The following is a 72,089-nucleotide window of genomic DNA, read 5'->3' on the forward strand; positions in this document are numbered from 1 at the left end:
ACGCGTCGCCATGGCAACGCGGCGTCATGGCGTTACGTCACATGACCCCTGCACACCAGGAAGGTAGGGTAGGGGGGGGGCGCGAGCATTGGGGGGAGTAGTGGGGGGGTGTCGCAGGACGAATAGTTTGCGCACCCCTGCTATAGGCGTAAAAATTACGACTTGAAACATTATTTTTTTTCCCATGTGAACTATATCTTTCTATTTAAAGGCCCAGAAGCCTAATTGGGAAAAACGCAACCGTACTATACACAAAAGATCAGTCCACTGAAACACACACATTGTCCTTAATAATGGGTGCTGAATAGTTTAACCCTTATGCTGCTGAAGGAATCAAAGGGGTTAAAATAAGTTTATTAGCGTTGCAAATGTAGGCCCAAAAACTTAACTATGAAAACCTTTGTGCAACGATATAAACTTTGACAGAAATCACCAACTGGGAATATCTTACTTGGAGAGAGCCCGTGCTTGTCAGCGTTCGCGAGTATGCCGCAAATCTCGTTGACCAATATTGGCAAAAATACTGGATACTGCGATCTTTAGGAATATTCTCAAAGAAAAAGTGCTCGTTTTTAATCATGCAGGTCACCATATCGTGTTCGTTCTAATTGATTGTGAATTATGATAACATTTTCAGGAACTTTCTCAAAGTGTGCGGGGAATGGTCCATACATCGCAAATAACCTGGGGTAATACAGAGAGGCAGACCGCACAAACCATATTAACACATAAAAACACATTCAAGTCAATGTTATTCAAATCTGGAAAAAATAACAAAGCAGAAAATGTGAAATGTTATGTATGTTTGTTAAATAAATCTGTTCTGTAGTATTCGATAAGTGACTTTAAAAAAAAAATTAAATTAAACTCTTAATGCCATTTTAAATAAGTTTTAAAGCATCCTCTGATTTCAATAGCAGTGTTTAGCCCACCTCCCAAGCAGTGCAAGATCTCTGCAACACTTTCCTGTTTTGTGATCATTTGTTGCCAATGTTCCCAGCAGCTTGAGCTGAAAACTGTAACAATAGTCAATGTTACCTTACTAATATCAGGATACATGGTAGCTGCTGAGTAAGGCCTGGGACATAGACATTTTGTCCGTGCGAAGGAGTGCTGAGGCTTACACAGCGCGCCGTCCGTGGGCGTGTCGGGGGCGTGTCTGGGGGCGGGCCAGTGACGTCACGGAGCTGGTTCGCCCTCATTGGGCGAACCGCTGACGTGACCGGCCCTGCGCTCCAGCGAGCGCCAAATCTGAAAACTTGGTGAGACACACGCTTTCGCAAGCGTGCGCGAGCCCCTGCTAAAGCCGCTCTCATTGCGGCTGCAGGGGCTCAGTGCTGAGCGTGAGCGCGCCTCAGCACGGATCAGCACGGATCAGCAAGGCTGATCCCACTATGTCCCAGGCCTAACACTGTCTGAATGATGGATTGAAACTGAAAGGTGGCCATTTTGTTAGGCACACAGTCAGGATTTTGCTAGGTTTCTAACGGAGCACCAAACGATTGCCAGCTTAGGTAATAATGCAGAATTATAAAATGTGACATGCATTATATATAGAAAAAAAGCGAGGAGAGCTGTACTTACTGCTGCATGAATACATGAGAAATAACCCACATACTTTACAGGTAGTACAATGTAGCTTTATTGGTCATAGAGACGTGTACGAGTGCCACACACATTGACATTTATAGTATGAAGAATTTATTGATTACTTGTAATTGACTAACAAGATGTTTAAGCATCAAAGGTCCCTTCTCCAGACCTGCATTCTCTACATTCATGTGTATTGCATACAAGGTGCATCCAGCTTGATACATCACTTCAACCCCCTTCCCAATGATTATTTCCATGTGTCAACCATATAAAAATAGGTTTATCGGAACAAAGCCACCCTATTAAAGACTTGGAATGTAGTCCAACACTTAAAATTACAGTTCGAAGAACTAGGCCAAGAGTGGCCAACTCCAGTCCTCAAGGGCCAGCAACAGGACAGGTTTTAAGGATATCGCTGCTTCAGCACAGGTGGCTCAATCAGTGGCTCGGTCATTCTGACTGACCCACCTGTGCTGAAGCAGGGATATCCCTAAAACCTGGCCTGTTGGTGGCCCTTGAGGACTGGGGCTGGCCACTCCTGAACTATGCTGTTTTATTATTTTAAAAAAACAGACTATTACGTCAAATAAACGTTTAAGTTGCGTTTTTGGAACCCCGAGAGAGAAGGCCGCACGCCTCACTACTTCTAAATTAGATCGCATATTTCCTGGCTGATGGCAGCATCTTGGTGCTCACCCTGAAGGCAAAAATCCGAACAAATTGCCTTTTAATATCCCAGGTTCATTTACCCACGCTGAGATCACACGCGAAGCAAAGACATTCACATACATGCATTTGGTGCAGCCGGGAATAGTTTAACTGCAAGTGTTACAGTGATGGCAGTAACAGCTGTATCATATCGCTGCTGTACTTGTGTGCGGAACAGGGACATTAATCCACTTTAAATTACATTAACCTAAATGAACATCACGATAATCGTCACGCTGAATACTTAAAGAGGCAATCCAAATGTGCAATTTCTGGGGTGATTGATTTTTTTTTTTGACCATAGCATTGAAGCAGGGGGTCTCCGGAGCAGACCCCCGTTAATTTCAGCCCTACTTCCAGAGATACTGACCTCCGTAGGGGGTGCCAGTAGTCGCTCCGCTTGGCCAGCAGGATTCACGTAATGGCCGCTTTTCAAAGCTCCCCCGCCGTGCGGGCCAATAGGAAGCTGTGACATCAGGTTTGGATTCCTATTGGCTCCGCTACTCCCCCACCCACCCCCCCCTCTCGAGAAAATGACATGAAACTCAGTCAAAAAATAAGTGTGTAAAGAAAAGGCACCGAGAAAACGAAAGTGTTTAAGTGGCACCAAAATGTTACCTCGTAACTACCCAACTCTTTAACGCCTTTCCTAGCACAAATCTACTTTCTAAAGTCATTTTATAGCCATGGCTAGCAGCCCAAATGGGGTGGTTTACCTCTTGACTAAAATAATGAGCCACTTCGTTCGCCCCGTGCTCTTAGTGCGTGCTCATAGGAAAACTTTTATTTGTTATTGCGGCGCGCGTCGTCGTGCGCTCTGCCGTTTTAGGCATAACCACGGCCTAATTCCTTAGTTGTCCTTAAACATACCGTCCAAAGAACTTGGAATGTTCCCTTTCGTTTGTATTTCGCTCTAAAAGACGTGCTGATGCTCCCTTGATAAAAACCAACAATATAACTCCAGATAATCTGTTTTGTGCTGGAGCAGCTGTTGCATTCGGTGCTTTTTTCCCCCCTTGCTCACATTAGCGTAATTACTAAATGTCAGTAAGACTCGTTATAAAGCTGAAAGAGAACGCTGGTGTCACCCGTTTGCATTCCTCGCCACTGCTGGAATTCCTACTTGCAGTTGGATGAGACTTTGTCCTGTGACTGAGATGAGGTCATTACAGGAGTATACACAAAAGGCTTCTCGGGGCCAGTATCTTGGGACGCCCCTAGCAGGGGATCTAAAGAATTCATGACAGCAGTACCCTAAACCCAGCGGTGCGCAAACTGGGGGGGCGTGAGATTTTCCAGGGGGGAGGGGGGCGGCGGTTACAGGGAACCCACACTCTGCCACAAGGCATTTAAAATAAATGCCGGGGGAACGCGAGGGGCCTCTGTAAATTCCCTTGCCGTGGCTTTGGGTGACGCGGCGCCATGGCAACATGACGTCACATGACCCTGCGGCATCATTTGATGCCAGAGCCAAGGTAAGGGGGGAAGGCGCAGGCAGGAGGACGAAGGGGGAAAAGTTTGCACACCCCTGCATTAAACAATGCACAGTATGTGTTAGTACTGTACCTGTTTAAAAGTGTTTATTGATATGTTACAGCCGCAATTCCCCCAGAACAATATATGAGTTTAACTCAGTGTTTTTCAACTAGAGTTCCTAGGAGCCCTTGGGTTCCCCGGGCATCTCTAAAGGGTTCCCTGCAATTTTCAGGTCATTTGAAAATAGTACCAAATACTGAAGAATTTACAATTCCTCTGATCTCAGACACGCTATTAGAGAGGGTTGGGGTTCCTTACAATGCATCTGATCTCAGACACGCTATTAGAGAGGGTTGGGGTTCCTTACAATGCATCTGATCTCAGACGCGCTATTAGAGAGGGTTGGGGTTCCTTACAATGCATCTGATCTCAGACGCACTATTAGAGAGGGTTTGGGTTCCTTGCAATGCATCTGATCTCAGACGCGCTATTAGAGAGGGTTCGGGTTCCGTGCAATGCATCTGATCTCAGACACACTATTAAAGAGGTTTGGGGTTCCTCAGTATTTCACAATATAATTATAGGGTTCCTTAACCAAAAAAAGGTTACCCCCCCCCTTGTTTAATGCATATAATGTTAGTATCCCTGAGTCCTATTTTCTTTCTTTTTTGTAAATAATGTTTTTCTAGTGTTACAAAACATGCTTTTCTTAATCTCTTGCATCTGGCGCTCTCACTAGCCAGCAATGGCGCTTGAGGGAATACTCAATTTTAACCTCCCGGACAATTAATTCTTCAAATGCTTACATCTCCTGAATGATGCAACAGATTTTCAAATGGTAAAAGGGGTTGCAAAGGGCAGGATGGGGTCTTAAAGTAACAGCAATAATAAAAAAAAGGATTTAGCATGGACTGCTGCTTTAATGTAAAACATATGCCTAGAACAGGGGGGGGGGGGGGCAACTCCAGTCCTCAAGGGCAACCAACAGGTCTTTGACTGAGCGACTGATTGAGCCACTTGTGCTGAAGCTGGGATATCCCGAAAACATGACCTTGTGGTGGCTAGGGTTGCCAGGCAACTTCTTAAAAAATACTGGACACAATGGTGAAAGGTGCAACGCACTTGACATGCACGCACACCTCTCTCTGCTCCATGCTGTTTTTTCCTCTCTTTGGCAAAACTCCCAAGCTCCTGACTCCTTCTCCTGATTGGCTGCTGCTGGGTAATCCAGCCAATACGGATGAAGGAAGCTGCCCAGCCCCCAAGCAACAGCCCTGCTCGCTTTTTGCTCTAGGAATTCCCATGGCCCCCCAAGCCGGTCAGGTCACTATGTCCAGAGAGGTAATACCGGTATACACATACACGCCCAGAGAGGTAATACCGGTATACACATACACGCCCAGAGAGATAATACCGGTATACACATACACGCCCAGAGAGGTAATACCGGTATACATGTAAACGCCCAGAGAGGTAATACCGATATACACATACACGCCCAGAGAGGTAATACCGGTATACACATACACGCCCAGAGAGGTAATACCGGTATACACATACACGCCCAGAGAGGTAATACCGGTATACACATACACGCCCAGAGAGGTAATACCGGTATACACATACACGTCCAGAGAGGTAATACCGGTATACATGTAAACGCCCAGAGAGGTAATACCGGTATACACATACATGTCCAGGGAGGTAATACCGGTATACACATACATGCCCAGAGAGGTAATACCGGTATACACATACACGTCCAGAGAGGTAATACCGGTATATACATACACGCCCAGAGAGGTAATACCGGTATACATGTAAACGCCCAGAGAGGTAATACCGGTATACACATACACGCCCAGAGAGGTAATACCGGTATACACATACACATACACGCCCAGAGAGGTAATACCGGTATACACATACATGTCCAGAGAGGTAATACCGGTATACACATACACGCCCAGAGAGGTAGTACCGGTATACACATACACGCCCAGAGAGGTAATACCGGTATACACATACACGCCCAGAGAGGTAATACCGGTATACACATACACGCCCAGAGAGGTAATACCGATATACACATACACACCCAGAGAGGTAATACCGGTATACACATACACGCCCAGAGAGGTAATACCGGTATACACAGACACGCCCAGAGAGGTAATACCGGTATACACATGTATATGTATACCAGTATTACCTCCCATTTTATACCGGACATTGTCTAAATACAGCACAGTCCAGTTCAATACTGGACACCTTTGCATCCCTAGTGGTGGCCCTTGAAGACTGGAGTTGCTCACCCCTGGCCTAGGATCTCAGTGGATGTTTCACTAACAGGCGAAGATATATTAAAACCCACATAGCTTTAGTGTTTCAAATTGTACCTTATTTGCATGTGCATTAGATTTGCAATCTTTGTTTACACTGAAAGGAATTGTTTTGTGAATCAGGATTATAAAAGGTGTATACTGTCATTTTTAACACGCATGTGCACATGTTATGAACCATTCATTTAAATGCAATGGCGCTATCACACGGAAACAACCCCACACGTGTGTGTTAGTACTGTATTGTGTTGTGTACACAAGGTAAACACCAGAGCCGTACACCTGGAAGTCCCAGAAGAAATGTATGAATTATGAAAGGGTATTGGCAGGTAAAGCGTCGAACAAATATAAACAATAGCTGAATCATTTTATCTTTTCAGTGTCAGCAGAAAACAAAATAAAAATGACTCCACGTTTAGATTGGAACCAGCATACTATATCTTTCCTCTGTGGAAAGTGGATGCATTTATTGAATTAACAAGTGAAAAGGCTTGGACTGCTGGCTTTATTACTATCGTTATTATATTCCCGTTGGCTAAGGTGCGTGCATTTCAGTAACGAAAGATAGTTGTATGCATTTTGTCAATTAATTGATAACACATTTTCTTGCAAATATTTGTCATTTTTGGATCATTATTGGCATACTTTACATTTGTGAGCTAATCAAACATTTTTAAACATTATATAAAGTTGCAAAATAATGGACATTTTGCCCTTTTGCTCATACAAGCTTCAGCCTGAACCACAGAGCTACCTATATTTCCATATTATTGTATTTGTCCGAATATAGGGCGACCCTGAATATAACGTGTCCGAGTGTCTGTCTCTCTCACTTTGAGTTCCCTGCCACAAGCAACATGGCCGCTTCAGGCCCCCAAGATGGAGCTTAATCCGTTCTACCCTCCTACGTCATACACACGACTGCTAATTGGCTCGCAAAGTGGGGGGTAGGGGCGGGGCGTGTGGTTATAAGGCGAGTATGTGCTTTTCAACTCAACTTTATTAAAAAAAAACTTTGCCTTGTAAATGGGAAAAAACGATATTACCGTTTCTAACCCATTTTGCTGTTTTCTGACACTATTTCCACCTTCTTTACAGAACATTGCAATCCTTCAGCTATGCCTAAATCTCCCATAAAATGATGGACCATAACCCCCTCCCTTTTCAGTACCGCCTAGCAGCAAAAAGATCTGTGTAAGTAAAGCTTTCTCTGAAGGAAGGATGCACCTTTCAATAGAAACCAAAAAAGAATAAAAATGCAGAAAAAATGGATGTGCCCTGTCTTTGGATTGTGACTGTGCTATGATGTTAGGCCACCCACCCACGGACCTTTCAGATCCATCGGTACTCTCTGCATATAGACAATGGCGAGAAAACATTTGTGACCCACAACGATCATTACAGAAATTCCATAGGTTTTTTCCATGATAATCTTCTTGAATGAAACCCAGTGATTTCTTAAATATCCAGTAAGGTTTATATTAACCAATGTCTTAAACAACATGATGTATGAATTACACAAACAATGAGTAATTAACAGTCAAGGTACTATGTGAAAATGTAAGTGAAACCCTGGTTTTATCAGTTAAATTAAAGGGGATAATTAGAATTAGGTGTTGAAATAATTGGATAGATCTTGAGGTCTGAGTTTGGGAGGCCCCACCCTATATAAAGATCAGAAACTTTGTGAATTTGGTCTTCAGCATACAGGTGTGTGGAAACATGTAATGCAACAATCAACATAAAATCCCTGTGGACCCCAGAAAAGCAGTTATTGATGCTCATCAGTCTAGAAAGGGTTACAAAACCATTTCTAAGAATTTGGGGCTTAACCAATCCACTGTCAGACAAATGGATAAAGTTCAAGACCACAGCCACTCTACCCAGGAGCGGTCGTCGTACCAAAATCTCTCCAAGAAAAAAACGGCAAATAATCCAGGAATTCACAAAGAACGCCAGCGTAACATCCAAGGATCTGCAGGCCACTCTCACCTTCACTAACATGAGTGTTTATAACTCAACTATCAGAATACGACTGAACAAGAATAGTGTTCATGGAAGGATAGCCAGGAGGAAACCACTGCTCTCTAAAGAGAACATTGTTGTCATCTGAAATTCACTAAAGAGCACATAGATGATCCACAAGACTTCTGGAACAGTGTTCTCTGGACAGATGAGTCAAAGGTAGAACTTTTTGGCCTCCATAAGAAACGTTATGTTTGGCGAAAACCAAAACTGCGTTCGAACAGAAGAACCTCATCCCAACCGTCAGGCATGGTGGTGGGAATGTGATGGTTTGGAGCGGCTTTGCTGCCTCAGGAACTGGACGGCTTGTCATCACTGACACAACCATGAATTCTGCATTGTATCAGAAGATTCTAGAGGAGAATGTCAGGCTATTTGTCTGTGAGCTGAAGCTGAAGCAAAAGTGGGTCATGCAGCAAGGCAATGATCCTAAACATACATTATTACCAATACACTCCGCGGATTCCACAACCCGCCAACGGATTTGTAGAATCCAAATCCGTCCACGGGTTGTATCCAATGGCTGATTTTGATTAATCCGCGCGTATTGAAACCGCCCACATCCATTGGCGGATTTTAGGGGGGAAATGCGAGAAGATTTGGGCATATTAACCCCTCTCTAGTCTTCGCCTTATGCCTGAAAAGAAAACTATCTGACAGTTCCACAGTATCCACCAAATGGTCCCTTTAAATAAGAAAAAGGGCATGCCCCCCTTGATCCCACCTCCTGCTGTGCTAGTGCTATCATTACACACCTGTGCCTGCTTTATATCTAATGAAAATCAAATCCATGGGAAATAATGTAGTGTGAGTCATTACCAGGCAGCCTCATAGATTCATGTCCCATGTGAAACACTGCAAATGTAAATTCTCACAATAGCCGGTTGCCTTGGTAACGGAAGGAACCTATAAATGTTATACAAATAGAAAAATACAATTCACCCATCGCTGCAAGTTTTCACATAGCGCAGGCAGAGAACACGCTTCCAAATAAAACCTCTTTCCATCTGGTACATGAAAAATGTCCATAGGAAAGTCATGTCCCTTGCTATGCGATGGTAAATTCTAGTGCAAGTTGGATAGAATGATGTATTATAGCATTACCAGTGCAAAACATTGATACATCTCTTGGTTGTATACATGCTCTCCAGGCTCTGCCTTTTATTTACAGTGGGAAGATAAATGATCACCCTTTGTCGAAATGAACATGAATGTTCTTTGCAGATGTTATTTTTGACCTTTCCGAAACCTTGCTTGGTACACTTTAGCACGGAAGGGGTTAATGCTATTTAAACGTATCGCGTAGTAAATGTAGAGGAGCGAAGCAGATTTAATTACTCTACTTATAAGTCAGGTTCACCTGGAAACATGTGCTATAATTGATCTACTCATTCTTGTGCAAGGTTTTCAGGAATATAGCTCAACCTTGAGGGCAGAGACAGGAGGAATTTCATATCCTTTTAGAATCACCAGCTGCTAACATTTCTTTCTGCTAGGAGAGTGTTAGCACGATTAACCCCTTACTGCAATGCTTCTGCTTACATTTGCCATCATTATGTTTTTTCAAATACCTCAAATACTGGAATAATTAACAAAAAATAAAAGGGATAGTGTCCATCTATAGACAGAGGATGAGACACGCACTCAATATCAAAGGTAATAGAGGTGGGGTACTTAGCTGCCGGTGCGCTGGTCCTGGGGAGCGCCTGTAGTCCCAAATGTTCCAGTACAAAGAAGAAGAAGCAGGCACACGGTCTTACTCAAAAGGAGGGTAAAAGGGGACGATAGACAGCACTCTGATGGTGTTAAATATATGCAATTGCAGGGTGCACGGAACAAAAGGGGACCCTTATTCCCCTGTATAGTACTAACAAATCCATGTAAGTACCAGCACTCACTGTCTAATAGCTAAATGATGAAAACAGTTGTAATGCAGAATAAACATTTAATAATAAAATGAACCAGAAATAAATCAAATGTGTTTGCAGAAACCAGTATCACAAATGGGCATGTCACAAAGTGAGGGGTGGGGGGGGGGGAAAGAAGGAAAAGGGGAAAAAACATGAAACACAAGGAATATACACAAAAAAAACGGAGAACGGAAAGTATGCTAGGGGGGCGACATTTCGAGGGACAACCTCTTCATCTGGCCCATTCCCCCTGGTCCAAAAGGACCGAGAGGTACTTCCCTAAGCCTCCCTTCCCCTATACCTGCACTCCACACGAGCAGCTGAAGGAGCAGAGCCACTGAGGGTTTGACCACTTCATTTATTTTTCTCATTAACCTTTCACTGACTGTGTGGACTCTTGGTGCTCATTTGCAAGCTGCTTTCTTGCAAGCTGTGTTCAGCTTTAACTGTACCGTTAGTGGATTATTGCTGCCCTGCTATTAGCTGTTTAGCTGTATTTAGCTTACACTATATGTTTACTAGCTATTTTCAGGGGTGTCTGATTTGACCAGGTATAGGGGAAGGGAGGCTTAGGGAAGTACCTCTCGGTCCTTTTGGACCAGGGGGAATAGGCCAGATGAAGAGGTAGTCCCTCGAAATGTCGCCCCCCTAGCATACTTTCCGTTCTCCGTTTTTTTTTTTTTTTTTGTGTATATTCCTTGTGTTTCATGTTTTTTCCCCTTTTCCTTCCCCCCCCCCCCACCCCTCACTTTGTGACATGCCCATTTGTGATACTGGTTTCTGCAAACACATTTGATTTATTTCTGGTTCATTTTATTATTAAATGTTTATTCTGCATTACAACTGTTTTCATCATTTAGCTATTAGACAGTGAGTGCTGGTACTTACGTAGATTTGTTATTACTCAAAAGGAGGTTTTAATATGCCATATAGTCCAACGTTTCGGCAGTCTAATACTGCCTTTCTCAAGGTGAAGGCCTTCACCTTGAGAAAGGCAGTATTAGACTGCCGAAATGTTGGACTTTATGGCATATTAAAACCTCCTTTTGAGTAAGACCGTGTGCCAGCTTCTTCTTTATAGTGTCCATCTAGCCATTCATCCCTCCTTTCCTCCATCCATCCCTCCCTTTATCCCTCCATTCTTCCATCCATCCATTCCACTATCCATCCCTCCATCCATCCCTCTATTCTTCCATCCATTCCTCCATCCATTCCTCCATCCATCCATCCAGCCATCCATCCATTCCTCCATCCATCCATTCATCCATCCATCCATCCATTTCTCCATCCATCCATCCATTCCTCCATCCATCCATTCATCCATCCATCCATCCATCCATCCATCCATCCATCCATTTCTCCATCCATCCATTTCTCCATCCCTCCATCCCTCCATTCATCCATCCATCCATTCCTCCATCCATCCATTCCTCCATCCATCCATTCATCCATCCATCCATCCATCCATCCATTTCTCCATCCATCCATCCATTCCTCCATCCATCCATTCATCCATCCATCCATCCATCCATTTCTCCATCCCTCCATCCCTCCATCCCTCCATTCATCCATCCATCCATTCCTCCATCCATCCATCCATCCATCCATCCATCCATTCCTCCATCCCTCCATTCCTCCCTCCATCCTTTCCTCACTCTATCCTGATTATGATGCTCAGTGTGATAAGTATATGTTGTCGTACTATCAGGTTCACTTAATTTAAATTCAGGGGACCCTTTTATTAGCTGCATGTGTCATTATATGTAAGCTGCTGGAATGAACAAATTAATGTTCTTTTTGCACAACGAAGAAACCATTGAGTCTTTAAGTCATATTTGTAACCAGATGAGCGCCGGTCCGAATGAGTTTTGTTTCTGGTATAATTGCCCAGACAGTGGATGTACCGGACGAATGCACCAGAAAAAAGTGGATCCATATGTCATCATTAGAAAAAGTGGGTGAGTGGCAGTTTCTATTTTTGTTTATTTTTTTAATGTAAGCTTTGAGAAAAATGTGGCATCACTTATAATCAAAAACAGTCCAGTCATTTCATTTAGAACAGGGGTGCTCAACTCCAGTCCTCAAGACCGCCCAACAGGTCAGGTTTTCAGGATATCCCTGCTTCAGCACAGGTGGCTCAATCAGTCTTTGACTGAGCCACTGATTGAGCCACCTGTGCTGAAGCTGGATATCCTTAAAAGCTGACCTGTTGGGGGGGGGGGGGGGGTCTTGTAGGACTCGAGTTACCCCCCCCCCTGATTTAAGGAAAGGCAAACATATATCAGTGACATGTATTAACCACTCTACTTTGTATAGCTAAGGGCATGATGTTACTGTATCTGTTAAGTCAAAGTCTTCACCTCCCCCAATTATTGAAAACAAATATTCATCTCCGTTTCAAAATACAAGAGAACTTCTCAAGAATGACAGTATGAATAATTGCACGAACCCGAGACTGACAGGAGCAGATGTTAAAAACATTGTGTTCTAGCAAAAGGTTTATTATAACAAGCTATGCAAATACGCATCTGCGCTACTTAGGAAATATGGTCGCAGGGAAAAACAGACTAGAAATGTCTATAGAAATACACATTTGTCACACACTAAACTTAAAGAGGCAGTCCAAGCTTAACATTTTTTTTTCATTTTCGTTTTCCTTTTAATATAGGGCACATTTTGATTACCTTTATTGAAAATGACAGTAATTACCTAAGCTGCCGATCGATTAGTTCTCCTGGAATCGATCAGCAAAATACTTCTTCCCAGGGTTCACTTAATGGCCGCCTTCCAGTTTCAATCAATCCTTCAGTCAGTGTAATTGAGCAGCTACAATGTATTCTTAAATGACTAAAGTAACATTATCTATTGTTACAGTTTGCAGCTCAAACTGCTGGGAACATTGGCAACAAATGATCACAAACAGGAAAGTGTTACAAAGATCTTGTGCTGCCAGGAAGGTGGCTAAACCCTGCTATAGAAATCAAAAGGATGCTCAGTATAATTAAAAATTGAATTTTTGGGTCTAAAAACGCTTTAGTGACCAAGCTTCTAGGGGTTAATTCGATATAGTCCCAAGCAGTTGGTTTTAGCCAGAGTCCCTTATAGATTTTCTGAACGACCACTTCACACTATATAGAATTTACGCCGTAGACAGGTAGATGTAACCCCTTCCGTGGCCACAGATCTGCCCTCGGGCACTTCCTGATCACGTGACCACTCTCCAGAGAAATCATGTGATGGGTTCCAGCTGTCGCGCCGGATGTGACCGGCAAGGGGTGGCCCCTAAAAACGAGCAAAGGGCAATGATGTACGATGCAAGGGCCTCGGGGGGGGGGGGGGGGTGGGTTGCAGGTTTTTTGATCCACACCGTATATCAGTGGTGGCCAACTCCAGTCTTCAACTCCCGACTTCCGCACAGCTGGCTCAATCAGAATGTCTGAGCCACTGATTGAGCCACCTGTGCTGAAGCAGGGCTATCCTGAACCTGACCGGATGGTGGTCCTTCAGTGCACCATAAGAGGCCCCTTGGCACAAAATGAAGTGGACCCTCCCGACTCAGATGCTGCGGTGGTGTGGCATCTCACGTGACACCGGGGGAGAACAGGTCACGGAGTTGGCGCGCTCTCTCTTCCAGCCGACTGGGTTCCCAGGGAAGAAGTGGAAGAGAGAGCACACTAGCTCTGTCTCCTTTCTTGTCCTGAACTGCATCCGGGTTTGTTTGAACCATTTCTGTGTCCACGTAGTCACGTGGCATGTGGCTCTGCCGCTGCTTGCCAGTCGGAACGGAGGGACCGCACTCCCTTCAGGGACCCTCCCATCTGAGCTGTGGCCCCCCGTCTCGGGGACATGTCTCATGTACAGGCATCCTGGGCTGGAGTTACACCTCTGCCCTTGAGGTTTGGAGTCTTCGACTGAGCCTCTGATTGAGCCACCTGTGCTGAAGCAGGGATATCCAGAAAACCAGACCTGTTAGGGGGGGGAGGGGGGCGAGAAGTGGAGCTGGAGCACTGGAGTTGAGCCCCTCTGTTCTAAGCCATCACAAAACTATATCCATTGCTATTTCCCCTTGAATATAATTAATTTTATACGCTGTGTTTTTAGGCTAGAAACAAGGACAACATTTTCAATTACTTAAAAAATACAATACAATTTGGTAATGTTGCAAGACCGAGCAGCGTTCCCCGCTGAAAACTTCTTGAAGTGTTAAAAATATATATATTTATAATGAGCCATCTGCTTTTCAATTAATCTCATTCTTTCATTAAAATGTCTAATTAGTTCAATTTGTGGTGCACAGTTTCCATCGTAACACGATGAAGGTTATTCACGGTAAATAAACGAAAACGAAAAGACGGACCTGCTTTAGAACGAAGATTTATTGCCGTTTCTAATTTACTGTATAACCAGCAAAACAGTAAAACTTTTTACAAGTCAAATAAAAATCAAAATGTACGTACAGTAATAGCACAATGTTAAAAAAAAAACCACAGACTTCAATTATATATCAATATTATATATCAATTATATTATATAATTATATTATTATATAATCAATTAATTATATATCAATACATATATAAACAATATTAATGCGTCTCAGCACTGGCAGTAGGTTTGAAGATGTAATATTGATCGGCTTATTTGCATAGTGGCAATGGTTTGGTTAGTACTGCAATATAGTTCGGACTATGACAGTGATAAACTGGTCAGCTGATGAACGATTTCCAAGCACTGCATATTTTAACACCGTTCTTGCTCTCTCGTTCATGTTCCTTCCAACTGTCTCATCTTTTAGCTCAACTACTGTACCTCCTCCTGCAGCTTTCCTTACATTAGCAATTTGTTCACTTCTTCAAATTCAAGGTCCTCCCCATTGCAGACGGCACAGTTAATCTCAGATCTTTTACTCTATTCTTCAAGATGTCCAATCCATTCTGCTCTGGACGTCTGACGCCCATAACGTTAGTCAATTCCACCCACTTCCATTGAAAAGAGATTAATGGGAAAATGGCCTCATTTTTCTGGAATTCCATCCCTTATGTGTACATACCATCACATCCTATAGGGAAACAACCATCCCCTATATGTTCTAATCTGGAAAGAACTATCAAATTATAGCACAAGAGAGGAACCCTCCAGCTGCTGATGCAATGCACTATACAATACTTACATTGTAGTGGACCTACAGTACAATAGATTTGTAATGGCGTGTATGATCTGTATGGGTACTGCCATGCATATATAGATCCCAATGTTGTGATGAATCTATACTTCTGCAGAATCAATATGGTTTGTATGTCTTGCTGACGACCAGCCAACACCAACCTTTAGTGTATCACCAGTGTCATTACAATTGGAACGTTTTTGGGGGAAGTTCTAAATATTATCATTATCAGTATTGTTTTCTATGCCTGTTCCACCCACTATTAATGTTAATGACATCTGCCTTGTTATTAATAATTAGGTGACTGCTTCTGCTCATCGCTTATTTCATACAAATAATACCCCCCAAAAATAACTTTTTGATAGAATAACAACCATATTTAGCAGTTCATGGTTTTGTTTTAAATGAAAGATTTATATGCTCGCTGACTTCCTTATTTGAACACCCACCATAACTTATATAATGTGTGGTTGAAACCTATTCCAGTGTCACATTGCAAAGCCTGTGTAATGAGCCTCACACTGATGAGACCTAAAAGGTTGAAACAGCTGTGAGGTTTGATTCCGGGCCTTCTGGCTAAGATCAAGTGTAGGGGCTGTCCTGTGAAGGATGGACCCTGTAACGTTGTTGACTGCAAACAGGATACGGACACGCGGGGCAGAGGTAGGGAGTAATACACCGACCTTGGCAAGAGCACCCAAGCTGCTGAAGCAGCTTGAGTCCAAGGGGGAGGGAATAATATATCATTTGTTTTAATTTAAAAAAAAGCTGTCTGTGAATAGGGTTACTGGCTCTACACTTCTTTAACCCAGGCTGTGCTGAATAGCTGTGTAGTACGGCAGGCATAAGATTATAGGGGCCCATGTTAAAATGGACAAGAAGCAAAGGGTGACACTGTATGCTCATTTGCATGTCATTTCCCAGAATCCCTGTCTGCAGAGGAAACATTATATGCTAGGAGATAATGGAGAAAGGCAGCGTTGCAAACCTGTCTGAGACATGTGAAGGTGCTCAGAAGGGATATTTTTATTTGCAACATTCAACTATAAATTCACTTTTCTTTCTTTCAACATTACACTTAAAGAAATTGAATAGTCCCTTTATATTACAATGGATGGTAGTAGATTACGTGCTGGAATTGTAAAACACAATGGTATAGGATTTAGTGAGCAGCCATAAATAAACATTTTCTTCGAATTATTCCATATTAATGACACTCTCTAGTTAATTTCTTATATATTTTTCAGGTACTGGGACATAGGGACCGAGCCATTGCAAATTGACCAGAGTTGAGTGCACATTGCGGTGGGGTATTTGTATTTGATGCTTTCCCTTACCAGATTACAGCTTCAGTTTATCTCTACCAGTGATATACTGCCTTTGTGAGTTTTTTTCTTTTGAACCCTTTAACTTAAGGCATCTGTATTTTTTTATGCTTTTGCCCAGTGTGAGAATCCATCAGAGCCAGTGCGACCTTCTGCAGACCTGCCAGAACAACAAGGTTAAGTGGAACTGACATTTACTAGAAGCTGTCAGAACTGAAGCAAATAAAACCCCCAGTGCAGAGCGCATAACCATGCAATATGTATCAGCTGTTCATAGTGTATGGAACCATGTATTGTGATGTGTATTCACTAAACTCCTAATACACCAACAGGTCAGGTTTTCCAGATATCCCTGCTGGCTCAATCAGTGGCTCAAGACCGAGCCACTGATCGAGCTACCTGTGCTGAAGCAGAGATAGCCCCAATACTTGGACTGTTGGTGGCCCATGAGGACTGGAGTTGTTCACCCTGTGTCTTCGCATTTTATTGTAAGAATCAGGGTGCAACTGTCGCTCTACAACTGTCATGTTTAAAATACATCTAACTCTAACCTAATCTAAATCTAACTGGGTGACACGCACATACAGCTGGGATATCTGGAAAACCTGACCTGTTGGTGGCCCTGGAGGAGTGGAGTTGGCCACCCATTCCCAAATATGGTACCAGTTATAATGTGTATATAATTTGTGACAGAGTGTTATCTGCATTCCGTCATTAAACTGAAGCACTGTAACACTGTATGTAGTATGCTGTTATACCGTAAGTCAACAAAATGACACAACATACTGTAACACGTGAGGCGCAGTAAGTGTTTGTTCTGAATTTATGTTACTTTAAATAAATGCCTGCAGTGAGCCCAGTGGTTGTAAATAGTGGCCTGCAGAGGTAGTTTAATTAGGAAATGTCGTTAAGCGAACCATTCTTGAATTAAGGGCCTTACGCAAACTGTACATTTATTAGTTTCATTGCCAGCATAGCACAGATCTGCTTTATTATGCAGATTGTATACGCATAGTTGGTGTGTAATTTGACAATTTGAGTTCCTTAGGGGGTGATTAGGAAATTACTATGCAGTAGCATATCTCAGCTGCAAAATGGAGGCAACCTAATCTTTATTTGCATATAAATGGCTCAATTCCATTACTTAAACCAAAGACCAATAGTGTAAATACTAATCTAAAACATAATATTATTTGTAAACAAAATAATGTTTTAAAAAAAAAAAAAAAGTACCCTTTGTGGCTGACACCAAAATATCCCAAACAAATGGAAGATTAGGGAGGATTTATTCAAGTTTTATATCACTTCTACACGGCTGCAAAATACGGTCAGATCTCTGAATAAAAATATACAATGGGTTCTGTATACACCTGCCTTCTGACCGACGGGATATGTCTCCATTCAGCCTTGTCCTATAATGCATGGGTTCTCTCTGATATACTTTTATTAAATGCCGTTTGCCTCAATTAAACAAACACCTGAGTCTGCTTTCCATTTGTAGGTGTGCTTGCTGTAAGCCATCCATTTTGTTTTTAGCACCCGACTTCCTTTTCACTCTGCCAATTTTTCCTCATGTAAGTAATGACACACAAACAGTCTTTTCTTCTTTCTCTTGTAACATTTGCCCATGTTCTGCCTTCTGCCGCTCTCCTGACCATCCTACCCTCCCATGCACCTTAACCTCTATCGTTTGAAGCCCCAGTTCCAAATACAATATGTTGCTATTTAACACATTTTTACCATTTAAAACAGTTATTTAATAATTCAAGATATATTTAGCAGTTTTCCATATTTAAGCCCAGGAGCCTGACTGTATAAAGAAACAGAGGATACATATCGAATGCTTTGATTGTGGCCTAGTCAAGTGGTACTCAACGCCAATCCTCAACCCTTTCTCCTCCCCCCCCCCCAGGTCAGGTTTTCAGCACAGGTGGCTCAATCAGTGGCTCAATCTTCGCCTGGGGTGGGGTTCATGAGGTCGGGTGTTGATCGACCCCAGCCTAGTCAAGCGATTTGATCTCCATCCAATCACAAATGCTGCAAAAGTTCTAGGGCGGTCATGTTCCAATGACAAAGCAGCATTCGGAGAATCACAATTAAAGATAATCTCCTCAAAATATTTTTACCTCAATGCGTCTTCTATATAAAAAACAAACAAACCCTACTCAAGAGTTTCATGAAGAACTTACCAAACAAAATGAAAAAGGGAAATAATGTTACATCCTTGGGTCCATATATATTGTATGGGGATTTTTTAGGAGTTACCTCAGGTGAAATAGATACTTTCATGGAGCGTATTTCCATACAGGCATACCCCGCAATAACGTACGCCATGGGTCCAGAGCATGTATGTAAAGCGAAAATGTACTTAAAGTGAAGCACTACCTTTTTCCCACTTATTGATGCATGTGCTGTACTGCAATCGTCATATACGTGCATAACTGATGTAAATAACACATGTGTAACAGGCTCTATAGTCTCCCCGCTTGCGCACAGCTTCGGTACAAGTAGGGAGCCGGTATTGCTGTTCAGGACGTGCTGACAGGCGCATGCGTGAGCTGCCGTTTGCCTATTGGGCGATATGTCCTTACTCGCGAGTGTACTTAAAGTGAGTGTACTTAAACCGGGGTATGCCTGGATTTCAGTACGTTATAATTCCGGACTGAATTTCCCCTTTGATATATTTTATTTACTTTGTATAAGTTGACACTTGTGGGAATGGCATGCTATTGGGAAAAGTGTGATACCAGGAGGTGATTCCCTCGCCAACGCTTCCCAGCATGTAGGCATCGGACTTATCACAAAGTCAGTCTCTCCACTTTGCATGTTCAAATCTAAATGTAATTTGCCTTAAGATACAGTTCCTATTAGCGTGATATCCATCAGTGTAACGAGACAAAGAGCTTCCAGGGTGAGATCAGGACGCATTGAGAATGTTATCGATGCTTCCTTGCGCTGCATTATGTTACTGTTTAGAAACATAGCAACCTTTTCTTCAACACCACAATTTGTAGCAATATATTTCCTTTATTGTTTTAAGATGCCATTGTGGTTTAGTGGCTTATATAAATTAGTGTAACAAAAGATGGCACAGTAAAAAGCTGGCCTGTGGCATTATTGTTAGATTTTTTTAATTGAGTATATTGTGGAAAGGACTGAGCTTGGGGTTAAGTAATATTAACAGTGTTTTCCATAACTGAAATACACATGAATAATATCATAGAACCGGGTCATGAACGACATCTGACTCATTCTCCTGTTTATGGAATAATAAAGCGCAAATAAACATTTGGCATGATTTATTTTTACCTTTGAATTTTTTTAGCTTTCTTTAATTTGCACCAAATTAGTCACCAAAATCCTAGATTGTAAGCTCACCTCGGCAGGGACCTGTGTCGGTAACATTCCTATGTGCTGTGTGCCGCGCGCTGTACTGTAATTGTAAAGAGTCCCGTTTTGAGAAAAGCGCTATATGAAATACAGTATCAGATTGGTAAAATTCTGCCCTTAGGCATTTACCTGTTGCCGCCGTTCTTCTCCAGCGCCGCCCCGCTGCCATGGCAACGCGATGCGGTGTGATATTGCATTGCCCGCTGCGCATGCATGATTGGAGCTTACCGGCCGCCCATGTATTCTAGCCGCTGGCAAGCGACGATTGAGCATGGCGCCCCCAAATTCTGCAACCCGCAAATGTGGCCGCTCTATGCCCGGGTCTAAGGGGAAATTCGCCATTGATGCAATAAAGATGTATTTTTGCCTTTTATTATGATAGCTTTCATTAATTCATGTGAATAAAAAAATAAAAAAAACGAACGCAGTGCAGCGCTGCATGTTTCAGCCGAGGCCATGCTAGGTGCACGAAGGAGCGAGTGGCGTCGCACGCGCCTGCAACAGAGGCGATTTGTGGCCTAGGGGAGATGCGATGGGGAGGCGCGGCCGTGACATCACAGGGCAGGTTCGCCCTCATTGGCGGAACCGCTCCTGTGACCCAGCCGCCGCGCTAAAAAATTAAATATTTTGACGTGCGAAAAACCGGTCGCACCGTCGCTCTCGCACGCACGCTCTATGGTCGTCCTCATTGAGGCACGGCCTTTTGTTCGTGTCATAGTCATGCTATCGATGGACGCGGTCTTGCATAGAAGTCAAATCTGAACTCAGCCGGGAAATAAGCCACGCTAATATGTATTATACATTAGTTAAGAACATTTTTTGAAACATGGGAGGTTACATGTTAAGTCCCATGCACAGGAATTGCCATCTCCTTTGTGGTCTTAGGCCGAGTCCATAGAAGGACAGGCCGTGCTGAGCCATGCGGACGCTCCGCGCTGAGCCCCTGCATCCTCAATGAGGATGCCTTTAGAGGGGGCTCACGCGAGCGTCCGCAGGCGTGCTGAGGCGCAGATTTCAGCAGGCGAGCCTCAGCGTCAGTGCGGTTCGGAACTCCTCACCCCTCTATGGCCCGGGCCTTAGAGAGGCAGTGAAACAGTTGGACGCAGTGAATTCATGTACATCTGTGTAGATACATTATTATTTTCTATTGTCTTTATTGCAATGTATCATTTAGAATAGACAGAACAATAATCCCAAATAAATCAATACAGCAATATCCCCCTGTTCATATTACACCAGGAAACATTGAACTTTCAAAACTAGCAAACCACGTTTGTTCTTTCCTGGGCTTCCTTGGGGCTCAGCAGAAATACCCGTCCCATTCTTCCATGCAATGATGGAATGCTCTTTGAATTTCTGATTATTTCTTTACAGGAACAAACAGGAATGAAGGGAAAAGTTCCAAAATGCACAAAAATAAGGCAAACCGCCCCTCAATGCTATACATATAGGAGGATAGGTGAGACCTCCACAGACTGCCAGTGCTGAGAATACCAACTATTACACTGACCGTCAAGGATACAAAATCAGGTAGCCCCCCCCCCCCAAAAGCATGAAGATTGATTGATACAAAACAAGACCCCAGGGGAGGGGGAAGAGTAGTTGCTTAGGCAACAGGCTGAATGATGGTTATAGTGCACTTTACATAGTAACAAAGGAGACAGAAACTAAGGTACCATAAAGATAGCTGAGAAACAACAGGAGACAAACACAGAGTTGAAGACAGAACAACCTTGACCTGACCTTTCAGCTGTTTCATTTAACCTTTTATGCCACCAGGTGAACTTGCAGCAAAAGGATGAATTAAGAGGGAGAGCACCAGATACTGTAGGCTTAAACAAGCTTTGCACTGCTGCAGGCATGCACAGTACTTTGGAAGTAAAACAATACCCTAGCGTTGAGTTACTTCAAAGTTTATTCTGGAGAAAGAAGATAGGTGCAGCTCATGTCATACCAGTCTAAATCAGGGGGGACCAACTCCAGTCCTCAAGGGCCACCAACAGGTCAGGTTTTCAGGATCTCTGTTTCAGCACAGGTGGCTCAATCACTATGACTGAGCCACTGATTGAGCCATCTGTGCTGAAGCAGGGATGTTACGAAAACCTGACCTATTGGTGGTCCTTGAGGTCTATATGCTGTCATATAAAAGACTGTTCTTTTGATACTAACATTGCTTATATAATTTATTTATTTATTTTTAATTATTTATAAAATATTTTACCAGGAAGTAATACATTGAGAGTTACCTCTCGTTTTCAAGTATGTTCTGGGCACAGAGTAAAACAAATAGTACATGGTTACAAGTACAGTTACATAAATGAACAGGGTATACATTATATACAAGACATTGCGTGCACAGTTAAAGAAAATATATATTATGAGCGTATGAAACAGTTACAGACCGCCTGAAGAAGTTTACTTTGGTAAACGAAACGCGTCGCGACTATTGTGGCTGGCGGTTTCATTATTCACCACCAGTACACATTCAAGTGTATCGTTTTTGCCCGTTCCCGATCGTTTCTACGTTATCAAAAATGGACAGGCATCCTAAGGACACCTATAGAGGGCTCCGGTTCCTGCGCATGCGCGCTACACTCCTCACCACGCTACTACACGTGCAGGATAGGAGACATAACGGAGACAGCCCCAGCGCGCGGGACTGATCTCCCAGGACTGAGACTGCCCATTTATTCCCTATGTGATGCCCTACTCCTGTGATAAACGTCAGAATCGTGGATCATTAAAGAAATTTTATATGTAAGTTATTACTATTTTTATTTTTGGTAATACAAATTACATCTCTCATCTTGGTGCGCTTTTGTGTTTTTTTCTCTTTTACTAAAATGTGAGACAGCCTTAGATTTGAAAGAACTTAGACTGGTGGTGGATGTGAGAGTCTCTGGTAAGTTGTTCCAGTTTTGGGGTGCACGGAAGGAGAAGGAGGAACGTCTGGATACTTTGTTGAGCCTTAGGACCATGAATAGTCTTTTGGATTCTGATCTCAGGTGATAAGTGCTGCAAGTGGTAGGGGTGAGGAGCTTGTTCAGGTAGCTGGGTAGCTTGCCCATGAAGAATTTAAAGGCAAAACAGGAAAGGTGAACTTTGCGCCTAGACTCTAGTGTTGACCAATCTAGTTCTTTGAGCATTTCGCAGTGATGTGTGTTGTTGTTGCATTAAGAACAAAACGACAAATTGAATTGTAGAGGGTGTCAAGTTTGCTAAGGTGGGTTTGAGGAGCCGAGCCATATACTATGTCTCCATAGTCAATAATTGGCATTAGCATCTGCTGTGAGATACGCTTTCTGACCAGGAGACTTAGGGAGGATTTGTTCCTGTAAAGTACCCCTAGTTTGGCATAGGCCTTGGTTGTCAGGGTATCAATGTGCATCCTGAATGTTAAGTGGGAGTCAAACCATAAGCCCAGGTATTTAAAACTAGTGACAGGTGTTAGGGTGGTGTTAGTGTTGGTTCTAATCAGGAGCTCAGTCACTGGAAGCTTTACAAATTTAGTCTTGGTCCCAAATACCATTGTTACAGTCTTGTCAGTGTTTAAAAACAGTTTGTTTTGGGAAATCCAGTTTTTGAGTCTCCAAAAGTCAGACTGAAGTATGTGTTGAAGGTCAGAGAGGCTATAATATAATGATAGCGAGTGTCATACATCAGAGAGCTTTCTCTGCCTTTCATTTGGATTTTTACTGACTATAGACTGACTATAGACATCTTGGAAATAAACTGTTTTCCCGGACGATATAAACTGCTTTAATTTAATATCAAAAGTTTGCTAGTTTGTTTGTTTGTTACATTGCTAACTTTTTCATAGGACTTATACAAATGTGTATTAAATTAATTGCATTACTCCTATGTTCTGCTCTTTAACTCTAATACAAAGCTGGAAGGAATGTGTAATAAATGGCAATACAAAATAAATGTTTCTAATACTAAATTTAGCTTGAATTGTTATATTAAACGGTTGTAGATCATTTATATTTGAGACTTAAAATCTGAATATCTCATTAGTGTTTTTGTGAGTTATATCAGAATATCATGGACTGGTCTAAAGTTCATATTTTCACCTCTACTGCCTTCCAACAGATGATATCATGAGCCTAATAGAATGGACCAAGTATCCATTCTGAACACCAAATCACTAGCTTTGTTGCCATCAATTCTTCCTGAAGTATAAAACAGATCCATAACTAATAGTTTCAAGAACACCCCAAATGTCCATTCATTGGATGTAGACTGGAACATTTCTTCTGACCTGTGATGTTTTAATCTTATTTATTCTTATGCTGATATTATACTAAGGCTCACATGTGCCGTGCCGGTGATCACATCCCCATTGACTTCAAAAGAAGCTAACGCCAGAACTGGTGTGATAACCCGTACCAGCACTTGATGCATTTGCCCCTAAGTGCTTCATAATATCCTGTATGAAATATAAAGGGATATTCAAAACCAGTAGTTTTCCTAGTGCTACAGACCCAATAGAGCTGTTGTGTAGCGGGAGGTAGTGTTCAAGCATTAAAGACAGCAGCGGATATTTTGATTAATCTACACCACTATGTATAGTAGTATTAATAAATATTATTATTAATAAATTACAGTAAGAAAGAAATGTAGCAAGGAGAGTTGGTTGGAGTAGCACAAATATACGAAAAGACCACACTTTGTACAGGGGATGTTTTGTAGCTGATATTCTAACATAAAAATAGTGGCTTTGTCATGTTTGTATAGTATGCGGGAGGGAATTCTAGAAGTAGCGGTGGTTTGCCATGAAGAATGGAAGACCACTTTTAGAATAAAGCAAGAGGCGTTTACCTCCTCCCCCCCCCCATTATTCAATATGGCGAGGAGCTGAGTAATGCAGTTTCCAAGGCAGACGCCTGACCAGGAACACAACTCAAAGCCCTGCGTCTGTCATAATAAACACAGTAACCATCGAACCCAACAGCCCATGGTCACAATCTGGCAGAAACCCAAAACGCATGCACAAGTTTCTTTATTTATAGATTTATTTCAACTGTAATTAAAACTTTGCAGCAAATGAACCAATGAGACATACAAAAAAAGACAACTAACTTTTTGTTAAGAATAAAAAAAAAGGGAAGATGTGACCATTGAATTTCCAACATGATATTGCACTTTTTAAATCAGTACCAACGAGTTTCATGGGATCTAGCTCAACAGCAGTGTGAGTTCAATTGTTTAAAAAATGGTTTGATTGTCAATAAACTGTTTACAAGAATGATTTACACATCCGCAGACAGGCTGGCTTAGTGGATACCTGCGTAACAACATTACCTGTATGAGGAATGGACAACATACAGCGCTTTGGCTCCAGGTTAAGGAACAATGAGAGATGACCTGTGATGTCCTCCATGTCTAATAGCCAATTAAGAATGCCCTGATGGCCCAGCACATTTAGTAATTTGAGGCAGCAATCTTCTCTGTCAGATTACCAGCTCTTAATTCTGGACAGGGTGTAAAGCTAAGTCAAGTAGAAAAGCTTCAGGGATTTAGTGAGACACATCCACGGAGATAATCTTTGCATCCTTTTTTAAAAAAAAGTCATGCGGCAGATAATCTGTTTTGACGTAGAAATGCTGTGTGAGGAAGAAGCCTTCTGTAAATCTACCTTTCAGCTATTCTGAATCTTCTAGCTATTCTGCTCAACAGAAAAAGATGTATGAGGCTTGTATATTGTCTATCAGGGGATATTCACAACTACAGACATTTGTCTCAACCCTGAGACACTTGTTTCTTAAAAGAATGCTGCGATCATATTGGAACATTTACCATTGCCCCTGGGTATTTCACCTTGTCATTCTTCGTAGGCATACACAAGATACATTTTAAACCGTTTTAACATTTCTGATGCTGGAGGGGGTCAGACATATCTTGCAGAACAACTGCTTGCTCTATATTTGTCACCGTAAAGAGAGAGACACGAGACACGTCACATCTGCTGATCTTGCCAATTAAAGATTTCCAACTTGACTCCCTGTTTTTGGAAGATTTCGCTCGCCTTGAAATGAAAGGCAAGTTCCTCAGTGCAACTTTCCTAGGATCTGCCGGGAGTGTGGTTTACTTATCTGGGACGAGCAGATATAAATGCAGCGTTGCGTGTGCAACAGTCGGAATGTATACTGTCTGCGGACAGAGGAAATCAGAAAGTACGTACAGTACTAGTATGTGCTGCAGCATTTGTTCCAACTCTATAACTTGCAAGATGCCTTACATTATTTATTTGTGAAAAAAACTGACAGACCGAAATGTTGCCCTAGATTAGTGGAGATGAGTTTGTAAAATTGGGTAATTAAACATCATATTTTTAGGACAGTTTAAGTAATCAGAGTTATTTGGACTCCCACTTAACATTCGGAATGCACATTGATACCCTGACAACCAAGACCTATGCCAAACTAGGGGTACTTTACAGGAACAAATCCTCCCTAAGTCTGCAGGTCAGAGAGCGTATCGCACAGCAGATGCTAATGTCAATTATTGACTATGGAGACACAGTATATGGCTCGGTACCTCAAACCCACCTTAGCAAACTTGACACCCTCTACAATTCAATTTGTCGGTTTGTTCTCCAATGCAACTACAACACACATCACTGCGAAATGCTCAAAGAACTAGATTGGTCATCACTAGAGTCTAGGCGCAAAGTTCACCTTTCCTGTCTTGCCTTTAAATACTTTATGGGCAAGCTACCCAGCTACCTGAACAAGCTAGTCACCCCTACCACATGCAGCACTTATCATTTTAGATCAGACTCCAAAAGACTGTTCATGGTCCCAAGGCTCAACAAAGTATCCGGCCGTTCCTCCTTCTCTTACTGTACACCCCAAAACTGGAACAACCTACCAGAGACTCTCACATCCACCACCAGTTTAAGTTCTTTCAAATCTAAGACTGTCTCACATTTTAATCTGGTCTGTAACTGTTTCATACGCCCATAATATATATTTTCTTTAACTGTGCATGCAATGTTTTGTACATAATGTATACCCTGTCCATTTATGTAACTGTATTTGTAACCATGTATTATTTGTCTTAACTCTGTGCCCAGGACATACTTGAAAACAAGATGTAACTCTCACTGTATTACTTCCTGGTAAAATAATTTATAAATAAATAAATAAATAAAATAAATCTGTAGGATTGCTGACTACTTTGTTGTGTGGCTGCATTGCAATTACTTGGCGATCCTGCATGGTCGCTCCTCGGTCTAAATCAGGGGTAGCCAACTCCAGTCCTCGAGGGCCACCCACAGCCACTGATTGAGCCACCTGTGCTGAAGCAGGGATATCCTGGGAACCTGAACTGTTGGTAGCCCTTGAACTGGAGTTGGCGACCGATGGTCTAAATTGCAAAAGTTTGTCAGTTGGAAATAAACAAAGCCGAATAAATGGTGTGTCTTGCGGATATATAGATGCCGGTCCTGTAATATTTAGAGATATATGGGTTTTCAGGTGTACATTTTCGTTTATGCTTATGCATACTTACTCGTGGTATTCTTAGCTATATAACCGTTAGTTATAATTCCAAGTGTACGCTTCCTTTTCCTACAAAAAAAATGTCGACCCCCCATTTTCGTTACATCTGAAAAAATATTTTCAGTTCCGGGGACCCCTCAATTCCTGAGATACTTACTGGTGAAGTTACCTGGTTGAAATCGTTCTCCAGAAGAGTCAAAATGGCTGCCAAATCTTGGGCCAGTAGGAAGCCGCAACATCATGAGTGGTGGCTTCCTATTGGATGGCTGTTTAAATCCCCATTATAAATCAGGAAGTAATACTGGTAACTCCACCTGTAAAAGAAGGGTTGGGGGGGTGGGGGGGAGGGTATGGCATATCACAGCTACGATACAACAATCTCAGAGCTCCTTCGGTGTCTGCTTCTGAGTCAAGTTCAATATTTCCAACCAATATCCAACATCTCTGCAATATCACCCTGGATGGACCTCCGCCGACTTAAACTTAACATGACAAAAACAGAGCTCCTCATACTTCCTCCCAAACCTGGCCCTACTACCTCCTTCCACATTACTGTTAGAAGTACGATCATTCACCCAGTAGCCCAAGCACGCTGCCTAGGGGTCACACTTCTCCTCTCTCACATTCTTCTCTCACATTCAAAACGTCTCTAAAACTTGTCGCTTTTTCCACCGCAATATTACAAAGATACACCTTTTCCTCTTTTGCTCGTCTGCTAAAACTCTGACTCAGGCCCTCATTCTCTCCTGTCTCGATTACTGTAACCTCCTGCTGTCCGGCCTTCTTGCCTCTCACCTGTCTCCCCTACAATCTATCCTAAACGCTGCTGCCAAAATCACTTTTTCCCAAATCTGTCTCAGCGTCTCCCCTGCAGAAATCACTCTCCTGGCTTCCTATCAAATCCTGTATCACACATGCAATTCTCCTCCACACTTTGAACGCTTTACACTCTTCTGCCCCGCCTTACATCTCATCCCTAATTTCTCGCTATGCACCATCCCAATTCTTGCGTTCTGCTCAAGGATGTCTTCTCTCTACCACCTTTGTATCTAAAGCCCTCTCCTGCCTTATACCTTTCTCACTGACTGCCCCACACCTCTGGAATGCCCTTCCCCTCGATACCCGACTAACACCCACTCTATCCACCTTTAAGACCCACCTTAAGACACACTTGCTTAAAGAAGCATATGAGTAGCACTGTAGATATTACTAGACACATGATACATAAAGCTTGGCCCCCTGCAGAAGCACTTACCAGAACGCCCTCCTACTGTCTCTTTACGTTCCTCCTACATACCAATTAGATTGTAAGCTCTTCGGAGCAGGCACTCCTCTTCCTAAATGTTTCATTTGTCTGAAGCACTTATTCCCATGACCTGTTATTTATATTATATTTGTTATTTATATGATTACCACGTGTATTACTACTGTGAAGCGCTATGTACGTTAATGGCGCTATACAAATAAAGAAAAACAATAAATACAATATCCTTCAATCAACTGATCCAAAATAAACTTCCAGTCCATTGTAAAACCAATAGAGTAATATTGGGAACATATACAGGCATACCCCGGTTTAAGGACACTCACTTTAAGTACACTCACGAGTAAGGTTATATCGCCCAATAGTCAGATGGTAGCTCGCGCATGCGCCTGTCAGCACGTCCTGAACAGCAATACCGGCTCCCTACCTGTACTGAAGCTGTGCGCAAGCGGGGAGACTATAGAGCCTGTTACAAATGCGTTATTTACATCAGTTATACACGTATATGACGATTGCAGTATAGTACATACATTGATATGTGGGAAAAAGGGAGTGCTTCACTTTCAGTACATTTTCGCTTTACACACATGCTCTGGGCCCATTGCGTACGTTAATGCGGGGTATGCCTGTGTTACATACATGCTCTGGGCCCATTGCGTACGTTAATGCGGGGTATGCCTGTGTTACATACATGCTCCGGGCCCATTGCGTACGTTAATGCGGGGTATGCCTGTGTTACATACATGCTCCGGGCCCATTGCGTACGTTAATGCGGGGTATGCCTGTGTTACATACATGCTCCGGGCCCATTGCGTACGTTAATGCGGGGTATGCCTGTGTTACATACATGCTCTGGGCCCATTGCGTACGTTAATGCGGGGTATGCCTGTGTTACATACATGCTCCGGGCCCATTGCGTACGTTAATGCGGGGTATGCCTGTGTTACATACATGCTCTGGGCCCATTGCGTACGTTAATGCGGGGTATGCTTTTACACCCCTTACATTTAGAAACAAGGCTGCTGTAAAATATACATTCAACACAAACTCTGCAACATGAGTGAACAAGAACAAGATTTTTAGGCAAACATATGCTGAAAACGCCCCAAAAGTTCAGCACTTCCATATTATTATTGACAAACACAATGAACCACTTACTGCAGCAAAATCATTAGCTGTGACATACTGCGACTATCGCTTTCTCTTTGTAGTATTTGTAGTGTCCTCACATTCTAGTTTAATAGCAAGTGTTTGTAATGCAATATTTCACTGTAATAGACAAGTTGCTGCACAAAGTAGTAAGTGTACTTGGAAAATGTATTAAAAAGAGAGATGCATGCCAAGTCAATTTAAAAAATATATGTAATATTCATGTTTTCAGAAAGCTCATTTCTAAGTAACTAATAAAATAGACTTTGGATCACAAATAGAAATGTCTGCACTGTTATGGATAGTTCAATATAGCACACCGTAATTATGGAATACATTATATTAGCCAATCGGTAATTTCCCGTGTAAATCTCAGATCTGGAGCTCTGTAAATTATTCAAACAATAGTAAAAATATAAGAAATTTCCCCAGTGAATACACAAAAGCTATTTTATTATTTTTAACCTGAGGCATAAATGTCTTCTGAGACTGAAATGGCACGTTAGGAGTTAAATAAATCTATATATAAATATATTTCATTATTATTTATATATAAATAAAGAGCAGACTTTTACCCCTACATTCTGTGACTAATGATGGAGTGTTAGGCATTAAATACACCATCTGAACATAACAATTGAGCTTCCCAGCAAAGATAGGGTAAATAGAAGACACGTTTTTAATTAGTTTGACAGCCATTATTTTTGTGAAAACAATAACAGTTACAAATATTTAGCTGTTTGGCATTATTTATTTTAGCCAAGCTGGTTATCAGAATGGCACATTAATATACGTCCTGTCCCCACCTGAAACTTTAATCCACTTGTGCCCCTATGTGTCACCGCGATTTCACAAGCACTCCTCGGGGATGCATCATTTCCTCAAATTTCAATTATAATGCTCGTCCTCGTCGGTAATTGGCACACTTGCTTTATCTAATAAAGGATTTAGAATCTACAGTAATTGACTGCAGATTTATCATTCAAATGTCAACGCCAAACTTTGCTATAATAACCTATTATCTCCATTGTTCTAGCTCAGTGCACCTACAAGAACACACTGATAACAGCCTTTGCAATAATGAAGCAGAGAAACTTCATATACAAGCGATCCGATAGAGTTGTAAGTACCCACCTCTGCATTTTAAAATGATTCATATTAAGCAATAGTAATATTTGTCTATCACTTTATGCACCAAAAAAATGCTTTAGTTTATTAAAACTTCTTTGCACCTTTTGTCCTTTTCCTTTTTGTTTATGTACACTGTAAACGTTACTTTAATATGAAAGGGCAGATATGCTGCAATTGGGAATATGTAAGTAAAGCAGAAGAGGACTTATACTTCTTGTACAGTCGGGAAGGAATTTATTTTTCCACTTATGAGATATCATTGGATGATATGACTCTGGTTTTTTTTTGTTTGCCTTCCTCTGGATCAATAAGTAAGTATAGATATAGGATAAAGTCTTTTTTCAACCTCATCTACTATGTAACTATGTAACTATACATTACAAAGGGGAATTTTATTCCTTAGTGCTTAAGTACAAACTGTTCCTAAAGTAAAAACCATAAGCCTTTAGGGGATCCAAAATACAAAGGACTGTCATCAAGACTAGAAGAAAAACATAGGGGCCTATGCAGAGAGCAGCACTATAGTAAATCTCGCCATTTTTTGGAGAAATTCGCGCAGAAAACAGCAGAAAATGGCTAGGTACGAAAAACGCGCCATTGTTTTTTTCTATTTATAAATTTCGCCGCGCGGCTGGCGAGAACCTACATCTCGCCAGTGTTAAAAATATCCGAATTCAGAAAGGCGCAATCGCCATCTAGAGGCTGTTCGCACCAAGAAAATGGCGCGATTTTCTACAATTACCTCCGCCAAAAAAAGTTGGCAAGAAGCTGGAGCTCGCCGGCCATAGGGAAAAAAAAAATGCGCGATTTTTTTCTCTCACTTTTCTGCAGCGCGCATCTCTCCCTTTTAAACTCGCCACACGCATTCATGCCATAAATTGCGAATTTCGCCCATTTCTGCATATGGAGAAAAAAACTCTCCATTAAAGCTACTTTTTCTTAAACTCTCCAATTATTTCTAGCGCTGCTCTCTGCATAGCCCCATAGTGAGAGATTACACATAACAAGACAGGCCCCATTTCAACCTCCCAAATTGGACTCTGGCTGGTTCCAATGAATCCAAATGGAGAATTATACATGAATTTAACAAAAACAGCAAATCCCTAACCGGGCTTAGGAGTCCGAAGCTGCGGTGCTTTAAATTGTGGCCACAAACCGTTCTGAACACGAGAACATGTTGATGATCCAAAGTCAGACAGAATCAGGTGGGTAATATTGGACGTGGGAGCTAATGTTTTGCTACCTTAACAACTACTGTATGCATAGTTGCTTGATTTATCCTTTTCATAAATCAATAAAACTATTACTAAGCAACTACAACTGAAGGTCTTTTCCCTTTAGTTGTTGACCACACATTACAGAAGTCACTGACTGAAGAATATCTGAATGTAATGTTGCAAATGTTGAATCCAATGCTGCTAATATTGTAATTGTGCACATTCCCAGTGATTATGCATGTTACTCTACTGCTGACTCTTTCATTTTGTAGGTACAGTATTGCTCACTTATCTGATATTTGCACTGTGTTGGGGCCTACAGATGCAGCAGCCGTTATTCGTGTGCGCTGCTGTACTCCACGTGGCATTAACGCGGCCAATCGCCCCAGGCACCCGTGTTTATCGCGGTTGCTTTGTTTGAATTTCATGGATTCTGTTTCTTTGTGTGCAATGAAATGAATGAATTGCAATGTGTGCAGTACTGTGCTACTGTGTCAATTTCAGGTGTTTAAAAACCAGAACACTAAAATGCCATTTTCAGCACTCGCGTCTTAAGGCGGTACGGTTGGAAGAAATCCTGCACCATGACATGGGTATTCCGAGGTACGGTATGCACCGCGTGAAGTGGTCAAATAACGTCCGCTGCATCTCTACCATTACCATCACCAAACTCTAGTTAGCTACAGGTATTAGAATAAATAAATAGAATAACGTTCACCAATATCATTGTCTCTATTAATGTTTACAAACATTAAACCTTTTATTGCACCAACAAGTACAATAGTTGATATGTTACAAACTTTGGAACCTCGGAGGCTGGAAAGCTTGTAACATATCAACTACTTGTTAGTCCAATAAAAGTTATCATACCCCTACACCCTCTCTTGTCGCTACGTGGAAGAAAGAACCAACACGATTACCCAACTATCAATGTTTAAGAAGTGAACGTTGCTGAGGAGACGGATCTGCTGCTCTAAGAAGATTTAATTTGAGCCTTTTGAGGAAGAACAACGATAAATGCTAAATGTCGGTAAATTACAGTTGGGATTAGAAGAATCTTGTTATTTTACAGTGAACAGTTATTATAAAGTAAGCTGTCATTATGTCTGCCCTAAGCACAGGCAAGAATCCCTTTCATTATGCCATTAAAAATACCTTTCTTCTTTGAGTAGGTGTTTAATTTCGCTAAAAGTATATGCCAGAGAAAAGGCAAAGCAGTAAACAATTATTAGAGGTAAGACAAAAATGCATTTTCATAACCTGTGCAAAAACTTTACACTTAAACATTTAAAGTTCTGCTTACAACTTTTTAAGCTGGAACCTTAAACCAGATAACATACTACTGTACTGTAATTATGGGGATTAGAAATGGGGCAGATTCGATTTGTGAACATCGGCACCATTTTTCTTGGAAAATCGAAATCAAAATTGTTCTTAATAAATGGCCAGCAGAATAAGTGGTTGTTTATGTAGAAAAAGTTGCAAGACCCATCACCTAATTTAGTAAATGTTTATTTAAGCAATTTCTGGTAAATACAATACATTTGTAATTTTGCTCCAATTTTGCTTTGGTATTAAGTGTATTTAGCACGATTGTATCTGCACATATCGCATAATTTTTTTTTCCTGCAGACTACCTGTACTTACCTGTGTTTACTGTAGGCATAGTTATAAGCAATGTGTATATGGTCAGAATCATATGGTAGTAATAAGTTACGAAATCAGCAATGTGTATCGTTTGCCTTTGGCGATATGATGATGTGTTGGAGGATCAGTTGTTTTGCTGTCCATGTGTGAGTTAGGTGATGTCTTGTTTGCTGAGTAATGGGACAAACTGTTGGAAATGGAATGTCCAGAACAATTGGATAATCTGTAAGGGACAGTAAAGACTTGAAACATTGCACACTCTGTTAGGAAAGTGCTGAGAAATTGGACAATCAAATAGAAAAAGAACTGCAATTTAGGAAGTGACCCACACAATTCCAGTGCCTCCAAAAATATTTCTCTTAGTCCACAAACACATGCCTTCCGTGTACATGGGAAACTGTCACCCAACTCTTTCAACACTTGTATACCCACATCATTTAGTTTCTGGTACAAATGTGCAGTTTTAACACGGACCGTCTCGACGAAATGCTTCACACTTTAATAATCTCGTGTATTTATAATTTCCCGAATAAACATAGCATATTCCGAGGAACAATGACTTGCAGGATTTTAAATGTCTGGTGTTTTGTATTGGAATTAGTACCGGTGTAAAGTGCTATAATAGGCGCAAAACAATTTAACAAGTGATCACTATTAATCCAGTGAAGTGAATAAAGCAACCGTATCAATTTATCTAAGGTGCACATATAATTAAATGCACATATAAATATTGTGAATAAGTGATAATGATATAATTCTGATAATGATATAATTAAAAAGTGAAATACAAAATAATAATAAGCCTTAACCCCCTGCTCAGACCCTCTGTGGGGTTCGTCTTCACCTGTCCCAAAACGTTGAGGTAGATTCACAAAGTCCAGGGGGAGCATAAAGGGAGAAGAAGTGGCTAAAGCCGTGGCCGCCTTTCCAGGATAGAGAGATGTAGTGTAGCTCAGCGTCGTCCACAGTACCCAGAGGAAGTGACCCCCATAGAGAGAGATGAGGAAGACCTACGTAGCACAGATCAACTAGGTATGAAAAATGTTTATCTTTAAAATATAAAGTTTGCACTTACAATAAAATAGTTTAAAAATGGGCGCATAACACTGAAATAGTGTAAAGGAGAAGCCGCAGTGCGTGTAAGCTCACTGTCCCGCCTCTCGCAAACGTCTGCTGTCCCCAGACCAGTTCTCAGCCGTCGGCGAATCGCAGTCTATGGTCCCTGCTCCGTCGCGTCCCCGCGAGTCTGGGCGTCTGACGTTAATTCCGGTTCGGCTCCAGCGGTGTTCAAGCAGCCTGCGACGCGTCTCCTAAAGTGCTCCGTGGAACAAAGTGGTCCCACTCAACGCGTTTCGCCAAACGCGTTCGCTCTCTGTGGAGGTCGCTTCCTCTGAGTACTGTGGATGACGCCATGCCGCCAGGCGCGCGTGCAGCAGGGAGGACTGGGGCCGGAGTCAAACTGTTACATACGCACATATTCATATATCTCTAAATGTCCATGAAATGTCTGTAGAGAGAGAGAGGAGCATCAGTACTGGAACACCTGTGGTCTGTGACGTCACATCCGCCCGGAAGTTCCGCATTTCGTGCGACTCACCATCCAGCCCCCACACGAGGGAACGCTTGAAAAGGAGCTCCGGTCACCATCTCCAAGGAGCATCGGTGTTATTTCCATCCCTACTGCCTGTATACATCTATTGTCCTGTAAGTAGGGTTTCACTTTTACCCCTCTGGACTTCGGTGCTAATCACTGTACCCTCCGGAACCCAGCATTAGTTGTTGTCAATAAATAGCTTTGTGTTAAAGTTTATAGCCTTGCTAGTATTGTTGTATTTGTGTGTCATGTTTGTTGTGTATTGTTAGTCCTTCATGTTTTTACGTCAACATTTTTTGGCGTACTGCACCATAATTTGTTTCTTTCTTTTTTCACATATTGCACTGCTGTATTGTGAGAATCGTTTGTTCACCCCTGCACTGCCTGTTCACCTAAAGACACTTGGGACTCTTCACTGAATGGTTTGGATTTTATCTGATTGACATTTAATTAATGGACCTTTTAGGCGCCGGTAATTCTTTTTCTCTATGTTTCATTGTCTGACTGTACTGTCAGTATTTGCCAGGCTGCCAGTTTTTAATTTTTCTACTTAAGAACACATTTATATTAGCATTTTTTAGCGCTGTTTCACACTGTCTTCTTTCGTCGTTGTAAATTGAATGTATTACCCCTGTTCATTTAACGCAACCATGTACAGTATTATTATAACTCTGTGCCCGGGACATACTTGCAAACAAGAGGTATTACTTCCTGGTAAAACATTTTTTAGAAACAAATAATAAACATTTAGAAGTTGTAATACCACTGGGAATTACTCCATACAATTGAATACCAAAAGAGTATATGAAAAATCAAGGGTTATATGAACAAATAAACAGTATATTGTCTATAAATGCCACAGGTGTTGAAATTCTGCAGACGCAGGCAACATGCTCTAAAACAGGGGCTCTCAACTCCAGTTCTCAAGACCCCCCAACAGGTCAGGTTTTCAGGATATCCCAGCTTCAGCACAGGTGGCTCAATCACTGCCTCAGTCACAGACTGAACCACTGATTAAGCCACCTGCGCTGAAGCAGGGACTGATTGAGCCACCTGTGCTGAAGCAGGGATATCCTGAAAACCTGACCTGATGAGAGGGGCTTGAGGACTGGAGTTGATCACCCCAGCTCTAAAACAACCCCATTGTTATTAAAATATTGTTTTTAAGAAGCGAGCGACACAGTGAAATATCTAATTTATGCTATTATTCTAAAAAGTGCGACAGCGCCAATCAAGAAAGCCCAACTGACTTCCTCACTGTACAGAATAAGGGCCTCGGAGTTATCCATCTGAATGATAAAACCTAAGACATTTAAAATTACCAAATTACAAGGGCAGCAAAATTAATTTAATTAGCTTTGCAAAACCTGTTTTGCTAAATAATTCTATATTTAATTACAAAATACAATGTTCTTTTATCTTTGTTTTACATCAGGCTCGGCAATAATCACCGACATGCAGCTTGTGTCTGATTCAAGTATTTGAGCAGTTTTTGACCAGACATTAGTTTTTCCTGAATAACCTTCCTATGCGCCTATTTTAATTTGACATATTTATTTGAATACCAATGGTATATCAATTATGCAAACTGTAATTCCATTTTGTGTTTCCTATTTTTTCTATATATTGCTTTTGTTTTTGTGAGATGTTCTTTAATTGCATTTTTCTGCTCCGAAGACAAATAATGAAAGCTGGGACTCATTCCAGGTATTTAAGCCTTGTGCAGTGAATATTGTAAGATGTTGTGGTTCCATACTTACACCTTTATTTGGCAGTGAGAAACAGGTCCTTTCTTTTCCTACAGCGATTGCTTTAATATAAACTGCACATCCACCGGACTATGGGTTATTCAAACCATGTTGCATACATTTACTAACTTTATTTTGTAAGTATTTGAAGACCCAACATCAATAACCTTTTGCGGCTTTATTTCTGCAGAGCTAGACTAAAATGTATGTATGTATTTATGTATATCTTTATTTATATCGTCCCACACTCTGGGCTCTACAAAGGCAATACAGTACAGGGAAACTGAAAGGGATCAAGGGAGAAGAAATAAAAACACGGCTCTGGTAACAATGACACTGAGTGTGAATAAGGGGAACCTGGTTCAATTCCCGGTGTCAGCTCTTTGTGACCTTGGGCAAGTCACTTTATCTCCCTGTGCCTCAGGCACCAAAATCCTAGATTGTACGCTCATCGGGGCAGGGACTGTGTCTGTAACTGTACTGTAATTGTGAAAAGCTGTTAGTCCCATTGGGAGAAAAGCGCTACATGAAATAAAGTTATTATTATTATTATTATAAAGGTTTAAGAGTTTCTAACACTATAGAAAAACATGCCTCGTTTCTGTTCCTGTGTTTCTTTGTTCCTCTACAAAGGAAAGTTTCTTTATCCTGAGGAACGTATCTGCTTGAGTGAGGTTAGGTTGTCTATTTTTAAACTAATGCGATACTTATGTGTTGTTTCCCTCCCTCATTTTTGTTTGACTTCAGTGTAGGAGACGGCAGCACCGGTTTCTCCGTGTGTTGTCACTTGTAAGTCACAAGCTAGCGTTGTGAGAAGAAGAGCGCAAATGATTTCGTACAGCAAGTCGAGGTCTTTTTTTTGTGGAAACTTTACTTAGACATTAGACCTCAAACACAAAGTACGCTCATTATATGGCAGTTTTGCCGTGATTTGGTCTAAGTAAATCTTTCCAATTGGGCTTCCCTTGGAATCAATGGATCAAAGTACTTTACAACAATTTTGAAACATACAAGACGATGGCAGAGATAAGAGCCACTTTGTCCACCTAGCCTGTCTTTACCTACTCTCTCTGTAATATCAGACACTATTAGATCCTTTTGTTTCTTTCATGTATGGGGTAGCCTCACCCTACAAGCATCTACAGTACCACCTCTGTTGGAAGCTATTGTTTTTTTTTTTTTTTTTTTAAACTGGGTTATCTGACAGGGGTGCTGAATTCCAGTCCTCAATCCACCCCTCCTCCCTGCCCCCCCTCCAACAGGTCAGGGTTTCAGGATAACTTTGCTTCAGCACAGGCGGCTCACAGGCTCATTGGGTTATTCTGAAAACCTGACCGGTTGGGGGGGGGGGGGGGGGGTTTGGTGGGGAGGGGTGGTTGGTGAGGAGGATGGCGCTTGAGGATTGGAGTTGAGCACCCCTGAGTTCCCAGGCCATGGATTTTTTTATGGTTTGGCCCTTTCTTTTTGGATTAGTCATATTACATATTTATTTAATAATAATAATGTTTGTATTTTGCATGTTAATTTGATGAACCTATTGGTTATCTATAAGCCACTTTTGGGAAACTGGGCAATTTCCATGACTATAAGGCGTGTGGTCAAGTTTGTTGGGTAGGGGTGGGTGTTGAGGTGGGTGCTCAAGGAGTCCAAATAATGCAAAAAGCACAAAAGCAGCGCACTGCCCAGGGACACAGGTGCATCAAAAAATGAAAAAAATGTTTATTATATATCAAACATAGCAAACAAAGAGGTAGGTATCCTCCAACGCGTTTCACACAGAGGTGCTCTCCTTGATAAAGCACCTCTGTGTGAAACGCGTTGGAGGATACCTACCTCTTTGTTTGCTATGTTTGATAGATAATAAACAATTTTTCATTTTTTGATACACTTGTGTCCCTGGGCAGTGCGCTGCTTTTGTGCTTTTTGCATTATTCGGATTACTTGGACTACAACCAGCGTCTGGACACGCCCCAAAGAACGCAGTGGTCTCTAGGAGTGGGTAAGATTTTCAAGATTTACTCTACTTCAATGGATCAACTATACTATTACTACTATTTGGGGTGAGTGTGGGACTCATATATTGTTTTCCAATGAGGTACAGCGAAGTTCTTCATTGTCATTTATCTGTTGCCTTCAGGATATCTACATATTCAGAAGTTCTTATTCCACTCACCCAGTAGTTTTACCCACTCACTCATTGAGATCCTACTGTAGTATATATCATTGATGAACTTTCATATTAATTCCAGGACTGTTGGAGCACCCTTTACCTCTCCCTTATATTGGGTGCCAAAAGAGCAAGGTTAGGTCCGCAGAGACTTAACCACTTGTAAACAGTAGCAGTTACCATGCCTTCGTCGCAAAAAAATTTTTTCGGCTTGTCCAAGGTTTTTACCTTCAGTTTTCTATATTGCAAAGACCATAAAGAATCCCGAAGTGGGATACTTCGGCCCCCTAGAGTGGACAAAATAAAAAATCCCATTACTTTCTCCAAAATATCCACTTGGGAATACAGAGTTAATACAGAGTTTCCCGGCACTGGGCACTTTCAATGGAGCTTTGGCTTCCGAAATGCCATTGACAGTTGACATGGGGGATTGCTTCGGGTATCTGTTCACCCTCTCTAGAGGTATATTCTGTAAGATTTGAGATTGCCGATCAGTAAGTTTTGACACAGAAACCCCGTTGACTTGAACAGGGGCTTCCCGTCAGACCGCACGGGTCGGAGATCTCGGAGCTTATACAATACACAGAGTTTAAAAAATATATATATTTGGGGGGGGGGGAGGGGCAAAAAAAAATGTCCTTGTAGTTTATAGAGTTTACAGTATAGAGTATGGGTCTTAGTGCAGGGGTGTCAAACTCCAGTCCACAAGGGCCACCAACAGGCCAGGTTTTATGGATATCCCTGCTTCAGCACAGGTGGCTCATCCATAAAACATGGCTTGCTGGTGGCCCTTGACGACTGAGTTTGACACCCCTGCCTTAGTGCATCGACAAAATGCTTTCAATGTTTTCTTACATCTGTAGAATCTGCTACTTTCTAAAGCAGTCTAGGATCTTTGTTAAACATTAAAAAAAAAACACCACTCAAATCCACACATTTCAATGGATTTATACAGAGAATAAAATGCATTGAATGTAACACCCCGACTAAGAATTGCTAAGCACATCTGCTTGATGCTTAGTGTAGTTACTTTAATGTCAGAGTGTGCAGGTGTGCTGGCCAGAGGAATGATCTTTTACAGAGCCGTGCAGGAAAAAAAAATAGGGTTTAAAGGTATTGAAGTGATTGAAATTGTCTGCTGCCTGTTATTTCATTTCCTGCACTGCCCGCAAATACGTCACATTAAGTTTAATGAGGCAAAGGTCCCATCAAACTTTGTAGTAGAAATGATTATTTCTAAAGCAAGTTGCTACATATTCAGAATTTTAAGTGTGTTGAAATCACTCAGACAGCATCTCCCTTATTTTATCGCTACCACGGCAGTCTTTTTTTTTAATGGAAACTTTTTACTTTGTGTGCTTCATGACATAACCCTTTATGAAACCTCTATAAACCCCTTTTGATGAAATTTTAATGTGGATAGTTTTCGGGAAGCAGGATGATGTGCGAGTGCTTTCGACAAGACGACGGCAGACGAATCAGGCAGGAAATATTTACAAAAGACTAAAAGACCCAGTGCTACTGTACATCTAACGTAACATATTATATACCTATGAGTACCAGGTTTCTAGAGCATAGACGTAATATTATTAATGGAAATCTGGCCCACAGTCTCTCTAGACATTATTCAATCTGTCATAACAAAGATCCGGCATCTCTAACAATTAGGGGTGTTGAACATATACCAGTGTCCCTTATTGGGGGTGATAGATTCAAGAGGCTATGTTTGCGAGAGACCTTTTGGATCTATACGCTGGATATTTTGTCACCGAAAGGGTTCAATGCACACTGGTCTAGTGTTTCATAGCCCCTCTTCTCATCTAATGACTGTATCATCTTTGGGTGTATATATATCAACTTAATGACACCATTCCAATTTATGCCTGTGTTTATTATTATTGGGAAATGAAATATATTTTTATCTATATATTTTTACCTATATATTATATTATATTGGTTATTGTTTTCATTTTTATAATATTATTTCTCTTTTTATTCATATTCAAGTTTTTATTCACATTCTTATTCTTTTTTCATTCATTATTTATATTTATTTCCATTTTTCATATATATATATATATATTTATATTTTCTTTTATCATATTCATTAAATTATTAGTATTATAGCATGTTTATTATTGTATATTGTACATTAATATATTATTTTTATTATGTTTCATTTGTGCTTAGTAGTATTATCACAGACATTGTTTTTATTGCATATATACAGATGATATGTATGGTTATATATGTGTATATATTCATTTTTACATTTTGTCAAACATTTTTATCATGTTCTATGTAATTACCCATTGTTGCCTTATGTTTCCACCCCCCCCCCTTTCCAGCCCTTCAAGAGTTAATGTTTTCAATCATTAATTAACATCCAGGTGTTTCAATGTGCTTCACCCTTACTGGCATATATATATATATATATGGCATCTCTTTTAGTATAGCTCTCTCCCCTGAGGAAGTCGCATATCGCGACGAAACGCGTAGGGAAGGAGCTAGTATTGGACTTATTGATTTATTCATCATTTATGAACTTTTCGAGTTTATTAGTTACATGATCGCCTTTGGAGCCGGTACTTGGATCCACGTTACGGTTGATGCAGGAAGTCTGACTGTTGTGTCAGCATCCTGTTACGTTGGAGGACACACACTCTCGCGAGATCTATTACCAGGGGGAGATTAGGTGCGCGCGCACCCACCTGGCGTCCACGGCAGGAGTGTGCTGGACACCAACTCATCATCTCTCCACGGAGGCTCCACCGGGTGACTACGAAAGACTTTATATTTATGTCTCTATTTTACTTGCACATTGTAAGTGTCCGTGATTCACTTGCACGACATTTTAATTATTAAATTACAATTTTACGCTATGGGAGCCGCGCTGTTTTCTTTTCGTTCTGCAGATTGAGAGGAAGGTGGTTTATCCTGAAGACCGGCAGCGGCACCCAGTAGCTGTTTAAAGACACTTTTATTTTGATATTTTTATTTTTTCACCTGTCTCTTGGGGCATTTTTCCTCATCCCCCTTACTACCCTTTTCCCATTCTACCCTCCCCTTCCCTCCCACTTGTTTGTGTTGTATGTTTTAGTATGTTTCACTTTTAGCAATCATATTTTAGATATTGGTGCACTCCTTCGTGTGTATACACTATCACTGTGCAGTTGTCACTCTCTTCACTTTGTTGTTCCAGCTAGCGCAGCAGTGCCCCCCCTTTTTTCTTAACATATTATATAGATAGCGTTGCCAGGTGTCGAGTATTCAACTGGACTGTCCTGTATTTGGACACTCCGTCCAGTAAAAAATGAGAGGTAATGCTGGACACGTATGTATATAGGTATTACCTCTCTGGGCGTGTATGTATATAGGTATTACCTCTCTGGGCGTGTATGTGTATACCGGTATTACCTCTCTGGGCGTGTATGTGTATACCGGTATTACCTCTCTAGGCGTGTATGGGTATACCGGTATTACCTCTCTGGGCGTGTATGTATATAGGTATTACCTCTCTGGGCGTGTATGTGTATACCGGTATTACCTCTCTGGGCGTGTATGTATATAGGTATTACCTCTCTGGGCGTGCATGTGTATACCGGTATTACCTCTCTGGGCGTGTATGTGTATACCAGTATTACCTCTCTGGACATGTATGTGTATACCGGTATTACCTCTCCGGGCATGTTTGTGTATACCGGTATTACCTCTCCGGGTGTGTATGTGTATACCGGTATTACCTCTCTGGGTGTGTATGTGTATACCGGTATTACCTCTCTGGGCGTGTATGTGTATACCGGTATTACCTCTCTGGCTGTGTATGTGTATACCGGTATTACCTCTCTGGGCGTATATGTGTATACCGGTATTACCTCTCTGGGTGTGTATGTGTATACTGGTATTACCTCTCTGGGTGTGTATGTGTATACTGGTATTACCTCTCTGGGCGTGTATGTGTATACCGGTATTACCTCTCTGGACGTGTATGTGTATACTGGTATTACCTCTCTGGGTGTGTATGTGTATACCGGTATTACCTCTCTGGGCGTGTATGTGTATACCGGTATTACCTCTCTGGCTGTGTATGTGTATACCGGTATTACCTCTCTGGGCGTGTATGTGTATACCAGTATTACCTCTCTGGGCGTGTATGATTATACCGGTATTACCTCTCTGGGCGTGTATGTGTATACCGGTATTACCTCTCTGGGCGTGTATGTGTATACCGGTATTACCTCTCTGGACGTGTATGAGTATACCGGTATTACCTCTCTGCGCGTGTATGTGTATAACCGCGGGATTTCCCAGAGCAGGGAGAGAGCAGGGCTGTTGCTAGGGGGCTGGGAAGCTTCCTCCATTCTGATTGGATGCTGATGGGTAATGCAGCCAATCAGGTGTAGTCAGGAGCATAGGTGTGGGGCCAAGGAGTGGAGGAAACAGCATAGAGCAGAGAGGTGCGTGTGTGTGGGGTTGCCAGGTGTCCAGTATTGAACCGGACTGTCCTGTATTTGGATACTCTGTCCAGTAGAAAATGAGAGGTACTGTAATACTGGACATGTATGTGTCCGGTATTTTCCTCCCTGGACATTGTGACCTGGCGCACCTTTCACCATTGAGTCCAGTATTTTTGGAGAAGCCACCTGGCAAACCCTAGTGTGTGTGTCTCGAGCGTGTCACACCTTTCACCATTGTGTCCAGTATTTTTGGAGAAGCCACCTGGCAAACCCTAGTGTGTGTCTCGAGCGTGTCACACCTTTCACCATTGTGTCCAGTATTTTTTTTGAAAAGCCATCTGGCAAACCCTATATATAGTTAAATACTTAACTGTTTATCTTCACATAAACAAGGGTAATTTAGTTCAAATCTTTGACCCATCTGTAGGGCCTAACGCTGCAACACCTGCAAAAAGATTTACAGGCATACCCCGGTTTAAGGACACTCACTTTAAGTACACTCGCGAGTAAGTACATGTCGCCCAATAGGCAAATGGCAGCTCACGCATGCGCCTGTCAGCACGTCCTGAACAGCAATACCGGCTCCCTACCTGTACCGAAGCTGTGCGCAGGCGGGGAGACTATAGAGCCTGTTACAAATGCGTTATTTACATCAGTTATGCACGTATAGGACGATTGCCGTACAGTACATGCATTGTAAAGTGGAAAAAAGGTAGTGCTTCACTTTAAGTACATTTTCGCTTTACATACATGCTCCGGTCCCATTGCGTATGTTAATGTGGGGTATGTCTGTACACACTTTTCGGGGGGAAAATGTTAAAAACTGATACATTTGATAGCCGACTTGTAATGCTTCTCGTTGAATGATTTTAGCATTTATCTATTACATTTCCGTGTCTGATCAATTATTAACTGCAAACCCGCTGAGTTAGGAACATTCGTTTTGTCGTCTTCATAAGAAATCAGGTTGTTGGATTGTTTTCCTGTTTTTATATGACACGTGCATTGAGATAAGATATCCCACTGGGAACATCAGTGGGATATGATCTACTTCGCAGGGTGTCCCTGCCGTTTGCTTTAATAGAACTTTTATCTTATCTTAATGATAATGAAAAAGACATACGCGGAAGCATGTAATGCGGACCTGTCTGAGACATGTGACATGTGCACGCACGTCGTATTTTTAATTGAAAAGAAAAAATGATAATGGCCTAAAGTGATGTGATGTAATGTTAAAGTCTGACCTTAATATTCAAAAGTTGCGTCATTAATAATAACTCTGCAGGAAAAATCAAAATGAGAAAAACGTATTTACTGCTGATGGAGACCAGTGAAAGGGAGTGCAAGGGTGTGCAAAGGAGTGCAAGGGAGTGCAAGGGAGTGCAAGGGAGTGCAAAGGAGTGCAAAGGAGTGCAAGGGAGTGCAAAGGAGTGCAAGGGAGTGTTCTCACAGTGACATCGAGCATTCTACCACTCACAATGTACAGTATATCAGCTTCTTCTTACCAGCATTACATTTAGTACCCTCTGAAACGGGTGGGCATCTCCAGTCCCCAAAGGCCACCAATAGGTCAAGTTTTAAGGATATCCCTGCTTACTACGCGTTTTTCTTTCATGTATGTATGGATACAATGTAATTGGCCGATTGCTCAATAAGACATCCCAGCTGAAATAAACAAGAAATATTCAACCATTGTAATCAACTATGTATACTAGAGGAGAAAAAGAACCCCAATAAACGAGAGCACTCTTTCACGGTGGGTATTGCAGAGACGACCAAGGGGGTTAATGGTGATGGAGGATGTAAGGAGGGTCAAAAAAATGCCCGAAGGCGTGATGTCAATATTAAAAGAACAATTTATTGTGAGCTCTGCTCAAAAAGATCAAATAAAGGTTGGACGCAAAAAACGTGAGAGTCTCAATTTTGTGAGTGATGGACTCAAATTAGCGTCTAAGCGAAGAAGCGAATTTAAAACATGAAAACTCGAGAGAGAGAGAGAGAGAGAGAGAGAGAGAGAGAGAGCGAGAGAGAGAGAGAGAGTGTAAAGGATCTCACCCTGATGTAGCAAGCACACACCTGTGAGTACAAGTATGGCTGAAGGGTCAATACGGCATTCAAACCAGTTTGTGAGGATGTTATAGCTGACCCTACTGTACGTTATCCAATGTGTTAAGCCCCTAGTGGTAACCTAACCAGTAGGGTGCTAAATTGCAGCCATGTAATGTTGCAATAGGTGCTGCAAAATAATATTGAGCTCATCTCCTGAGTCGTGGAGGTGCAGGTAAGCATATGGATATAATGATCTCTGATTATTTAAGCTTAGCTGTAGCTCGTATGGTGTTCATAAACCGTCTGTGGAATTTAATCCTAGAATAGGAACACAATAGGTTCACACACATGTCCCTATTCCAACTGTAGTCCATATATGTAGGGCTATTTGGTGACATCTGTTCTAGTGTCTGGTCTGGATACATGTGTCGCCTAACTATAGTGAGCCCAATATCTCTTCTAGACCGCTCAGATATATGGACATCTGATCAAGGAGGCCAATTGGCAGTCTTCTTGCCTAGTGGAAATTGCCTGTTTACTCCATATCTGCTGTGAGTAGGATTCCAGTTTTTCTAACCGGACCAGCTGCATCACGCTTCTCTATTTTGTTACGAGACCGTAACCAGAAGGTAAGGTGGAGGAGCGGGAAGCCACGCTCGAGCGCTGCCCAAATATTTCTTCCGTCCTCCCCACCATCAGACCAGGCCACCTTCACCAGCGCTGCTGGGCCCATACCTGCTCCCCCCCGCTCCCACCTCCCGCTCGGGTGGGGAACCACAGGGACCGGGGGTAGGAGGGGAAAGCGCTGGGGTATGCCTTTCACCCAAAATGAAAAAAAATCATAATTAATTAACGAACCTTTGTGTCCTGGTCAAATGGCGGACGGGCAGCAAACCGGCCGTGCTCCCCACCAGCCGGGCTTTAAGTAGCCCATTTTGTAGCCCTTCTCCTGATTAGGGGAGAGAGGTGAGTGGGCGGGCCTGAGATTTGGAGAGTAGCCCCTCCGGTCAGGAGGCTCCCCAGCTGATGGCTAGGGGACCGCTTTCTAAATAAGCTCTCTCCCTCTCGTACTAGAGATCTCATCACGGGAGGATGTAACATATGTGGGAATAGAAGGCAGGATCAATATACAGTAGACAAAATAATACTGTTAATAATATTTTCTTATATAGCATTAGCAATGTGCACAGCCTAGTAGTAAATAGCATGTTTCTGGAACTAGGTCCCATCCCTTAGAATTTACAGTCTAACTTTGGTGCCTTAAAGGCTGGGCTTATAGTGCTGGCGACAGCAATGCTACATTGCGTCAAAACAAATGCATTGCCGCCGTTGCGTGTGCTTATAGTAAGCGCGACGCGATGGCACGACGGAGCGACGGCTTGGTTGGAAGTCATCTCGATTGGATTTTTCCAGCGACCGAAGCCCGACATCACTGTCACCGCTGCGTCGCCGTCGCTATAAGTGTAGCCTTAGGCACAGGGAGGTATACTTTATTAACTATTGTAACACATGTAGCCCCCCCCCACCCCCCCCCCCACCTCTGGGAGATACACTGCTATAACTATCTCTGTGTGGTGCTGAGGCATACCGGCTGGTTCAGGAGAGCTGAGTAGCCGCGATGGTAAGGGGCAACAGGACAGGCGTTTAGGGTTCTCTGGTTCTATATCATCAGTGCTTCAGCGCCTCCAGCTGTTATGGGCTCCTGGGGTGCAGGATATCAGTTCCCACCACAACACTCCTTACCCCTCCTGCTCAGGAGCTGACAACCAGGCAGGGGTATAGTGAATAGAGATATTTATTGGACATACTGCAGAAGTTCTTCTTACTGCATAGATGTTGATATTCAAAGTCCCAGGACTTCTGGATGGTGCGTACCCCGATAGTATGGGGCCTTGAGTCTTGATGGTCCCCAGGCCTTTCGGCCTGGGGTGGGTCAGCTCATCCGCGCCATGGGAGAGTCTGACAGCGCATACTCTCTCCTTTGCAGGCAGAGCAAGACTAAACTAACTTTGCTACTCCCACTTGGAAGTCTCTGGAAGGGACGGGCTCATGGACTGTACCTATCTCTGATAGGCTATACACAGGCCATGAGACACCACCTTACTTCCTTCACTTACAAGTGGAGCCTAAAGGGGGGTCACTGGCCCATAGATTAACTTGTTACTGCCTGGAGCTAACAGGACTTACATAACAGATATACTATGTGGGAAAGAGAGGTATTATGGGACTTACCATGTTACACTATTATAAGTTCCAGGTCCACCCATTTAAAGAAGTTTGTATTGCGCACTAAAAATAGACTATTTACTTGAATGAGATTCTTATACAGCAAATCAGTTAAACATCTTAATTGTTTGTATATATTGTAAGTGACTAAAAGTAATGATTTTAATTAAAAAAACATAACCCCATTGGATATGACAATATAATGGTTATGAAGCATTCATCAAAAAATGTCTGACCTTCTATGGTCATATAAATGTAATTGCAGCAGAGTCTTGTCTTAACTTTAATTAAATCCACCACAATAACAGATTCCATAGAGCTGCTAATTCCTAGCTCTAGAATTCTCTATTTTCCTTATTTATGCATTTCGTTGCAATCTTTATAATCTGCGGGAAATGACACATTGCATCTTGGAAGACGTACTGTTAGTTTTGATTAGCTCGAAATGATTACATGCTGCAAGGGTGGGCAACTCCAGTCCGCAAGGGCCACCAACAGGTCAGGTTTTACGGATATCCCTGCTTCAGCACAGTTAATGACTGAGCCACTGATTGAGCCACCTGTGCTGACCTGACCTTATAAACTGACCTACCTGTTTGTGGCCCTTGAGGACTGGAGTTAGCAACTCTTGACATAGGCCTTAACAAGCGGCCTTGTTAATCATTTTTCATAGATTTTTCCTTATTGAATAATCTCTTATTATGTCCTGTAGATGGCAATGTTACATAAACCACTGGTAATATATATTTTCCCTGCTATTATTACCAATCTAATATAAAGGATGATAAAATAAAACAGAACATCAGGAAATATCACTATATTTAAATACATTGTGAGTGCAACATACATTTCATGTTAACATTTAGTTAATTCAAATTGTGTATTTTTTTAAAATCAGGTTTACAATGTTGATACTACAATATAATTGCCTCGTTACAGCAACTTGGTGTCAGGTTCATTATATTATATATAATGTAGCAAAGTGTCATTCAGGATCTTGGACAATTTTAATGTACAGTAACAGTTTTACAGTAATGATAAAGTGAAGAGATCACGGAAACATATCCTATCGCTGTATTGTAGGGATCATACTCAAGAACAACGTGCCTCTGCAATACACAAGGCTGCTAACCTCTCGTGATGCAAACAAAAGAATAATGGGCTTATGGCAGAAGGTGATATAAAAGCCGGAGTCACTAAACCACTGACTGCCTCTGAACATTATAACCAACCCGTCTCCTTCATCATTGCCTCACAAATGACATCGACAATTCATTTTCATGGCTTCATCAATGATCCCTGCGTGCAATTTCAGATCACATGAGAAAACGAAAAGGTGTATGAAGTATGGGGTAGTATCAATGAAGGCTGGCAAAGGCTGGTTAACTAAGGTTCAGTACTTTGAGCATAGATTGCCAAAAGGTTGAGATGACATGCTCTGAATCTGATTTAGTGCCTGATTTATAACTTGAATGCCCTTCATAGAGCAAGAGTGGCCAACTCCAGTCCTCAAGGGCCACCAGCAGATCAGGTATTTGGGCTAGCATCTAATGCGCAGATTCAGCTATCCGTTGGCGTATTCTTACGTCTTTGACTGAGCCACTGATTGAGCCACCTGTGCTGAAGCAGGGATATCCCTAATATCTGATCTGTTGGTGGCCCTTGAGGACTGGAGTTGGCAACCCTTGTCTTAGTATTTATTGGAAAAATCAGAGGCAAAAGTTGTTCCACATTGTGACGTCCCCCTTCTTGTGTAGGGGTCACGCGCTTTGTACAGTTGAGTAAGTGAGGGTTTGTTTAGTAACAGAGTAGTTTAGGTTGGAAAAAAAATACATTGGTTCATCCTTCTTCTTAAATCTAACTTAATCTAAATCTAACTGGGTGAAACGCACACCCCTTAAGTACAGATCCAGCAGGAACCAGCCCCTTTGCCCCTGATTGGACACCAGGCCTGATTACACTACCTTCTCTGTGACTCACTGAGCTGCAGAGGTGTGGGGAAAACCCATGATTACTCCTGGCAACCTGCCCTTACCAGGGATGACTGCCAGAAGTAGGGCAGACTGGTAGCCCAAAACCAGCCAGGGCTACATAGGGGGGAACTGATCCTCTGAAACAGAACAGTGTTTACATATTTTGTGAACAAAGTAAAACTGCAGCTTGTGCTGCCCAGTTCCATATTTATCCCAATTTGCTACTTAGGAGGGTCAATTATTAAACTGCAATAGTGCCGATCGGGCACTATCGCATTGAAACTCACAGTGAGTCAATCGAGGCTTCTGTGCGATACTGCCCTGATCGTCCCTATCGAAGTTTAATGAGGCACCCACCCCCTAATAGCATTTTTGAATGGTAATTAACTTCCAGGAAGACTGGTAATTATTATTGCTTCGTTTAAATAAGGGTTTACTAACCACTGCTATTGGCCCATTCGTGCTAATGACACCAAAAGAGCCCCCCCCCCTGACATTTGAGAGAGACACCTATTTTAGACAATCCATGGGGAGACACGTGCACACCTGAGATACCTGGGAGACAGGCTACCTGAAATGAACGCCACCTTTAATTAAGACCTGAATTCATGTTGGTTATTTGAAGCCAACGCAAGTGAGAGGGCAAAGAAATGTCCACCGAAAGAAAATCACTTTTATGCACACCACTACATAAAATATAACTTTTAATATATATATTAAAATCCTTTAACCAAAATAAAATGAGTCGTAGCATACTAATTCCCACTTCTTAAGAGAGACAAAGGTACAATAATATAGGCTAAATTAGCACTTGAAATGAACCTTAACGTCTGACTAAAATGAGCTGTGTAATGGCAGCATAAGTGACTGCCAGTATGTATATGATTCACGTATGTCGCAGTAAGAGGTGTTGATATAATACACTTTACTCCTCTGTGAATAATGGGACAAAAACACCACACTTAATTTGTCGAATACTGAGCCATTGATTGAGCCCCCTGTGCTGAAGCAGAGATATCCTGAAAACCCGACCAGCTGGTAGCTCTTGAGAACTGAGCCACTGATTGAACCCCCTGTGCTGAAGCAGGGATATCCTGAAAACCTGACCTGTTTATAGCTCTTGAGGACTGGCATTGCCCACCCTCTAATGTCTGAGTCAAGTGTGAGTAAAATCACATAGCTTGCGACTTTCTGTAATTTTCTGCCAGGGAAGAAGTAAAAGCAATGATTAGCTGCATGATGGAGACAGTGGATTTAAAAGCTTCAAAGTGCTTGTTCCTCAGACTGGTGATGAGTGTTCAGATGGTTAATGATGCAGTAGTCTGTATTACATGGAAAGACTGACTGCATTAAAAACCCTGCAGATGTTTAGACTGAATTCCTTCATGGGGGGTTATGTATTAAGCAGGTAGTGTCAATTGTGCTGCTAAAATGACACAACAAGTCATAATACTGTACTATGTGTATCGTAACAGCCAAGTATCAAAGAACGTTACTATTTTGGTCTGATTTATACCAGAAGAGAGGGTTATATTTGGAGCACGAAGAAGATAAACTTATTATAGGGGGGTATATTAATTCTTGCATCTTGATAACAGCTCTGCATTACCATCAGGAGCCTCGACTAAAGGTTTTACACGTAAGGCCGCGTCCATACTCCGCGCGCGGCGCAAAACTAAATGCAGGGGATCTATGGGGCCGGCCGTAGTGCGCACGAGCGCTCACGCGAGGAAGCGCCAGAGCACAGCCACAGATTTTTCAACCTCCAACATCTTTTGATTTAGTCGCCCGACGGCCGGGTCACGGGCGTGGTTCAGCCAATGAGGGCGAACCACTCACGTGATGTCACGGCCTCGCCTCCGACGCGCCTCCAAGTCGCTCATGTCAGAAAAATCGCACAGGCCACGAATCGCTCCAGACACGCGCGACGCCTACTTTATCAAAGGCCTTTGAGTATATTTGATCTGCTGATGCTATGTTGATGCAAGTATATAGTATATAGTAATGTGGCTATTATATTAGGTTAAAACCCTAATGTTTTATAGACACAGTTGGTGAGAATGCTGGAGCAATGGGAAATATTGTTGATAAAGTTTATTTGCATCACAGACTTATCATTGTTCACTCCATGTCACATTTCACACCTTCTATATGAGTATAATCAGTATTAGATGATACTTTTTTTTCGGACTAACAATTGATATTACTGAGCAAATATGAGCTTACTGGGTATTTGTGTGTTTAACAATTGCTAGTATAAGAAGCTTTCAAGTGTTCTCTCTGTTCCTCAGGTCAGCAATTGTGGTTAACACAGATTCCGTGCGTTTAACACAGATGTAAACAAGCGAGCAAGCAATCTAAGGCAGAAGATCGTCTAAATAATCAGACTGAAGGTGTTTTATGGAACACCACAACTTATGTCTTAGGCCTCGTCCAGGGTTCCGGCGGGCGTGCTGAGGCGCGCTGAGGCTCAGGGAAAGCGGGTGCTTTCCCTGGTCTTAGACAGCGCGCCGTCAGGGGGCGTGTCGGGGGCGGGCCAGTGATGTCACGGAGCTGGTTCGCCCTCATTGGGCGAACCGCTCACGTGACCGGCTCTGCACTCCGGCAAGCGCGTGATTTAAAAAATTACCTAAGACCTACGCTTCCGCGCGCTTGCGGAAGCGTAGGCGAGCCCCTAATAAAGCCGCTCTCATTGCGGCTGTAGGGGCTCACAGGTAAGTGCAAGCGCGCCTCAGCACGGCTCAGTGCGTAAGCGCTGACCATGGCCGAGGCCTTAGAACGGAAGGCCCCCTTTAAGCTCATTAATAGAGACGGACGAATCCACCCAAATCCATTTCCCAGATTTTCTCGCATTTTCCCCCCAAAAATCCGCTTCGCCGTGAAAAAACCGCACACGGATTTGGACGGTTTTAATCCGCTGCGGATTCATCAAAATACACCATTGGATACAACCTGTGGATGGATTTGTAGCATCAATCACGGGTTATGGAATCCACGGCGTGCGTTGGTAATAATAAAATAAAATAACAATTTTGCCCAAGGTGAATCGCCCTTTTTGCGATTGATCCGCGGACCAAAGGAACCGGCTTATCTGCCGCGGGATCCAAATCCTGCCAACAACATTCGCCCGTCTCTACTCATTACTCATTACCTATTGAGAAGTAAAATAGTAGCGTCGGTTTTAGTACGTTTTTTTTGTCATTCTTTTGAAAAAGTGATCTGTGGAGAGAAATAGGAAAATCAAATGGCAAGTTTTAGGAGATTTTCATAGTGGCCGAGTTATTCCAAATTGTACAGGGACATTACAGACCACATTAGAAACCACAAACCACATTAGAAAGCAGGAGTTCAGGTAATTTTCTATTCTGATTATTGCCAGTGACACTAATGCGTGGAAAACAAATTAGTCTAATTGCATTTGTAAGATTTTGCAGGGTTTCTCTGGTCATAGTTTATAATATTCCCTTTGCTTCATCAATGCTGCATGTTTAATTAACAAGGACTGAAAAAATAATCCCCCCACAATACAGGTAATCACTTTTTCAATTCCACGGGGCGTATAATTGGTTAATGATTGCCTAAAATGGATCTGTAACATTGTATTATGCTTTCCAAGGATGTGCACTGCTTTGAAAAGGAAAAGTCGTGTTATTTCCGTGCTGCAGGTTCAACAAGTTAGTTATGTCGGACAAATCCTGTACCACATGGTTCGAAAAAACGACTATGTTTTTAGGTAATATAAAATATCCCATTATGATATAATGTCACGTGTATTACTGTAGTAAAGTGCTATGTACCTGAATGGCACTATATAAATAAAGATATACATACATCGGCTCAGCTTCTCTTAAAAATTCTCAGGCCCAGATTAACTAAATTCTGTTAGCCTCTTTACCCCTAACCTAATTTAAGGGACGTTAATCATAATACTGTATTCACTGAAGCCAAATAACATGACATTAATCAGGATTTATTCCCACTACAAATGTGCCGTTATTGTTAATGGCAAGGTCGAGCAAGGTCGAGCAAGGTCGAGCAAGGTCGGATCAGCCGCATTATTTTGTTCTGAGTTTTATTTGGAGTTCTGCGCTAGAGAGCGATTGATTGAAGCATCTGTCTGTATCTACAACACAACCTGGGATAAACCTGTTACAGAGCTATAAAGGGGCTAATATATGCCTAACACCCCCTTGCATAAATAACAAATATGGGGCGCAAAAAACCCCAAACAAATAGCGAAAAATGTATGAAGGAGAATGGCTTACACCAGCGGTGCGCAAAGTGGGGGGCGCAAGACTGACTGCGGGGGGGGTTTACAGAGGCCCCGCGAGCTTCCCGAAGGCACTTAAATTAAGTGCCGGGGGAGCTGCAGGGCCTCTGTAAACCAGACTTACCTTGGCTCCGGCAGCTTCTTAGACGCCGCGAGCTCATGTGAAGTCACGTTGCTATGGCAACGTGACGTCATGCCGCCGAATCCGAGGTAAGGCGGAGGGGGGTGCGGAGAGAGGGGAACTGCCGGCAGGGGGGCGTAGGAAAAAAAGTTTGCGCCCCCTCGGCTTACACTACACATTAGGTGAAAATCTGGAAACTGGAAGGAATTCCCTTGAATAGAGGGAAAAGAAAACAATAGTGTGATGCTGTTTAATAAAATTATATTGAAATTGAACAAATTTGCACTCGCAAACATAAGTTGATAGAAGGCAATATGATTATTATGGATATCTTGGCTCATGGACTCTTCTGATCCCAGGTAAAGTCCTCAGTTGTGTGCCGACAGAAGTTGGTAGTAGTTTGGACCTTTAGTCCTTGCTGTCTGTCTCCGCCTGTGCTCCAGCTGCCTCGCTCCTCCATCGTGACGTCACCCTGGATGGCGCTCGTGAGACTGGAATGCAGGAACCTGGATGTGTTGTCTAAACAGACAGGCAACGGAGACAGGGGCCGGGCTGGCTCTCCACAGTGTAAACGGACTCTCCAGCTCCTGGCACAATCCAAATCCTACGCGTTTCGTTCTTTGACAGAACTTCCTCAAGGATTATCTCCCCTTGCATACAGGCTAGTAAGGCATTGCTTGGCAAACAAGGAATTATCCCCCACCTCCCCGCCCCCAGTGGGGGCAAAACAATCTCCCCGCGATCTACCCACCCCAACACACTTAATAACCCTACCACTGTAAGAATGACTTACGGCCCTATTAGATAAAGCTGACTTTGGCCAGGAGAGCCTACAGGGGCAGGCTGACCTGGGTGGTAAAGGGCAATTGTCCACATGGGCCAGTCAGGTTACAGGAACTTGGGCCAGTGGTGGGGAGGAGGTGCAGACTGGACACCCCTGGACCTCCCATGCAGGGCGACCCTGTGTAACCAACGTGCCGTTGCACGTTCCAGACATCAGAGGGCGCTCTGCACCAGGCCTTCTTGCTGCTCCAGGTAAGGGAAGATTTACACTACATGTATTGTGCGTGTCTGGGACTCTGGTGGGTGGGTCTGTTACTTTAATGTAACTATGGGGGGGATTATTTAGTCTATATATGGGGTTTATACATAGGGTGTGGGGGGTTATTTTGTGTATATGAGATGATGGGAGTTAATTTTGTGTATACATGGGGTTTGTGGGGGTTAATTTGGCATATCGGGTTATTTGGTGTATGTATGGGGTGTGGCTATTGGGGGTGGGGGTTTGATGTATTCATGGTGTCTGGGGGACCTAATTCGGTGTATGTGTGTGTGGGGTCAATTTGGATTATGCATGGGGGGATATTTTGGTGTTTTGTATGTATAGGGTGTGGGGAGTTGCATTGTATGTATAGATGTTGTGGGGGATTACTTTGGTGTATGTATAGAGGATGTGGAGGGTTACTTTAGGGTATGTATTGGGTTTTATATGGGATTTCTATACTCTTCTGAGTTGTATGTATGGTGCATGTAAATATTTGGTGTTAATTTGTTTGTATGGCGCGGCTGGTGAGTACGCATGGATTATGGTGTGTGTATGTGGGCCGCTTGATATTTGGGCTGGTTGGTTGTGTGTTCCCACCAGCTTAAAATTTGCCAGCCAGCCCCTAAGAGCTTAGAATGCCTCATTGGCACCACATGGGTTAATGATAACATAAAGGATATGAGAAGGAAAATGCAGGCACTGTAACATATCACAGGATCCTAATCCACCTGTGTTCCATTGCAGAAGGGAATCCAAAATCCCAGAGATATCCTCGGAGAGGATGAGAAGAGAAACAGGCACATGGACTTGCTAAATGAACCCACGTTTCAGGTACAAAATAAAAGTACAATTTGTACTTCCAGCCACCGTCTGAAACTGGAGTAGAACCCATGACTATGTGATGAGTGAAAGTCCAGTAGCTCAGGTCCTGATACGTACCCAGGCTAGAGGCGTAGTTGTAGGAAGAAAATTATATACCAACTACACGTAAGGGATGGAACCCACCTAAAATCAGAGTACAGTAATGGCAATCCTATACTATATTTCACAGGTTAAACGTAGGTAGTTGATGCCTCGTATAATAAAAATGTATTATTTATTCCTTTTGCAACTTTGGAAAAAAGTCCAAATTTACCAATACTGGAGCCCAGTCTTGTTCCCCCATTGCAGACGATATATTTCTAGTCAATATACTGTGTGCTGTGACCTAATGTTTCCTTTTCTTTTGGTCTTTTACTTTGTATGAGTTTAGCATGTGGGACAATAGGAACTGTTTAAAGAAAATCCACAGAAATACAAGCATTGGTAATTAAATCTGTATTAGTATCACTTTCCACATCTTGGAAAGGGTGCTCCGAAAGTACATTATTTTTCAGCAAAGCAAGAAGTCAATTATTTCTGTTCTGAACTGAACTCTTAACTGGCTGAAACACCCCCCGCAGCACTAAATATATGGTACAAGACATTGCTAATGGAGGCAAAATTAGAGTGGTGAGGTCCAGCCCCTTTGATTTCAATTCTTTTTTCTGCCACAAAAGAAAGATGTGTATTATATCACTGTTACAAAAGCTGGAGATAATGTTACATTCCCTTTAGGTGCCTAGAGCTTGAACTTCTTTAAATGTTCCTTTATGTAACTTTTTTGGCTGTTAGCAAGAGTATCATGAAGCAGATGCAGCTCCGGGTGTTGAAGGAAAGTTCTTCAGATGCCCATAAATATAATTATTCAGTCTATAAAATAACTGGTTTTGCATGTGTAGCGGTGTTTCCCCCACACTCCGGGAGATTTCACTACTACATGGTGTGGTGTGGTGCATACCTGCTGGCTTACTGTAGATCTGAATCTCCTGCTGTGTTGTGGAGGAGAACAGGACAGGCTTCTGGGGTAGGATCTGATTCTCTCTCTCTTTGTGTCAGCGCCTCCATCTCTTGCAGGACCCAGGGATGTGGAGACAATCCCTGCAGGAGAACTTACTTCCACTCCCCCTGATAGATTGCAGTCTCAGGCAAGAGGATATATTTCAACAGGATCACTATTTAGTACACTGGCAGATGGAACAGCACACACAGCATACGTCACTTCGTGGAGCTTCACCATCAGGATGTACCCTGGACTTCCACGCCAGGCCAAGGGCACCTGAAGCAGTCCATGCTCTTCCCTCACTCCCTGGTGGAGTAAAGGGTATAGTCTCCCCCTCCACTCCCCTACGGGAGGGAGTACAAACTTGGCAGAGCCCTGAACAGTTGTTAGAGTAGACCAGCCTCTCTCAAGGAGGTAGAGGTACTGACTAAATTTAGCAGTGAAGCTCCTTAAGTACAAAGGAAGTAGGTACCAGGTCTGAATCCAGTGATTGGACACACAGACCTAGTCCCACTGCCTCCACTGTCAATCAATAAGCTACTGTGAGTGGGGAAAACCCATGATAACTCCTGGCAGGCCTGCTTTTACCAGGACTTACTGCCAGGGACGGCAGCCTCAGTAGCCAAGGAAACCAGCCTGGCTACACATGTATTGATGTTACAGGAGAAATCTAAGCCAGTGATTTTTTGTGTGATGTCCCCCCCCCCCACCAATAGGATTGAAGCAGGGGTCTCATGAGCTGAACTCCATTAATTTGGGGGACCCCTGATTACAGAAAGGGTTCTCACCGAACAGGGTGCCGGTATCTGTGTTTCAGCTTTAGTCCTCTAGCACCGGTGCAGCCATGGTTGCGTTCCCGCAGCTTGCGCCGGACACATCGCCGCTGGCTACATCTGCAGTATAGTGAAAATTGCTCCTTTTTTTTTAAGCTTGAAAGGAGGATTTGGATATGGTCATTTTAAAAGGAGGACTAGTTAACTGCACAAGGTTTCTGTTACCCAAAACATATGGCACCAAAAATGAGAAGAAAATCAATATAAGAAAGTCATCAAATAGTCATATTAACGAGACAATCCAAACTGGCCGTTGTTTTTTGCCAGCTCTTGTTGCTGTTAATGTGCTGTTTCCCCCAGATTTGCACTGTAAGATAAATCAATACCAATATACTGAGATGCATGTCTCAAATAACTACTTTCAAGTGGCAAATCCAGGCCGGCAATTATTTTGGCAATTTGTTTATTAATATCATAGAATTGAATCAGGGGGTCTCTTGAGCTGAACCCCATTAATTTAATCTCCGGGGACCCCTGCTTCCTGCGATACTTACATCTGTAGTAGGTGCCGGTAGCCGCCCTGCGCAGCTAGCAGGGTTCATGCAATAGCAAAGTTTCTAAACTCCCTCGCCCTGCGGGCCAATAAGAAGCCGTGACATCATCCAGTGTGGCTTCCTATTGGCCCACATGATGTGGAAGCTTTGGAAAGCACAAATACCGGTATCCCCTTCGGACATAAGGGTTTCTGGAAGCACAGGGGGGCCCGGAGCTAAAATTAATGCGGTTCAGCTCTGGAGACTCCCTGATTGTATGTAAAATAATAATAATAATAACAACGAGGAAACAACGGCCAGTTGTGATTGTCTCTTTAATATGACTACTTGATGACTTTCATATTGATTTTCTTCTAATTTTTGGTGCCATATGTTTTGAGTAACAGAAACCTTGTACAGTTAACTAGTTTAAGCGGTGCTTGACATGTATGTATGTGTTTATTTATATAGCACCAACAGTATATGCAGCCCATTACAGGATTATAATGCTGACAGTATAGGGAGATTTAGTGTGTTAAACAAGAAGTAAAAAAAAAAAAAGCAATTAGGAAGTCCGGTTCCTGCAGAGCTTACAATCTAAATTGAATATTGGCAGACTTGCAGAATACGCGCATTATCAAGGGCATGTGAAGTCTCTATTGGCAAGAGGAAGACCAGTTTATGAACTGGGAAGGGAGAGGATTGTGCATTGGCTTGGCATCTGTGAGCTGGATGATTCTGTTTGCCTTGTACCATCTGTGAATTTTCTGTTATGTGTGTTATGGTGATGGTTATGATTCAATTTTTCTTTGTTTACTCCCACTATGGCAATTCCTTTAAAGGCTGTCCCCAGGTGAATGATCAACTAAGTAGAGCATGTGCTCAACTATTTCTGCGTTTTCCTTTAAATTCCATTTTATATTTGAAGTGAAGGTCTGGGAAATATGAGTTGGAATTATATATCCATGAATAATATTGCTAATATGGGGTTACCACCGGATCGGTTTGCGATACCCAGCATCGAGGCTTGATACATCCTGGCCACAGTATCTAACCCAGGGATGGCCAACTCCAAGCCTCAAAAGCCACCAACAGGCCAAGTATTAGGGATATCCCTGCTTCAGCACAGGTGGCTCAATCAGTGGCTCAGTCATCCTGTCTGAGCCACCTGTGCTGAAGCAGGGATAGCCTTAAAACCTGACCTGTTGGTGGCTCCTGAGGACTGGCGTTGGCCACCCCAGGTCTAACCTGTAGATAAGATTGAAAGGGATTATTCGTTATTCTTTCTGAGCTCTTCAAAGGAGTAAATAACGTCTCTTTCTTTGTCCATTAAGTCAACCGAGTAAGGCCTATAGGATTTAAAATAGGAATTTTCCCAAACCTGGTGGGAAATTGTTGTGACCCACCAAAGGTAGGTACTGAGAATACTGAGGCTTCCTTCCAAAACATTTACATATCAGCTGCCAAGTTTAGTGCATCACTAATTAATATGTTTTCTTTTAGATTGGGAGGAATAGCTGAAGAATTCTGTAAGAGCTGCATTCTGCAAATGCCAAATACCAGCCAGGTCCAGAGGGGAAATGGTCTCCGATTCTAGCTCGACATTTGAAAAAGAGTTAGTTCTTTAACAGCCAATCTCTAATATGTTTAAAGGGACATGCAACGTTATATAATTCCATGAGGGTTAGGGCCAAGCTTCCTAAATTTCCATGTAAATGTAATTTCTGCAAACCGATCATGTGCTTTTTGTCTCCCAAAAAGAATAGAAGACATTTTTATTGAAATGTGTAAAGTCTTTCTTTGAAATCATAAGTGATAACCTTAGCATTTTATGAATTAGTTTAGGGTATATTTGAATCTCCTTAGAGGAGTGTATCTGTGGTTCGATTGAATACAATTATTTGCTGCTACAACATAATAACGAACGTAAAACTCCTTCTGAAATTCAGCAGGGAATACCTTTAGCAAGCACACATATTTTCATATTGATTGAAAAAAGTTTTTGTTGTGACATTTAAAAATCGTAGTACAGCTATTAATTGGAGAAGCAGGGGCGTTTCTACCAGAGGCATTAATAGCTTGACTACGATTTTTTATGCCATTATAAATACTTTTTGTATTTTTTCGACATATCATCTGTCTATGGCGCGGAAGTATACAGCGTAGGCACCGGTGGCGCATGCGCGATTGACAAGTGCCGATCGTGCATGCACACAAGCGCCCGGCATAATTTTGCCCAGGGGCCTGCGCATGTCCAGCTACGCTACTGGTGAGATGAACAGCGAAATTTGGATTTTTATCATATACTTATATCTATATAAGTCGAGTCATCAATGTGAAAATATGTGAGCCTGCTAAAGGTTTTCCCTGCTGAGTTTCAGAGGGAGTTTAAGGTTTTATAAACTTGTTAAGGGAAAATAATTGACTTGGTTATAGCACACCATCCAATATGTGAATCGTTAGAGATATTTATTAACGTTGGGGAAATATTAAACCTCCAGATATGTTGCATTATCTCTGGTGCATTATTTAACAGTAGTGCTATTAAAAACAATGGTTAAAAGATGACACACTTGGAACTAGGTATTTTACCTTATAGTAAGGGGGTAATAGCATCTGCTACAACTGTATATAGTAGGCCCACTTCAGAGGATATAAAGATACCTAACTATTTTATATACACAATATTACAAAATTCTCCTCTTTTTTAAGGCTATATACTCTTCTGTCTACCGCTTTTATCTCTAAAGCCCTCCCCCGCCTTAAACCTTACTCGCTGCCCCATGCCTCTGGAATGCCCTTCACCTCAATATCCACCAACTAGCAACGTCTCTCTCCACCTTTAAAACCCATCTTAAAACACACCTCTTTAACAAAGCATATGGGTAGCTTAATTGGTTGGTAATATACATCTCATATGCATGACTTTGACCCTCTGCAGAAAAATCTCCCTACTTGCCACCTAGATTGTAAGCTCTTATTTCTAAGTTTAATGGCTAGTGGTACAAGAGCTATGGCAAAGAGAAGCAGGGATCATGGGCACCCCTGTCTAGTGCATAATTTTATTTTGAAAGCAAGAGATAGGTTACTGTACATGCATGGTAAGGCCGTTGAAGAGTTACCACTATTACCAAACTGATCTAAAGAATAAACAAAGATGGTTCCATGTAACTAACCCAAAAGCTTTTTCAGCATCGGACTTAAAAACAAAACATTTAGATTGTTTGACATTGAATGGTCATCAAAACGTTTCTGACAATACTTAAAAGATTTCTGCCAGAAAAAAACTCGGTTTGATCTGAGTGTTTTAGTCTTTCTGCCGGGATTTTTGCAAAAATATATATTAAGAATTTAGCAGCAAAATAGGCCTATATGATGTCGGATCAGTTTAATCTCTTCCTAATTATGTAGGACTTTAACAATTACTCAATTGAATGGATCAGTGATTTGATCTCTGTTTAGTAAGACATTATAGTTATTTTGTTAATCAAACTCCTAAAGCACTCGTCGGGGCCTGGTGATTTGTGTTTCTAGCTAGAGTGAGGGATTTCAGCCGACTGAATTACATCCCAGAATTGTTCTCTTGGAGATTTATATCACCTTTATTATACAGGTTTTGATAACATTGCCTGAGTGAGATCTCTGAGCTTGTATGTTTTCTTTAGGCTGGCAGTGGCAGCTTCCCTTCTTTCACCCGTAATAATCTTGCTGAACAGTTTTCTAACTTTGTTGCCATACTGTATATAGAAAACGTCAATCTTTAAAAGAAGTGTTGAGCTATACTTTATTTTTTTCCATAGCATGTATACTTAGAATCAGCAGACAAATTCAGTTTATTGCCTTTGGAAAGTTCTTTATTAAGCATGTACATATTTTGTGTTGGTTTCTTGTCTTTTGTTAACCATAAAGGAAATTCAGTTTCCTCTTAATATATCTTTTACTGCATAGCAAGTGATAGATTGGCTGAAGCTTGCACAGCTGGTCCAAGCAGTAGGAAAACCTCCAAACTCTATAGTTCCCATTGTGAATTTGGGAGAAAGATTAAATCTGATGTTTGAGTTGTCAGAGATAACAATGGGATTAATCTCAGGGGGCGGGATTCTATCAAACAAACTGTAATGTAATGTTAGAAGGGCAGTAGGGTGTGGGCAATACAGCTTTTCTAAGACATGGCCTTCTTTGCTCGCTCTGGAATGCCCTTCCCCTCATTATCTGACCAGCACCCTCTCCATCCACCTTTAAGACCCATCTTAAAACTCACCTCCTTAACGAAGCATATGAGTAGCTCCATGGCTGATATTTTACACCTCATACATAAACTTTGCCCCCTTGCAGACTCACTTACCAGAACACCCTCCTACTGTCTCTGTACATTCTTCCTACATACCAATTAGATTGCAAGCTCTTTGGGGCAGGGACTCCTTTTCCTAAATGTCACTTTTATGCCTGAAAGCACTTCTTCCCATTATGTGTTATTTGTTTGATTTGTTATTTATATGATTATCACGTGTATTACTGCTGTGATGCGCTATGTACATGAATGGTGCTACTGTATATAAATAAAGATATACATACTGTATATATATACAAGTCTGAACTAAAAACATTCTAAATTTCACAATCCAATGATGACATGACGCAATTATCATTGGGTGATCACTGATCACCAAACTGTAGATATTGGCTTAAGTCTATTCTAATATCTTCCACTGAATATTTTTGAGACATTTGTATTGTTAAATGTGAGTAGGCTTTTCATTGTATTATTTTCATGTCACTGTATACGTTTCTCCTGTACATCTCCGCGTTTGCTAGCAGGCGGGTGAAATGGAGAATTGCACAATGCCATCTTTATTTATATCCCTGGTCCTTTAGCAGCCAAAAAATGCTGATTATTTTGCACGGAGAACATGCACATATTTGCACCTCTAGTAATAATGACTAATAGCTACTGTACAGTAGATTAATTTAACAGTACATCAAGATAACTCTTGCTAGCTCCAATGCTATACAACAGAATGGTTATTGCACATGCAGTATAGTCATCAGAATGATTTCAAGAATGTGCCAGGAATGTGAAACTTGTTACAAAATCTGATCCATGTGGCACAGCCATGTCCATGTTTAATATTTTTTTGTGTAGGTCTCTGGTGTTACACAAAATGTATTTAGTCCCAAATTGATGACAGGAAGACCATTTTGCATCAGTACATGAGGCTAATTCACCATGAACATTTCAACCAGCAGTTGGGATAATATAGTCACTTACTCAAAATGCATCTTGCAAAACGTTGAGTGTTTTTTCCCCCATATTCGATTCCTTATGAAATGTTTTAGCCAAGCTTCAAAGGGCCAGTAATGCTGCCAAATTAGAAAGATTTCAGCCCTGGGTATAATCTGTGCATTAAGCAAATCTAGCGATTTTTAGAGAGTTTTGCAAGTTAGCGTGCACATTTACGTAAGGCTTGGCGGATCACAAGGTCGCCATAGTTTTTTTATGGCTGCAAGAAGGGGCACAGTGCCTGGTTTGTGACCTCGCAGGAATGTTTTGCGCATCATAGTATACAGCAGAGAGAAGAGCAATGTCAGGTGGTGAGATGTCTATATCAACCTGTATACCCATCACATGTGCAACAAAGCGGTGTTAACCAGCGTTCCGCATCAGACCGTGCAGAGAGACCCGGGCATTTGGTACAGAATAAAAGTGCAAGCCCCGGGTACTCAGGTCTACAAGTTCCCTGACAACCCAAAATTTGGTGAGTTTGTACTCAAACTGCCCACCCTTAATATTTTTTTTTTTTTTTTTTTTTTTTAATGTGGCACAAAGCTGTGATTTTTAAACCCTCCTGTATAATGACCACACCGTTGCCAAGCCCTGTATACGGCGATTGTATTAATCCCTATTATAAATTAGCAGAAGACAAAAGCACGAATCTGCTGTTTGTGTAATACAAAACTCATTGCTTGTGCGTGTTCTGCAAAACAAAAAAAAACACGTATTGTTTCTCTATGAACTGCTGTGAAATGCTTTACGATTTAGCATCATTTTAAAGTGGAACGTATATGTTACGCCTTCTTTCATCTCTCCATTGGTTTGACCCCAACACGTCCCCTAATGGATTCTGGGCTATTCTCTATCACCCATACAAACGCCACTCTGTGACTGTAAAATACTTTAATTTCTAAAATTCCAAGAGTTGTTGATATTTTGCTCAACTACCAGCACATCGTCACTTGTTTTGTAGTCCTTTTGAATGCCATCATTTGAAACATTCAGAAATGTTGCTCCATATATAATTAGAATGATTGATGTGTTGCAACTTTCTTTTATCTTTTCCCATTCTTTCAACCAATTCTCTCATACTTCTTAGTCAAAATGCTGCTTTTAAAGCAATTTTTGTGCATCCACTTTTCAGCCTCTTTCCGTTACCTATCTAGTTCATTTGTGACAAAGTGTGTTTCTGTACGTGCTTTTTATTTTGTTGGAAATAGGGACATTATTTTTGGTATACAATGCATTCCCCTGATAAAAGGAAATTTTTGGAATAGATAAATCCTGTTTCTCTGCATAGGTTGGTACTAACACAAATTGCACTTAACATTTGGATAACTGGCGATGATGAGTATAAGATGTTTGAATTGTGTAATACTTATAATAATTGTTCCATAGCTTCAATTTATATAGAAGACAGTAGATTTTAGATTTTAAAACATCAAGGGCTCTAATAAGACACCTGAGATTTAATTTACTATTGTCTAAACTGACATTTTTATTACTTTGCTGAGAATATTTTTTTGATGCCTTAATGAGTAAATTAGTTATATTTTTATCACGAGACACCATATTATAAAAATATCTAATTGTTTTTCCTGTGGTAATTTTTTTTATCTCTCCTTGAGAGATTGCTATTTAGCCCAGACCAGCCGTCAAGCATCGCAAAAGAAATGTTTAACACACTTATTCACAAATGCTGGGGTATTGCTTAAAGTGCTCTGTCTGCTGTTAGATCATTTATATTATTAATTTTACTCAATCATCAACACAACAAGAAATATTTAACTTTACTGTACTGTTGTGAATAAGGGCTTAAAGTAAGATCCACTACATTATGTAAATAAATGTTCCGGTTTTGTCTTAGGATCCAGCTTGGTGGCTTGCTGTTGGATTGATTTATGTTTGTTGAGTCTACCTAGTAAATAAAAATGCCACGTGTGGTACATTGGCCTGTCTCAGACAGGTCTTCAACCCTTCTATCGCTTAGCAAACAAGTGCTTCCACTGCCGCCAGGGATTCTGGGTAATGACACTTCCGTTCCAGATGTACGCTTCATTCTGTACAATTGTCTCACTGATATTTGACAACTAAGGGAATCCTGAGAGACAACTCTCTCCTGTTGGTTAGTAGCAGAATAAAATGAGCTGTGAAAGATGTATATATTTTTTTGTGAGGTATACATAATTCATATATAGCTGTATACTGCAGCAAGGTAATTTTTAGAGGTGAAAGACCAACGCTTCTTCTGGAGATCTCCACTAAATTCTCAGATTGGTAACATTTTGTCTCGATTTTTCTCTCCATTAAAAGTAATGTCACTTGACTCCTGGTCACAGGAACGTGTGGGGTGGACCGAACAACTGAATATTGTGTGATCATGTGTTTGTGTTTTGTTCTCATCAAGTAGGAATAGAACCTTCACAATATAAACATAACGAATACCGAGTTAAGTTCCAAAAATACTGCTTCATCCAGACTTTTACGTTGGGACAATTGTGGAATAGTGTATCTCTAAAGGTAAAGGAAGTCATAGTAATTGAGCTGGTCAGGCCTCAATATCCAAGTATTTCTTTTTAGATTTTATCATCTGGAAAGCTAAGTCAGTGTGTGGAGGTACAGAACGTCACAATAATATACGCATAATGTTTTTTTTATTTATAGGTATAGCGAACTACACCACAGAATAACTCTACAGCAAGGGTGGCCAACTCCAGACTTCAAGGGCCACCAACAGGTCAGGTTATCAGGACATCCCTGCTTCAGTACAGGTGGCCACTGCTTGAGACACCTGTGCTGAAGCAGGGATATCCAGAAAAACTTGACCTGTTGGCGGCTCTTGAGAACTGGAGTGGACCACCCATGCTCTACAGTATATGCATGTACAGGGCTTCAACCACATGAGCATGAAATAAACAGTCCCCATCATTTCCCAAAATGTTACATTTGTTATATGGTAATACATTTTTTGGCCCCTTCACTCCCCCCCCAAAAAATAAAATAAATGTGTTTCCTTTGGAGGGCAAAGGATTTCCAAAGATTCAATTCTTAAGGTATTTATTAATGACATGGGAAGTGACCTACGTTTTGGAACAAGCACCCTTCCTCTGGGTCAATGACTATGGATTTACCGTATTTCCTCGATTGTAAGACGCATTCGATTGTAAGACGCACCATCGATTTGGCCCTTATAATAGAGGAAAATTACTTTTTCACTTACCATGTTTCAGAAGAGGTCCCATGTCAGCGGAGAATGAAGCGGGCGGCGGCGGCAGGAGAGGTCCCACGTCTGCAGGTGAATGAAGATAAGAAGACAGCGGGCGTGCGGTGGGTGCGGCGGCAGGAGATCATAATAGCAGGAGAGCTGAGCAGGAGCAGAGCGGCATAATTTAACGGCTTGGGAGGTGCACAATGTAACCGGAAGTCAGACACCGGTCAACTTCCGGTGTTACAGTGTGCACCTCCCAAGCCGTTCCCCTATGCCGCTCTGCCCATGCTATTATGATCTATTAGCCGCCTCCGCCACCGCACGCCCGCAGACTTCTTATCTTCATTCACCTGCAGACTTGGGACCTGTCCTGCCGCCGCCATCACACTCCCGCCCGCTGTCCATCTAAAACCATCTGCAGACGTGGGACCTGTCCTGCTGCCACCGCCCGCTTCGTCCTCCGCTGGCATCCTGAAACATGTTAAGTGAAAAGAGGGGGTTAGTACTGTAGTTTTTTTAATACATCGATTCTAAGACGCACCCCGATTTCAGACATGTGAAAATCGAAAAAAAGGTGCGTCTTAGATTTGAGGAAATAGGGTAATCCTTGGAGTGCCTTGGGATCCTTTTTCTTATACTGAAAACGGCCGTTTTTTCCAAGAGCACCCGGTAACCTTGTTCTAAGATAACTTCTTTCAGCGTGCGTGACAGATCCCTTTTTGTGTCGGTAAACTCGCTGAGAGGGGCACAGCTAATTCTGCTTTTTGTAAGGGGTTACTTCAGAATGTTTAAAAGTCAAAATCATTCCTTTCTGAGAATGACAAGTTGTTTGTGAGAAGTCCTAGCCATTTTGAAAGGCAGGTTGTCACACACTTCATTTTCTTAAAAGAGATGGACGCTAATAGAAAGCTCAACCGGCAAAACAAATCTTTCATGTCTACGTAAGTGTGCTTTTGTACCATTGTATACATAATTGTTTTCTTTTTCATGCTGGCATCAAACAGCAAAATGAAATTATTACCGAGCATTTGAAATGGGAAATTAATTAACACCTTCTCCAGTGCCCTGGTTTCCCGGAGTTCCAGTAATGAATTTATTTGTAACTATTACTTGTGTTAGACAAGTTTGGACAATACAATAATTCTGTGGTTTATTGAAAACGGCAAGATTGGAGGAGTGTGCCGTCGTATTTGGAACGGTAGCACGTGACTACTAACATCTTAGGTGTCGTAGTGTATGAGAGAGTATGAAAATAAACATGCATCTCTGGCGTGATCAAGGTCATTTATACTGTATCTACAGCGTCTTAATTCCAGTGTTGTTGGGTGGAGACTTGCCCAGCAGTCAAAGGGTTAATAAACGATTGAACCCATAACAAAATAATTCCGTTAAAATGACCACATGGTTTCTCAACAGTGGTGAGTGGAATTACGATATTAGGTTATAACGAAGATCCATGCGCTGGAAAATGACAAGTTGTTTTGGTTGTACTGCACACAGATGTTGTGCCATTAAATGTTGTGATAATTGTGTTCATTGCATCATAAACAGCTTCTGCACAGGTACAATTTGCTTCAGTTTAGCGAGTGATTATGTGAACGAGAAAAGGGTCTGCTATTTATATCAGAAAGGGGGCATTCAGTGTTTGGAATGCAGATTTGTGTGAGCTACTTAGGATTCCTATACCAAACCCCCCCCCCTTCTTTTTTGAGTTCACAGTTGAAGAAATGTTTACTATTAGGCCTCTGCCATGTTAGTTGCTTGCTGGCTTAAGCGCGCTGAAGCGCGCTCCCGCTCAGCACTGAGCCCCTACTGCCGCAATTAGAGCGGCTTTAGTAGGGGCTCACCGGCGCTTCCGCGCGCTTGCGGAAGCGCAGGTCTTAGGAGAATTTAAAAATCCCCCGCTTGCCGGCGAGACAGGCCGGTCACGTGAGCGGTTCGCCCAATGAGGGCGAACCAGCTCCGTGACGTCACTGGCCCGCCCCCGGCCAGTGACGCGCCAGCCCCCGGACCGCCCCCCTGCAGGCCCGCTGACGGCGCGTGCGGTAAGCAACCGCAAGGCCAGGGAAAGCACCCGCTTTCCCTGAGCCTCAGCGCGCCTCAGCGAGCAAGCAGGGAGCATGGACTCAGCCTTAGAAGTCAGGATATCATTGGGCACAATCCCATGACCTGACAATATAGGTAAGGGGCTTTTACAAGTAATATGTGCAGTTTTCTGTATTAAAGAGCAGAACAGGCTCGATTGTGTTTTCATTATTATTTATTTTTTTATTACAGGATTGAAGCAGGTGGTCTTTGGAGCAGAACTGTGGTCACTTCCACTCCGGGGATCCCCTGCTTCCAGAGATACTTACCTCCGTAAGGGGGTGCCGGTATCTCTGCAGTCAGAGAAACGGTGTGTCTAACATAATGGCGGCTTTAAATGTCCCGAGTCAGCGGGCCAATAGGAAGCCGTGACATCACGCGTGCAGCTTCCCATTGGCCAGTGTGACTGGAACATTTAGACTGCACATTGATTCTAGCACCCCTATGGAGGTAAGTATCTCTGGAAGCAAGGGGTCTCCGAAGTTGAAATTAACATAATTCAGCTGGAAAGACCCCCGGCTTCCACCTGCGGCTTTACGTTTTGCACTCTGGTATACCTGACACCTTTGAACTCTTTACTACTGCAATGGATTTGGTGCTCAGTCATCAATCATCACCCACTTTTATTTTGGATGGTGGGTTGCCAAGTATAATGGGCGATATTTACAGAGAGGTAGTAAGCCCATTCACTCAGAGCTCTATAAGGTATTTTATGTGTGAGATTTTGTGGTTCGGACCCTTGGTTATTTCAACAAGGATATTACACATCATCATAGGACCTATTTTCTAGGTCAGGGGTGGGTAACACCAGTAGGGCCACCAACAGGTCATTTTTAAGGATATCCCTGCAACAGCACAGGTGACTCAATCAGTGGTCTTCAAACTGGACCTGCCTTTGATCTAGGCCAGGGGTGTGCCAACTTTTGAAGCTGCGCCCCCCTGCCAGCTCCCTTCACTCCTCGCGCCCCCCTTACATCCTAGGTCGGCGTCAAATGACACCCTGCGGGGTCATGTGACCTGACGTCATGTGACCCCATGGCATGATCTGACGCCATGATGATGGGCGTTAAATTACGCCGCTGGGTCACGTGATGTCACGTCACATGACCCTGCGGCATCATTTGACGCTACGTTGCCATAGTGATGCGTCACACCCGCCATCTGAACCTTGGTAAGTTCAGTTGCAGAGGCCTCACGCCTCACGCAATCCCCTGGCATTTCATTTCAATGCCTTGGGGAAGAGCGCGGGGCTTCTGGAACCGCCTGCACCCCCCCCCCCAGAAAAGCAGCAGCAGGGGACCCACTGCCGTGACCCACTCGATGCTGATCGACCTGACTACCACAATGCCCCAATAATAACCTGCTGTCACACACCGGCCGCGAAGGCATGGAGAGCAAAGTATAAACAACTCGCAGTCCTAGAATGTCCGTGTCCGTGTGGCAGCAAGTGCCAATCTCGGTCGATGCGTGCTGTAGCCGAGAGGGAATATGAGCAGGTAAGGACAAAAAGGCGGCGGACGGCAAAAAGCCAGTGACAATAGCTGGACCAACAGCCGTAAAAAAAAAAAAGTTTTATTGAAGTTGAAAAAGTCACATCATTCCAGCAGTCATCGGACGCATTTCATGCCGCAATGGTCAGAGATGGCTGCTGGAATGAGGTGACTTTTTCAACTCCAATAAAACTTTGTTTTTACAGCTATTGGTCCAGCTATTGACACCAGCTTTTTGCAGTGCGCCGCCTGTCCCCCCTTGCCTGCTTAATATTCTAAACTGTATTATCCTTTTTTTTGTTTTTTTTTCTTTCCTTTTTCACCGATTAGTAAAAATGACCCGATTTTTATTATACCTTTCTACCACAAGTGATGGAACGTCAGAAGACTGAGTCCATAAGCCATTACACTGGTAGACTAAACCTGTTGAAGTTGAATTATACTGTACATGTACAGTATGTGCACTTGCTTCCTACCTACTTTGCATTTCCAACATTGTATAGCATCAAACAATTCTATATTGTAACCAGAAAAACATCTGAATTGCCCAACTGCCTCATTACACACATACACCCCATGTTGGCTGGTAATGATTATAGAATAGAATATTAGATGCAGGATCTGGTGTGTGGCAGAATGTACAGACTCTCATGAGAACTAGAACATTCATAATAACAAGGGCACGGTCTACTGTATGTGCAGCCAAGCGAAACAGCAGTCTAGTTTCAATTAATATCTTTACAGCTACATTTGAAGTGCGTACAAACTAATAAAAGCGGTTTGAGCTGAGGGACAATGAGCATATGACTTGCAGTGATTGGCTTTTACAATAGGCATGATGGCAAAAGGATTGAAGAGTTTGAGATTCTTGCACGGTACTGTAACCTTTCATTTCATGTCCAGAAATAAAAGGAACAGGTGTAAAACAAGACGGTATATCCAGTATTCATATAGAATGATATGTTTAGCTTCCTTATAAATCTGTAGCTAAGAAAATAAAGCTGTGTTGCATTGATTCGTTGATGTGTAGTTTAATTAAAAAGACCTGAATAATTAGAGATTAAAACAATACAATAATTTTAAAGAGATTCTTTGGTTACCTAATCTTCTGTACGGTAGCATGGTACAGTAACTGCTCGTGGGAGCCATGTTAAGGCCTTTTAATGCTACTCCAGTGTATCTGTATCACAGTCATCCATCTGAAAACTCTGGGTTTGTGGGTTCCAATTATTGGTCTTCTTGACCATCCCATTGACTGTATAACAGTGTTTCCCCCACCCGGTGGGAGATCTGGCCATTACTACATATGTGGTGCAAGATACCTGCTGGTAACAGGAGGGCTGAGTCGTCCGCCGATGGTAGTAGGGACAC

Source organism: Ascaphus truei, chromosome 14 (genome assembly GCF_040206685.1).
Source record: "Ascaphus truei isolate aAscTru1 chromosome 14, aAscTru1.hap1, whole genome shotgun sequence".
Lineage (NCBI taxonomy): Eukaryota > Metazoa > Chordata > Amphibia > Anura > Ascaphidae > Ascaphus > Ascaphus truei.